Below are 54,828 nucleotides of genomic sequence, written 5' to 3' on the forward strand. Positions count from 1 at the left end.
TATAGCATGAAATACCTGCAGAAAAGTCAAAAAAGAAGCACAGTGGTGTGCAAGTCACCGGTTGTCAGGAGGGAAGCTTTAGTCCTGCAGTCGTGAAGCATGTTGCTTAGCACTCAACATGAGCTGAGAGTCAAATCCAATAGCTTGCAGATATCAAATATTTTGCAAACATCAAATAATATATTTCACAAAAAAAAAATGTAGTTTGAATATTGTTCCAAAGTATTTGGGCAATACTTTGAAATGTATCTATTCAAAGACAACTGGGAGTTTTCAACATTTCACTAGCTCAAATGGGCCAGCTCTAGCACAAGTATTGTTTTTATCTGTTTCTACCAAGAGAGTACAAAAATTCTAACACTTAATGTGTTTAGCAAAGCAACGCTGTAGCTGGAAGCAGCACAAAGGACATAAGGCTTCTCTGTGCTATCCGGGGATTAAAATTGGCAAATGTGTTTCACTAGCCTGGTTTTCCAACAGAGTTACAGAGCAGAAACAAGAGAGGCACTTTCTGCATTGAGGTATCTCCCTCTCTGAATGAAGGCCTGCTCCTTACAGAGTGCTTCGTGGTGTCAGGGTGAGACCTCACGTAGAGGGACATCCACCGCCTCCCTGGGCAACTGCCAGAGTGCCGAGGAGGCTCTACAATCTGGTAGAGACCTGACTCCTAAAATAAAACCTGACTTGTGGGTTAGTACAAACAGTTCAGGACAGCTTTCTGCATTGCCTGCGGTACATGGCCAGGCTTAGCCCGCACCTACGAAGATTTCTGGCCACCTCTTCCTACAGCCCCATTAGCGCAGCTGACGTGTTGTAAATGCAGTTTTATGAATCACTCCCTGAAGCTTTTTGGATGTCACTGAAGGGTCACAGTAACAGAAAATAGGGACCATATGGCTTACTCACAACGGCTTACCCTCCTCAGCCCAGAAGAGCAGAGCTGAGACCCACCCCAAACCCTGCAGTGTTTCACAGCCCTCACAGCGCCCGTGGGGAGCTGGGGGGGGGGCTCAGGACACGGCTCGTCGCCCGTGTTTGTGTCTAAGCTGCCTACTGCAGCAGGAGCTCCTTGACTGACTTTAATGGCACTTATATATGGCTCTGTACGAGATGTGGGCTGACTCCAAACGCCACATTACTGCTCTGCAGCGTAGCCTCTCATTTGCCCCTCCTTGAAAATCTTCCCCCACAGCTGATAGGTAAGGATCCTTACCAGTAACGGGATCTGGGCAGCTGCAGCCAAAAACTAACCCTCTGCTGGCATTTCAGAGGGATTTTCAATAATATCTGGAATACAGGTTGAATTTTCTATGTATAAATACTGGATGCAGCAATGTGATTAATGACAAAGTTATCTCCTGTGATGAAACAGGGAAGTTTGGTCCAGAGCCAGCGCTGGGAGGTGAGGGGAGCTGAAGCCCGGGCAGGGAGAAGGGCAATGACAGCTCCTTCTCCCCTGAGCTTCCAGGTCTGACCAAGCACCACTCAAGTCTCAGCTCTTTTTTTAGGCTTTGCCAGTCAGGTTTAAGTCAAATCTCTGTAAGTCCAGCCCAGCGTTAGTGGTCAGAGGTGGTGGTAAAAGAGATGCTACGGAGAGGCACTACAGAGAGAAACGCTCAGGAAAAACCCGACCCCAAGTGAAGTGTTTCAGAAACTCCTGGTGATCTTTTTCTGACATAGATCAGGCTCCTCACATCTGATCCCATAGCAGAGAAAGAGGATGTCACAGCAATTGCCTCAAGACAGAGAGACTGTCACACCAAGGACAGCCCTTCCCAGACTCACAATGCGACGTGCCCTCTGGTGAGAAACTGGTGGAATAAGACAGAAAAATTCCCAAATTTTGCAGCCCTCCCAGATTCATCAGCCCACTGTTAGGACCGGTGATCTTCTTCCCATTTGGTGGAAGACTTAAGGCCATCCTCTATCTAGAAGGAGACAAGTTCTTCAGCTGAGCTGGCGTGACACGAGGCTATTTCATATGTTCACATCACTCCGTCCCTGGGGCTCAGCATCCTCCTCTCTCACTGGTCTTTCCCACGGGATGTGCTGAGCCACTGGCTTCTCCACTGCCTAAGTACAAAGAGCTTTCCACCAACCAGGTTCTCCACTTCCTACGTACAAAGAGCTTTCCACCAGTCCTCATGTTTCCTTTGCGACAGTCAAGCCTCCCTCGTCCTCCTCTGCTACAGACAATTCCTTTGTGGCTCTGCCACATCAAGGCAACAGCCTCCAGCCCCAAAAATGGCCTGGCATGGCCCAAAGCTTCTTCCTTGGCCACGCTGCTCATCTGGTGGCACGGGGGAGGCTGAAGTACGACATGATAAAACTTGTTTGCCAGAGTTGCCAAAGGTAAGTCTGTTTTGCTTCCTTGTTTGTGGCACCTTGACAAGGTCAGGTCGAAGCATCTGGCAATGAGTGACTAACTCAAGGCTGCCGTGTGAGTCAGCAGCGCAGCCTGGCAGGGCTCAGGAATGCTGATTGCTGGGTCTTGCAGTCACCACTAGATCATGCTTTCCCCGTGGTTGCCCTAGCAAAGCTCTCACGGGTGAGTACAGTGCAGAAATATCTCCCGTAATGAGGATTTCCCACTGCAATTCTTGGCAAAGCTGAATTGCTGCAGATTTATGAGCCTCTGTTCAGATCTTCTCTAATTCCTCTTTTGAAACCCCATTACCTCCATCTGTGTTGCCTTTTGCATCAATCAGCCATTTTTACGTGATGGGCTGTTTTTGTGTTTGTTTTGTTTCTTGCAAACTCCGATAGAATTTCACCAACTGAATTTTGTAGACTCCTTCATTACTCACATCTTGTGTACAAACAAATGCAGCCTGCATAAGGAAAAAATACAAATCAGCACGATTTTGTTTTTCTAAGAAAGCACAGTTCTGAGTTCTACCCAAAGCAAAGCAGTTTCATTGCTAAAAGCAGTATTAACTAACAAAGATGGCGGTACTACATCAAAATGATTCAGAAACATTGCCCAGAAAATCTTTTTCCAGCCCCAGAACTGATTATTTTGCAGCTTCCATTTCAATTGCATTCAATGGCTGAGGGTCAAATTCAGCCTGATGCTGAAGAGTGACCAAATTTAAGCCTATTAGGGCTGCCAAGGGCCTCCACGTCCCCTCCAGAGGTGATCAAGCTCCAGTGACAGTTTGCAGAGGGACAGCGGATAATAATTTTGCCTTTATAAATCATGTGGTATGGGCAATAGATGGATGAACAGGTATGTAGGCAGACATCCTCGCAAATGAGCACCACCCAGGACCATTCTCTGTCAGTAAGGCCAGCTGGGATGGAGCAGCCCACACCCATTACATTCAGTCTTCTTAACTTCTAAAGCAGGGTATCTACTGGGAAGCAGACCTCGACTGTGCTAGCTCCCAAATCCCTTGGAAAAGCGTTAGTGACCCTGGGCCAAACCTTGGGGCCAGGCACTGTTTAACAAATGAGCAGTGTTGATGACCAGGGGCCAGCGGCTGGGAGTGTCCTTGTCACCATCTAATTAATTAATACAGGAGGAGAGGGGAATTCCACAGAACACCAGCCTCAACCGTGCACTGGGCTAGGATGTTATACAGAGTTATATATGTGCACAGGGCTTGTTCTCATCCCTTCCTTACAGGTTAGTGCCTGTTCCTCTGCGCCAGCTCAATTGCTTACATCTTTTGGGGGCTAAATTGGATCATTTCACTGACCACCACTGATCACAATAAGCACGTGTGATGGCACACCCGACAGGGCAGTGAGCTGAAGTGTGGTGGTGCAGGTGAGGGCTGAAGCAGAGGGGCAAATTTCACAATGTCAGCCAAATATTGTATTTTTTTAAAAAAAATCTTTACTTAATTGAATTACTGCCTGTTTTTAGAACTTGCAGGACTTGGTCTATTCATCCAGCAAGTTACATATTTGTTTATTTATGAGAGATGCTGACATCTAGAATAAAAGAAAAATGATGATGTGATCACTTTTGAATCAAATTTGTCTGGTGACATAACTTTTCTGAAGTGTTTTTGTCACCAGACATTACATTGTAAAAATATTCTTGGTCATTTCAGATTATGTGGAAGGTTTGACTTTTGATTGTGGCAACTTTAAACCCCCTTGACAAAGAAGATACTTCTTTTTTTTTTATTTTCCAATTTACAGCAAAACAGTCTGATTACAAAAGCTCCATTCCAGAATCTTTTAGCTGGATATGATCATGAATTATAGAAATGCATTTCTTTCAAAACAGAACAAAAAATGTAATGGTTTTTGTCATATGTTTTAATAGTAAATGTTATTTATGATAACTATCAGAAAAAATAATGTCATCTAATGGTCACAGGAGATCACTCGGCATCCTGCAGTGCTGCCACTAGTTGTCATCCCTTTTGGGAAGCAATAACAAGTTGAGACTGAGGTTGAAACCCCAGCCGAAAAAGCTCTCTTTGAAGATGGCTGTGCAGCAGTACCACCATTGTACCCCTTTGATTACACCCTCATGTTGTAACCACATGATCATTTGATTCCTTCAGAAAGCACAGCTTAACTAATGCATTTTTCTGTATGGCGCATGAGTTTTGATTGCCTATCCGTTATATTTCTTATGTGTGGGGAAGGGGAGGGATATGTTCTACTAGTAGTGCCACTTTACTTCACGGGTGGAGTGACAAATCCAGCTTGAAAAGTCCAATATGATGTGTGAATGCATTTTTTCCCTCAAGGATGGCTCCCAGGTACAACAAGCCTGCTGAAGTTTGCTTTCACTCCATAGCAGCAGGCATTGTGTGGCTCCTACTGGTTTGCTCTCTTTGTGTGACTTCTTTTTAGGGCCAGCTTTTCTCTTCCCCTGCTCCACGAGGTACTGGAGCTATGGGAACCGATTCTGGCCAGCCTAACACACTGCCAGCCCCACTGGAAGCAGTAGTGAAGCCTGGTAGTTTTGCAAAGCTTTGGTCCTTCTCCCTCTCTCTCCTTCCCATGGGTGAAGGAGAACTGGCATTACTGATAACCAGAACTGACAATGCAGTATTGGAGAAGAAATCTTGTCTTTGCCCTTCAAGCACATAGTAGCGTAGTCAGCTCTGGGTACGTTCTTTCTCTCCAGCTAATGCAGAATGTGAAAATCAAGATTTTCACACCTGAACAAATTAAAGAAGTTAGTCAGAAGCCATCTACAGGCTCATCTAATAGAAGCTGGATCGTGACCGTGTCCCAGTCTGGATTCAGGACAAGTCATAGGATAGAAACAGTTTAGATTTTAAGTCAGCATAACCTAAGAAGCCCCAGTTAGCAGCATTCCTCCTGCAGCTGAGTCATCGATAACTCAGCAGCCTTACGTTGGCACAGCCTTAAAGTCTGTCATATGATACAGCCCAGCATCGGAACAGTGTCAGGCTGTTCACAAGAGACATAGGCTGGCCACCCCAGCTTAGATAAATCGGTTTCCATCAGTGCCTTTTGAGCAGACATCTGTCCCCCTCCTCTGGGAGTCTGTGCTAATACTGTCAGCAATGAGATGCTGTTACTCTAACTTAGGGAAGTAGCAAGAGTCCTGGTTGCACTGAAATAGTGTAAGCTGTTCCCTGAGAGATGCATCAACTGTGTATTGGTGTTAAACCACACTTCTGTCATTCGGCCCTCCATTTGTTTGCGTTCCCCCAAAAGCCAGTGCACTTTACAGCTTTATCCAGCTCCGTATGTGGATACTACCAAACTGGACTTGTATATCAGCAGCACATTTACATAAAATAATTCTAACTCTCTACAACAGTATCATTGCCGTCAGCTTATTCCCAAGTCTTGAGAAGAGCAGATGGAGATAGTTACAAGTGAGTCCTACAACAGAAAGACGTTACGCTATTGTGTGAAGGGAAGAACTCCAGGGACTTTCCTGTAGACTTTGGTTGAAGTTACCAAACCACAACTGGCACGCTGGGTCAGCTGCTTGCAAGAGTTCCAGGGGCTCCTGACAGATGCCAAGCTCTCACTTCCTATCACACCCCACCACTTCCATTTCCAGGACACTTCCTCTCTATTCTGACAGATGATGACCTGTTCCCCATTATACAAGTTTTTGTCAACTCTTGTCTAGACTAAAGCAATGCCATGTATATGAGCAAGAAGTCATGAGCCCTTAGGAAATTCCAGCAAGTACAGAAGGCTGCGACACTCCTTCTCACCAGCACAGACTAGGACAAGTACCCTTTTTTAGTGTTTTCATACAATGCTGAGTCCAGCCCAAGTCCCTTGCCTCCAAAGCACTCAGTGCCCTGGGTCCCAAATTCACCTAAAGTTCCTATATGAAGACTGTGATGACCAGCTTTGTTCCTCACTTGAAAGAGAACTTCCCATAATGACAAAACCCCATCTTACAGGGAATGAACTCCCCCAGAAACTATGAACAGTACAAGCCTGCCTCTCTTGTGCCAAGTGCAAGACCTCTGCTTTAAGCTTCACTTTTTCTACTGTACACAAATAGCAGCATTTAAAACAAAACTTCTGCCAAAACAAAGTAGTGCACTGCAGGTGTAACTTTCACCTTGGGGAAGGGACAGGAGAGAAAGCACGTCACTCATGGTACGGTTGTCATGATGTTCAGTGCCTGGCTGGAAAGCCCATAACTACCAAAGTGCTTTCTCAATAAAACACGCTAGAGAGCACAGCGGGTGCCCATGCAGCCTATGCTTTGCTGTTTACAAGAGCCTAGATTTTGTTGTTCATAAGCATTCGTGGTTATCACATTGTCTCTTGTGAGCTTGATATGAGAATGCTTGAAGGTTGAACAATTATTTTGGTAAGCCAGGTAGGTCCTCTCATCCCTCATCTGCTGTAAGTAAATGCACAGCAGCCCTATCCACGTGGAAAGCTAGCCTTAGCAGCAGTCAGTGTTGTTCCAAGCGGGGCTCAGGCAGTCAGAAGTCAGCAGACCTCCAGTATCCAGCAGCCTCTCCATGGATTAAAAGCAGGTAAGAGCATGTTGTTAACTGCCTTTGCTCACAAGGGGTAGCAATCTTTCTGATTTAGATTCCAGATATTCTGATCCATATTCAGATACTTGTAATGTTAAAGTGTGGTCACAAAGCTTTTTTTACATGTGCTCCTGCATATGTCGATGCAGCTGTGACCAAAAGGCACAAGCAAAGGTAACGGCTTGCTTACAATCTGAAAATTGTTTACCACAGGAAGGAGAACCCACTCAGGGATGTTAAAACAGTTTTAGATTGTTACCTAAAAGGGAAGTGCTCTTTTCTCTTTCTAAAACCCTGGATACATGGCCCAGTCCTATGGAGACTCCCAAAATACATCCTCATATTATCCCTACTATTAAAGGGGAAGGGGAAGTTCTGAGAATTGGTCACAGAGTCATCAGGGCCTCATGTTTGCTGAATTCATTTCCCCTACTCAAAGCTGTAGTGTCGTGTTCTATAGGTGGATGGGCTTGCAATATGTAGCAAAGGAATAAAGGTCAGCATAATTTTTCATCAAAGGAAAAAAACACTTCCTGCTCCTTGATTTTGTGGTTGTATTGTGTATTTTTCCTCCATGGTCTCAAAAGACAAATATTGACTGAAGCCACAAGTGTAGCTGAAGGTACTGTTCTTAGGATGGGGATTCCTCTGTACTAGTTACTTTAATCAGCCAATTTGATATATATATATATGTGAGGGACAAACAGAGCCAAAAAAACATAAATCTTTGCATTTCAAGAATTCCAAAGGCTTGAGCAAGTAAAATGGCAGTCAAGTGTCATTCCCTTCAAATAATCTTTGAACTATGACCACCATGCAGAAAGATATATTTCATAATATAAAAGATAAACAGTGATATTAAAGGTAGATAGGGACATGCAGAAGAGCAGCAGAAATGGCTTTTCTAAGGGTTGTTCTGTCCACAAATTGTTATGCTCTCAGCTGTACAACCTGTGCTTCGCAACATAATATAATATTTCATGATCAAGAGGGACTAGATTTTATTCAGATCCCTCCTGTACCTCCATTGAAAAGGAAGCCTTGACAGACAGAAGTAAACATTATCACGTCACTAAAGCTGTTTAGTAAAGCTCAGATTCTGTTGATGAAGGATTGGCAGGAAATGTCGTTGCATGTCAGGCTCAAGTTTGCCAGTCTTATACCATCGTCACTGGATGGGGACAATCACCTCCGGCACAGCAGGGGTTACCAGGCTTCTTCACCACTTAGCACGGATTAGGAAAACAACCTAAGACTAAAGAAACCGGTTGACCAATAAATGCCCTGGCAGTAAGATACTGAAGGTCAAATTCTGAGCCTAGTCTATAGCTCTATTGTATTTGGATATCAAAGCAAATAGCTGAAGTATGCATGAGTATGCATTCATTCATTAATAAGGGGTTACTGTAGTACATTTTCTCCTGATTCTTTTTTCTCCTCAGCTCAGTACTTTCACCCATGGTAAGGTCCCCAGAAAATGTATGCTGGTGTAGAATGATAAAGTCGCGCTTAGATAACAATGATGAGGCTTTCCAAAGAGCTCAGCTTCCTTCCATATGGGCTCATACATGAAACAATCCAAATTTTGCTGAGACCTCACCCCGAAACGCTGGTTAAAGCCAGTCTCTAAGAGTTGCCGAGTTCTGTGTACTAATAAAAGGACAACTATAAGGGCCTGATTAAAAAAATATGGCAAGTCCCAGTTGTTTCAGACTATCAGAAGTTAGTGTAAGCGGCTGAGATTAAAAGCTACATTGGCTTTGCAGGATGACTAGCAGCACCACCAATGAGGCAAGCATTGAAACTGGCCACAGCATAGGCATTTTATCCTCTCTGCTTCAGAGGCATATGAACCATTGCTTTTGGGGAGATGCACAAATAGGTTGTTTTTCTCTGAGCTACAAAGCTTGTGGTTAAACCACACTGAGCTGAAAATGTAGAAATCTCACAAGCCTGCAAAATGCTTTTCACTGTCACATGTAGAATTAGCAACAGTATTTATGAGGAGGGCTGAACAGACAAAATCTGATGTTGTGTGCGCTGATTATTTCTGCCCCTGAGCAAAACTTCCCAGGTCCTTATGCTTCAGGCATCTCTGCTAGACTTGAGAGCAAGTCTTTTACATCTGTGTTAAGCTGCAGAAAAGTCTTTCTACTTTAAGAGCTCAAGCAGACTTTCCTGTTTTTAACCAAACCTGGATATTGTGCCTAATAGACAACACCACCTCTCTATTTATCCAGATATTTTTAATTTATTAGAAGCAGTCATCCACATTATTAGGTGTTTTATAATTAAAATACACAAAAGAACAGGATTAACTGGCAGAACATGAGTGGCTACCTACCCAACAAAAACAGACAGGGCAAAATACCACATTTAATAATATTTCTAATAATGAAGAATTACTTTAGATTTAACCATGCACATCTTATTTCCCAACCTTTTATCAAAGGGCTAAGGGCTTTTAGCATGCACTAATAGTTAACAAATTGGGCTTCAGGAGACTGAAAAAGCCTTGTCATGCACATGCTCAAATGATCTTCCTTTCATTCAAACTAGCAGACAGTGAATACTAACCCCTCTGTCATTAATGTGTTCATCCATCCCTTATTTGAGGTTCTTCCTAATTCCTTTGATTTCTCCCTGAAGGTGATAATGCACTCTTTAATTTAAGAGTCGTGTCTTATTGCATTCATTTTTGCATGAGCAGGAAGAAAACTGAATCAATCAATCAAACCTGTGCAGAGCAACACTAAGCACAGTAACTCTTGATTAAATCTCATTTTCAAAGTAGAATTCAGCCCAAAGAAAGTTAGCGTTTCAATAATAATTAATCACAGCATTAAAAAAAATACTTTTCTTTTTATGTAGTTGTAAGACTGCTAAATTGCTCACCTGAAGTAAGAGCTGTAGATGTGGCTTTGTTTTTTGCCTGTTAAAATATGACATTACTCTGGCCATCGCTTGTACAGTTTTAACCCAGCTAAGGAGATGATGTACAAGGAATAACACTACAAAACTTTGCCAATGGCTTCCGGTGTGTTTTATTACGATGTTTCAGTGTCTCGACTGAGCAGGGTAGCCCACCATTTATAAGAGTTGCTCAGGAGAACCCTTACTGGAGGTTCTTGGTAATTCCCAGCCAGGCTTCAGCAACCTGTGGGAAAGGAGGCTTCATCTTGACATGGTTTTGTTGTATTATATTGCTTGTGTGCTAGGAACTGTTAATGAAGGAGGGCAGCTGAAGGAAGCCCCACGATGGAATGGGAAAGAGAGGGGAAAAAAGTCATTTGAATGGCAAGGAGTGGTTGAGGGTTTCAGAGATGGAAGATTCCTTCAGAAAAAGTGGGGTGGATATCCCCCTTCACTGTGGCCTCCCATTAAAATTAAAGTTAAAGAACCCATGAGAGTGAGCCAAAGGTCAGAGAAGAAAGATTTGTGAATATTCACCCCTCTGGAGCAGCTGAGGCTCACCTGCAAGGGACTTCGTGGTCCCTGAATCGTTCAGCTGCTGGAGTGCACTGCTCCTGGCCGATCTCTGCCTACTCTCCCTCCCCACACCGTGGGGATGAAAACAAGGGGATGCTGATGCATCCCTCCAGGTCTCATGCCAGTAGGGAGTCAGATTATGGCTGGAGGTCCTTCCCATACATTTCACATGGGTAAATATTAGCTGTATGGAAAACAGCATCTGAGTTTTAGGGATGAAATGGGTGTTGCATAGGCAAGTAATACCCCAGTAAGGTTGGCTCTGCGTATTATTTATGTATTTTTACTTGGTCAAGCTACATTTCTACACAGACTGTGGCCATAACTGTGATGGTCACCTGCCATTAAGATGCAACCTCTAAAAAGAAGATGTTCTGTACCTTCTAGGATTTGTTAAGAAATGACTGTGCATAGATCAATACAATACTTACTGCAGTTTATGCAGAAGTTTCTTAACTACTTGAATCCTTAAATACACTAATGCATATAAATGGTGTGAGTGACGATAAAATATTGCCAGGGTAACTTCTACAAAGAGTTTGAAATCTGTTTTGTAGCTAAGAAAAATGAAAATTAGAAAAAGACAAAATGACAGCTGCAGAAGCATAAAAAAGTATGCCATAAGATTATCTGAAGTCATTCATATAGATCACTTGACTGTGATGGCAAATTAAATCATGCTGTTTTCCAAGAGTCGCTCATAGTTAAAATTGTATATCTTCCAAAACAAAAGCTTTGTGCATTCCCAACAATATGTTAGCATCTCTTTCAATTAAGAAAACAAGTAAAGATTTGATTTAAAAATATTTTTCTCTGTGGCCCCTAAGGCTTCAAATGATGGAAAATATTTCTGATTCTAACTTATTGTTGCACAGCTGAAAGGGGAATAATCCATTGTCTTCTTGATTATTTTCAAGACAGCAGTGAATATACATTATAAATATTTGAAAATTTAAAAGATATACTAAAGTTGAACACTTTAAAATGTAGCATAGTATATGAATTTTAATTTGGAGGCTATGCTATCCAATAATAGGAAACTCTAATGGATGAGTAATTACCCAACTTGATGCGTAACGTAAAAAAGAACTTCACAGACAAATTATCATTTCATCTTGAAAGTTGTATAGCTGAGGTTTTTCAATTGATTTTCCTCATCTGTCAAAAACATTTCAGAATTACAAGAGCGATTTTCTTTTATCATATTTGAATGCACTGAAATTGTGAGGCATGTATCCACAAGACACTGGCCTCTGTACCTTAAAAGTGAAAAAATCTTTAAGTGTTGACTAGGTTTTCTTTTTTATACAGCACGTTTGGAAAAAGAAGTTTCTTTTGTACAGCCGGTTAGGATTCCCCATTTGCAATTTCAAACTTGTTAAAGTTGACAAATATGAGGATGATGAAGAGGCATGACTTGTCTTGCACTGTATCCTAAAAGTTTGTTATAATCAGTTCTAAAAGTTTGGAAACGTAAAAGTTTTTGATTCAGAACCAAATTATTTTGTATGGATTGAAGTCTACAACACTTCTTTATCATGAAAAGGTAAATTACGACAAGTAACAAGAGAAAGTATTTGGTCATAAAGTGTAGTTGTGTAAAAACTCATTTTGGCAAAACAGAAAAAAATCAGTGGTATGCGTTTGCTCTTAAATATTTATCTCCACATTTTCAGTTCAGCAAACACGATTCAGTTATTTTCTCAAAAGAAAAAGGCTGCCTTTTGGGGAAAGAGTAAGCATTACTGCAGGTTTGAAACATGCTGCAAGGCTGAACTTCTGTTGCTTGCATGACAAATACTGTAGACTGAGAAATTCGGAAGAGCCATCTCACAATCCCAGAAAGATTTTATTGAGATTAGTCTGACATCCCATCCTCACATCCTAGCTTTTTCCCATTTTCACATCTTCTGGAAGTTACTAAGCCTGGTCTGAACTCAAAAGCAGCAGTAAAAAGTATATTTTCTTTTATAAACACATTTTGGTAAACTGCAGAAACTTACTAAATACTGTTTCTGTCAAGACTGAGCTTCAAAGGAAAATTAATTTCAACTACTACAGGTTAATGATTTTATAATTTTTTTATTTTAAAATAAGTTATAAAAATTTTGTTAAAATAATCCAGGGATATATTGAAAATATTAAAACAGATAACAAAGCACTGAGAATTGTCTGTCTGAGGGCAGTAGGAGTGCATTTGAGAGAAAAATATATGAGGTACATTCTCTAGAATGCCTCTTAAAATGAAGTTTTGTCTATTATTTTTCCCATGGTTCTATCTTCCGTGATGGAAGGATGGTCACACTACCACTGGCTGCAGTTGCAATGAGGCTGCCAGAGCAGAGGGGCTGTTCGTTAAAGTTGCTTGGTTCCACGTTTTAGTTTTTTCACGTTCAGCAGTAATGTCATTCAAAAGTAAAGGGCAAAACCCATCTCCATACTCTGAAGTGCAGAGGCACTGTGCTCTCCAGCTGGACTCCTGCTTAGTAACTAAGCAACCGCATCCTCCGTCTCTAACTCACATGCGCTGACCTTACCGGAGGATTTTCTTTGGCAAATTTTACCCTTGAATCACTTGTAGATCTGTCGTTCATGTCTGAAATGTGCTTGTTGTAAGATTGTGAATGAATTACTTCAGTGAATAATTGCAGGTCTGCAGATCATCTCTGTCGTGGTTTAACCCCAGCTGGCAACTAAGCACCACGCAGCCGCTCGCTCACTCCCTCCACGGCTGGATCGGGGAGAGAATCGGAAGAGTAAAAGTGAGAAAACTCATGGGTTGAGATAAAGACAGTTTAACAGGTAAAGCAAAAGCCACACATGCAAGCAAAGCAAAACAAGGAATTCATTCACCACTTCCCATGGGCAGGCAGGTGTTCAGCCATCTCCAGGAAAGCAGGGCTCCATCACATGTAATGGTGACTTGGGAAGACAAATGGCATCACTCTGAACGTCCCCCCCACCTCCTTCTTCCCCCAGCTGTATATGCTGAGCATGATGTCATAAGGTATGGAATATCCCTTTGGTCAGTTGGGGTCAGCTGTCCCAGCTGTGTCCCCTCCCAGCTTCTTGTGCACCCCCAGCCTACTCGCTGGTGGGGCGGTGTGAGAAGCAGAAAAGGCCTTGACTCTGTGTAAGCACTGCTCAGCAGTAACTAAAACATCCCTGTATTATCAACACTGTTTTCAGCACAAATCCAAAACACAGCCCCATACCAGCTACTATGAAGAAAAATAACTCTATCCCAGCCAAAACCAGCACAATATCTCATTTATGAATTTTGTAATCCAGATTGACATTTTCAGCTGGGAATATATTTTCTGCAATAAATCAAGTAGTGTTAATTTATGCCCCATACATCTTTTGATCTATAGTGATACCATTTTTAAAATTAACGAGTATGAATGTTAATCGTCCCACTGACTGTAATATTGCCAAGTTTTGCTTTGCTTTATCCGCAAGGATTGTAAAATTTAATTCGAATAAGTAATCAAAACAAAGTCAATAGAAAATTCTGAACTGCCTTTTGGTGACCCCACATTTGAATTAAATGTTTGCTTCCCATGAGTAAGTCACATGGGAATTCTCACAGACAAATATTATGCTAGTAAAGCTCGCATGATCACATATTCATAGAAAATAAGTATGAAAGGATTACAACCACAGTTAAATAGAAGTTCTCTTTTGAATGCAAATGAATATTTAGGGTATGTACTCACTCAACTCTAGTCCTTGCTCGTGCAAAACTCCAACAGTACCAACCAGAGGGCCAGTCCCATGTTACAAACAGCACACAGTTGAAATAAGAAGTTTGCGGTGGTGGAAATGTTTTATGTAAGCCATCTGAGGAACACTTAGCAGTAAGGAATGTATTTGTAAGTGTCAGTGTGATGAGTGTAGTTCAAGATCAGAATCACAAATCAGGACCCTAAATCAAGGACGTCGACCGGTCCAGCGACCCACCATGGCTGCTCATACTCCAACCCCCCCAGGGCCCCTTCATGTCAATGCAAAGCTATGGGGTCAGAGTATAAACACAGATAAAGCTGCTCAAAGGGAGATTTCATATCAAATGTTTCACAAAGGTTGATTTTGTAATTTATTCTGATGGAAACAGAGAGTATAAATTAATGTAGAAGACATCTTCTCATCCTAAACCATATCAGTCTAATCTAATTTGCTAAATTGGGAAAAAGAAACACACTCTCATTCTACCAGAGCAATTGTTCCCAACCTTTATTCAGCTTCGTGTTTGCTGCTTGCTTCAGATCCAACACTATCTGTTTGGGCCCACAATATCTATATTCTAGCTACATCAAGTGGCCTAAGAAAAAGATACTATTTCTCTTTATAAAATTTGTCTTGGCTATATCTTTACACTGCTGCAGCTACAGCAATGCTACTGCTAGCAATGTAAATGAATGTTCTACTTATTTGAACAAAAGCCAAACATAGACAGATCACAAATGCTTCAGATGCAATTAAGAAAGAGACCGTGCAGCAATCATGAAATAAATTAGGTTGCCAGGGATGTCTGGAGGTTGTCTACTCCACCTCCCTGCTCAGAGCGGGGTCCTGGTGGATCTGAACAACTCAGATGGGTCCTGGGACTTTCAGGTTTCGTTATTCCTACAGTGGTTATGTGGTAATGCTTATTAAGTCTGTTAGGGTGTTTTCTCTCTCTCTCGAATTTATTGGTAGTCTCAGATTCAAGTATTAAATGAGAATATCATTTATGTAACTATAAGCAAGGCATAAATCATGCTATCTCCTGCTACATTTTCTAGTCTGAAGGATAAAACAAGCTTTGTAAAAGAATAATAGGAATATAGGGCTTGCAAATACGAAATTTGGAGAACAGTTATACAACTGTATACAGTTTTAATCATGTCACCTCTGACACTACATGCACACAATATTTCTTTGATCTGCCACTTTGGTCTAAGATATTCAAAAGGTGAGAAGATAAAACTACATCACTCGTGTAATACATGCTTTACCTTCAAAGAACTATTAAGACAGGATTTTTATTTGTTATAACAAAAGTCATTCTCAGAGGAGATAAACTGTTAACTGCATCGTCATTTAATTATGTCAAACTTATCATGCTGAAGCTTTCAACAAACACTTTCCAGAAAAGTATTGCTTAATCTACCTATTTAAGTGAAACACTTTTACCTGTCATTTTTAATAAAAAAAAAAAAAAAAAAAAAAAAGAAAGCATCTCTACTTTTCACAGTAAAGTCTGTATTTATTCTGGTGGAGGAGGGAGAAGTTTTCTCTCTCTTCAAAACTTTTGTAGCTGGACTTTACCTTGAGCATATTTCAAAGCTGCCCTTAGTGCCATTCCTTCCTTCAAAACTAATTGATTCACTGTGTAAGCATTCCTGATGCACAAATACAGTCAAGGGTCGTTTGCATCTGGTCTGCAAATCAGGCGCAGGAGCTAATGTCAGAGCTGCTGTTTGATCCGCCAGCCTCTGAGATACATCAAGCTTTTCTGTATGACTCACCAGTGCTTTTATTGTAAATAAAAAAATATTTTGTTTCTGTTGAAATTACTGTAACATGCAAAACCAGCATCACTATTTCAGAGTTTATAGTACAGCCGTTAATAATAGATTGTCCTATTAAACAGAAAGTTAACTCCAGTATACATCCAGGATGTAGAAAACACAACAAAAAGCACAAAAAGAATGAATGGGGGAAGCACAGTAAAATACTGCTTAGACTTGGAGAAGCAAACACAGCATCTTCTGCCAAGCAGAAATGAAGCAGTTGCTTTTTCCTGCAAGCATTACCTCAGCCACTTCTGGACAGATAGGCTTTTATCCATATCTCCATCTCCATGAGTCACCGTATAAATTGTTTGGCTGCCCTGAGCAGGTCTAAAGAGGGAGGACCATAAAGAGCAGGTGTCATCAGCACATGGTGGAAACCACAGTCCTCAGCTCCACAGTCACCCTCCTCGAGGCACTGCATATACAGGGAGCACAAAGGGCGACCGGCAGAGCCCTGTGGGAAGTGTTCACACCAGGGTCCCTCAGGACGAGAGGGACAAAGCTGCTCAGAGAGGCCCTGCTACCACTCAGGGCAGGACCACAAGCAGTCAAACAACATGGAGACACCTGGAAATGCTCTCATGGTACCCTCATTCTTCATCCTAGTCGAAAGGAGATCGGTAGCCAATGCTGCCCTGGGCAACATCTAGGATTAATGTTTTACCAACAGAGACTTAAGTGTTTCAGTTACTGTATGGAAGAGATTTCCACCCAGTCTCCCCACCAGACACTCCAAAAACAGGTGATTTCAGATGGTGTAAGGACTGGTGCAATTGTCAGTGATTGTCCCCCATCTCAAGTCACCAGACCCTAAGCCTTTCAAATGGCTTCACATCTTTCAAGATATCTTAGTCATGCAATGATTGCATTGTTTGAATCAGTTCATTCTAGTCCCGACACATCCCAATTTGCATACTATTTTGTGTTCCCAGCTCTGTCATTAATGTTTAATGCCTTAATTCAGCCATCAATCCCCACTCAGCAAAACGATTCAGCTAAGTACATACTTAAAGTTAAGCACATTCTTATACGCTTTGCTGAAATGAAGCGGTCTTACACACATGCTGACATGCTTTGCTGAACTGGGTTTTCATGCACAAAAGAGTTCACTTGCCATAGGCACTTAGGAAAGGAGCCTTCCTCTTCTTCATGTGCATTCACGTTGAAGTGTGTGGCTTGTGAAGGACACAGAGTTTTCTATAATGTCAAAGCATTATTTTCAAGGAGAAGGTGGTTGCAATCCTGTTTTGGTTTTGCTGCTGCTCCAAATGTCATGACACAACTAGATATAATCTTTTGTATTTTCTGAATTCTGTCAAGTGATTTATTTTAAGTTGAAGTTTCAAAGGTAGCTATGACTCTGACGATCTCTGTTCACAGTAAACTGATCAGATCGAGATAATGCCTGATCATTGGCATCACTCAGATCTCAAAGCAAGGAAAAATCAGTAAACTTTTGCACAGATGTCGTTTCGTACCTGGTAGGTCAAGTAGTAGAGATAAAAAAAAACCCAAACCCAACAAAATGTACTGATTGATTTCTCAAAGCAGGATGTTTACCTTTGTCCATGAGGAACTCTTACTCCAACACTGATCAAATTCTTTTAGCTTTTCATATTGAAAATTTGATAGTATGTCGCTGCAGGGCCTTGGTTTGGTGGGTGGCAGGGAGGGATTTGGTTTTTTGTTTTCACTTTTCAACCTCTTTTACCCATTTCTTTCTACAGGAGAATGAATGAAAGCAATACCATAGAGGCCTTTTCAGCTCTAGGGGAACATACAATTTATTACAGTCACATATTTTCATTGCTGCTGGTAGTGGTGGAAGCAGTAGTGGATTCACTTGCTTTCATGACTGTTTTATACATACTTTAGCTTAAGTGCTTAAAAATCTTATAGAGCACTTATTTTAAATATTTTAAGTATTTGAGAGATGTTAGCACTTTACTGTTCCTTTACAAGACAGCTGTCACCAGCAAGAGCTCTTACGTGGTCTGTTTACCTCACAAGGTATCCAAATCTCACAAGGTATCCAAATCTTCTCTTGAATATGGGGGTGGTGGGTGGTGGGTGAGGGGAGACAGTAATCTGAAGAGGCAATTTTGTGCTAAAGACACTCATTGCAACATTTTGGAGATATTTGTTACCTCAAAGTTTGATTTAAATTTGTCCTAGTTATGGCTGAAAGTCAGAGGAAAGGAGCTTCTTTAGCACACCTTTTAATCAGTTCAACCATACTCCTAATTTTAGGTCAAAATTTTGTTCAGTCAAAGTACATGTTCATTAAATACTCTTTCATTTTACGCAAGGAGGATGTCCATGACAGCAATAAAGAGCTTTGCAACTTTCGGCTTAGGCAAGAATAAAGACTTACTACAGCTTGACCTAGTGTACATCCACCCAGTCCTATCTATCTGACTGGATTAAACTGAAGAAGCAGATTTCAGGTTTTCAGTCAAATTCTACTAGCAGCCTGGCATTTAAAATCAGAATCCCCCTTCCCTCCCACCCCCCCAGAAGTATTAGATTTATTTGAAAGGTTAAAGAGACATTTTCTGAAAAACTGGAAAAACCCTAATCAAATAACAGTATTGTCAAGATTTGAACAGCACACAGATCCATCTCTCTCGTTATTGTGAACTGGAAATTGGACAAGAGAAATTCTGTGACCTCCTTTATATCTCTCAAGCCATGGACAGTAACTGGACAGTTTCTTTGTGCAGCATTTGCTTCCTCTTATCAAAACTTTCCTGAGTATTAGGTGTTGTCCAGGGACTTTCTGATCTGTGTGACTCCCCTTGCTTCAGTCTGTCACCACAGAAACAGTCCATTTATCGTTTTTCAGTTTTAGATAAGTTGTAAATGTTTTTTTCCTGCTAAGGCATCTTTGGGCCTAGGGAGCTTCACGAACTTTGTGGAGTGTCAGATAGTCCCAAAAAGTCAGTTGTTGGTCATGAACCTTGAGAACTATGACCAGGACTCAGAAGCACATGCAAACATGTAAGCAAGCCAGTTGTTGGAAACTGGACATGAGGCTTCCTCTTCCTCAGGTACATAGAGTGGAAGGCACTGCTATGACTGCAGTGTGGACAGGCACACCTGCATCAGCAGTGAGTGTGCCAGGCAGCATTTACTGCAAAACCCACCTCAGAAGCTCTATGAGTACTTACATGGCAAAACCACGTAAGTCTTACGGTTGCTGCAATATTACTGCTGCTGGTTCTTACGACAGCTAGTTTAAAGTAACCTGAGAAAGCTTTCACTCTACAGTATTTGCAGGAGTATTTGCTGTGTAAGCTGAGTGTCCCACAGAGAAGGTCAGTAGACTGTGGCAGTACAAAATCAAGACCAAGAACTGTAACTACTGAGGGAAGCTTCCACAATAGGTTATTAAGTACCATTATTGATGACAGATTGTACTGGTTACAATGTGCATACTAACCTGTGTTTTGGGCAGACATCGTTTTCAAGGCTTTGGTTCAGGGGCCTGTGAGTGAATAGCATCTTCCCATGGGGTTCTCAACACAGCACGAGGCTTTACAGATTAAGAGCAACATGTATTATACATGACATCTCTGTGCACTGCTCCTCAAAAGCAAGCTACATTGAGGGACTAGAAAACCAGCAACCTTCCACCATAAATTCCCCTTTCCTGGTCCCGTCTCCCCCACCTTTAATATTGCTGTCTACCGACATGTTGGCTTTGGTCATCTCATCATAACAAAGCAGGCAAGCCAGTCTGTGTCATACGTGGGCATTCAGCAGCTAATTAACATGAGGAAGCCATGGGAGTTTCTGAGAAGCTGAGCTCTGATGTAACCCAATGCCATCCACTAGGAAGCTTTTAGAGGCTCCAGCCATACATAATTTATTTTCGCCAGTCACATGGCACTAAAGCTCATTTTGCATAATGGATACTTGCAATGGAAAAGTGCTTACAGGGTTTCAGTGGAGCAGACGGCCCTTTCATCTATCTATATCAAAGAGAAATTAAACAATTACAGGAGTTTACAGCATTCTTGTAGAAAACTCTGAAAATAATGTTTTAAAGGCGTGCAAAACCTATTAAGACAGCACTTGATGCTATTCAGACGTACTGCCGCACAATTGCTCATTGACGCCTCTTTCCGGCGCCTTTGTACCTCCTGATTTACCTACAATTCATTTTCTCACCTGCAGTTCCTATAAAATTCGTATTTGGCCACAGAGGACTCGGTGCCAGGAAAAGGCTGCATCGCGGCTGGCGTTTGCACCCGAGCCGCAGGTCGCCCTGAGCCACCCCCGGCCCTCAGGTTTGCGCCCACGCGTGAGCGGGCGCAGGATCCACGCCGCCGAGACACACACACCCCCCACCCCCCCCCAGGGCTGCAGCGAGAAGCGGCGAGGCCGTGCCCGTAAGGCGGGGGAAGCTCCTCGGCCCCCCGGCAGGGCTGTGCGGCGACCGGCGGCCGGGCTGGATGCGGCCGCCGCCCCGCGACCGGGAACGGGCTTCGGCAGCGGCGGCGGCGCGCGGCCACCGGCCGCCCCGCCGGCCGGTACCCAACGGCACGGCACGGCCCGGCACCGCCCGGGATGGCCGAGGGCAGCCCCACCTCCCTCCTGCACCTCTCCATCATCCGCTGGTGCGTTGCTGCCCGCTTCCCCGCGGCCGGGGACGGAGCCGGCGGGGCGGCGGGGGAGGCCTCGGCTGAGGATGGAGGGGGGAGCGCAGGGGTGGGGGGGGGGTGGGGAAGGTGGCGCGGCTGGTCTGCTCTCGCCCCTCTTGCCGGGGGGGCTCTCAGGACCCGCCCGGTGGGCTTGCTACAGGCAGGGCAGGAATCTGACTTTTAACACTTACCGCAGTTTCGTAGGAGGAAAGCCTGGTTTGCCCTCACGGCCCCGTCATCGTGGCGGTGCATAAACGACGCCGTGAAAGCAGGGAAATTTCCCTGAAAGTCCGTCTCCCGCCACAAGCCTTGCTGGCGTGGAGGTGGTTTGACCTGGGGGAAAGGGGGTTCTGCCTCAGCCTACCCACTCACTGGGATCTGGCCCCTGGGCTGCCATCCACTTGGCGTGATGCTGAAGTGCAGATGGCGAGGGCCACCCCTGACTGGACCACTCGTGGCTGGCGTGCTTTTACAGTGCACCACGGGTGGCTGCGAGGCTGCGCAGCCGGCGGCATGCTGGCATTCAGAGTGATGCTGAGTGGTTGACGTTCTCCGAAGTTATGTTTCCTTGAGGTGAAGGTAATGGTTGAACTCCTCAGTGAGATACTTTCCGTGGTGGAGTAAGGTTGTCACCATCATTTTCTTGTGCTTTGAGAGCAGCGTCATTTGCTGCGTGACAGCCAAAGAGAAACCAGGGTTACTTTACTTCTTTCCCCAAGCACAGATGAGTCCAGCTAGTAAACAGCATTGAAGCTTTGTGTGAAACAGTAACAACACATACAAGCAAACTTTTAACTTGACAGCAAGTAATCTTAAATCTTTTTATTCCCCCTCTCAGTAATACCTGAGCAGCGGGAGTTAGTCTGTGCTTTTGCTGCAATATAGATACCACTACCCCCATTTTAAAAGGACTGAAGGAGGAGATTCATCCAAGGTCATCCAACGAGTTTGCAACACTGCATAAAACTGAATCATAAACAACCCTTGAAAGGATGTACTGATGATTTTTTTCACCACAACAACCTTCTGAATCACCTTTTCATGTTCTGAAATTTTTTAAATATTCAGCTTCATTTTACAATTGGTGCATTGACAATAGCAAAGCAGATTTTGGTCCAGAAATGGTTTAACAGCAGACTTGCAAACCTGGATAATGGCCTGGCTGCCAAGGGTTCACATACAACAGGTGGCAAACCCCGAACACCTGGAGTATATGTGAGGTCCTAGAACCGATCAGATAACAAACCCCACAGAAACTGTGGATAGAAAGTAGTAGATAAATGGAGGAGGTCTTTCCCCATGTGCTTTTCCTTTAACCTCCATCTTCCTCCCTTACCACACTTGCCTTTTGATTTTGTTGTCTTTATTAACAGTTTTGTTTTGATGCATGCCATAAACACTCAGGTTTTGAGAACCTCGGGGCTAAAAGGCAAGAAGATGAGCACTGTGCTCTTCTGTGTGGATTTTTTTTCCTGGTAGACAGTGTTTTTGTATTATGTGTCAGCACTAAGGGTGTGTTTGACTTGTTATTTGAAAAAGGCTGGCAGTTTAATAGACGATAAATTCACAAAATGAAATTCCCAAATATTTTGTCACTAAATGGTTAAACGCTGAGGCAAAACTATTGGCAGAAACCAGCTACTGAAGCATGAATTAATTTCTGCTGCACTTCCAATGACTCTTGTGGTGTTATATTAAGGATGAATTTGGACTTAGGTTTAATCTCCTCTGGGACTGCTCAATTACGAAGGGTTTTGAGATGGTTGCTCTAGAAGAAACAAGCATTTCTGCCTGCTGGGAGGCAGAGCTCAGTCAGGACTCTTATCTAGAATAGATTTCATTTATCTTTCAGCCCCATGACAGGAAATACCCCAGCAGCGCAGCAGATCCCCTATCTTTGGTGCAGGTTCCTGCTCATGCCTAGCTGTGAAACCTTTGCCGTTGGGTGGTGGGGCTGGTGGTGGTGAGGAGCTGGCAGGGAGCCCAGCCCAGCTCAGCCCCAGCGCTCAGCAGCGCCAGCCTCTTGGGTTGGCAGGTGAGAAGATGGGCTCCGAGGAGGTAAAAGCGAGGCTTTTCGGGGCCTTTTGCTAGGGAGAGGGAAACCTGGGGGAGGCAGTCAGCCTTCTTCCCTGGAGAATGGGGAGGAGGGATGAATAAAAGGCGAGGCAGACATCGTCAGGCTGCACAGCGATCATCTTCTCGCTCAGTCTGTTCTAGCAAGCCAGTTTGCTGCAGACCTTATCCTCTATCTACTGCCAATACAGCTAATACAGAAAGATAAACACTGGGTTGCCTGAAATCAGGCTACTAACGAAAGAAACAATGCTGATTTAAAATCCAACTGGCTTATCTCACCTGGTGATTACAAAAAGTCTGCTTTCCCAACCAACTCGACTATCAGTAAAGACACAGTGAGTAACTGGCACTGTGCTGCACTAGCATTCAGCTGATAAATTAATTAAATATGCATAAATCATTTGGTATAACGGAAGCAGAGTCAGAAAACAGTCATATGATCAGTGTGTCATGCTTTGAAAATTAATCTGCTTCTTTGCTCCAGCTTTGCTCCTGTATTTGTACTGCAGGAGGCTATTATCTTCTGACATCGAAACCATTGGCATTATCTCATAATTAAAGGTCTCTTTTTTCTGGTGAAGGTAACACCTCAGGCTAATAAGTAACTAAGTTTACATCTTCCTCACCTTATTCACACCAGTAGTTGCATTTACCTGACTATGGCCATTCTGATAAGTAGGATGAGTAAGGGATTTGGCCAAAGGATGAGTATTTAAACACCTAAATCAGTTTCAGTCCTGGCAGTTCTGTTACATAGTAACTGTAAATTAAAATACTGTTCTTTTATTAAACTTGTGCTAAAATCAGTGAGATTGTATGAGAACAGAATTTAGTCCTTCTTAGTTTGTGCACTCTCTGTCCCAAAACACCATATTGCACATTTTAGATGGAAAAATACTCATATTATTATCTTTAGTATAGTGGAGACCTTTCTAATTAGGAGATCAAAGTTACATCCTTTGATATAACAACAGTTACCATATGAGAGATGCTAATACTTTCTGTATTGGTGTTAATGTTATAATGATATTACTAAGTTGTGGTTTTTTATTAAAAATGATGAGATTTGGTTAATTTCTTAGCAGAGTCTCACATGACCTCTCTTACACTTTGGAAACAATGAAAGTAGAACTTTAAAAGTTAAAAACAAACATAGAATATATATATATGAAAATGTATAATTTTTTTCCCAGAATACAGATTAACATAAAAGGAGTAGCGCTCTCTTTGATTCTACACTTCTATAAAATCAGAGTAACTATTACAGAGTTCACTGTAAACCTGATGAGCTATTAAAATCACAAGCTAACAATTCTTTCTTCTAATTCTGACATAAACCAATTGATGTTTTTGTTTTAAAGGATAGCTGACAATTTCTATTTGTGTGAAGGATGCACTGTACCCCGTTGGCTACTATATGAATTGTATATGGAAAGCTGCAGTCCAAATTCCAAGTATCAAGTAAATTCAGCCACCTTTGGAAAGGTACAGAGTAGATAGGATATATAAGATAAGAAGCAGAGATACCTTAAGAGAAAATCTGATGATCAAATATACACACTGCATATCAAAAGAGATTAAATAACAGAGAAGAATGAATACGTAATGTATTATGCTTGTGTCTTTTCTCTTGTGTCTAATATACTTCTGGTAAGCCTGCATGTAGACAGAGTTATACTAGAGAAAAGAGTATCGTCTGTCATGGAGTTTGTTTTCTTCAGGGAACTAGTGTATGTTACACTAGCAAAGATTTCTTTTGCCAATATATTTTAGAAAGCTTTACCAGGGTAAACAGCGCAAGGTTAATAAACTCGTCCTGAGGAGCTGATCCTTCTGTCCTTAAAAGACCCCTTTGGTTGTTACATAATTTTATACTTTCCTTTTTAAGTATGCTTGGGGAGATTTTGCTCCAAACACACCCTAAAAAAGTTGTTACAGAATCATCCAAGCAAAACAAATGCAGATGTAAAACCCAATCTCCTTTAAACTGTTCCACTCTTCCAATACATGGAGGTTGATACAACCCGCAGAGCAATTACCACTTAGAAATCCCAGTTGCAATGTAGCTTGTAGCTCTTGTAGCTATTCAACTTTATTTAACAAATTAAGGAAGATAGAATGCCTTGTGATTATTTGTTGTTCAAGACTTTTTGTTCAGAATTTCCTATTTTTACCGCTAATATTATTCTATTAGTGCCCATGGTAAGAGCTACTAAGCATTGTTTTAACACAAAACCAAAATAATTTAAGTAAAAATTGTACCTGAAATCAATTTCATTTGTGCGGATAACCTCATTTTAGGAATCATTTATCTTAATTCAGTTGAATCTAATTTTTTTACTGGGTAAGTTAAATCACTCTTACTTAAAACTAAGATTTGAGTGACTGATCCAGTGTGATTTATTACCATAGCTTAATGGATCATCACCCGTCAGCCAAGACCATGGGTAGAATTTGCCTGGCTCAGGGTAGAGTCTGCCACGAAGCTAGTGACCTTAAAATCTCTCGGTAGCCAATGGAGAGAAATAAGTAGTTACATACGATTCCTCTCACTCTACATGAGTAATCTCAGGCAGCTCAGGGGAATTGTGCCTCGGAACTGCCTGTTTTTCTCCATTGACTACAGAGTCTGCAGCAACTAGCTTAGACGTCTCTACCTTGTAGCCACGTAGCTAAGATTAATCCCATCCTGTCTGTACACTTTCAAGTGCTCCAGCATGATTGAGTTACCACCTGTAAGCTAAGCCTTCTTGTGGTTTAAGTTAATGCATATTACTTTTAAGTTGGGACAGGCATGGATGAAGCATGAGTCTGGTCACGCAGAGGAGCTTAGCTGATGAGCCATAGTTGCTATAGGTTGATGCTTGCAACTGTTTGCTCACAGCCTTAACCGACCCAGTACATTGCGGTGCAAGTTAACACATCCCAAGTGAATAAGCCGGGGTGCAGCTCCCCAATGGCCTGAAATGGTCTGTCCTTCTGCAGCAGAAGGTGGGACTGTGCAGCAAGAGGCTGAGGAGGGCAGGAACTGCAGCAACCCTGGTTTAAACTAAAGGTGCACATGTAATCAGTTACCACAGCCTAGCTAATGGGCTGAGCTATTAATAATTCATCAAGCTGTAGTAACCTGACTGCATTACATGCATGTGGACTGTAAGGACTTTTGCAGTCAAGCCCTGTGTGAATCAAACTGTGGTGATTTAAGACACTACTAATCTCATCTGCCCTATCCCTCTGCGCAAATACACCACCGTCTCTGTAGAAGAGGCAGTGGGAAGAAGTATGTGTCTCATGCCACAGAAGCCCTAGTTTCATAGGCTGCCCTTTTAAGAAAATGGGATTATGCTAAAATACCAGCTTGAGAAAGGGAGCAGCTGGGGTGGGTGCACACAGAAACGTGCAAAGAACAGGACCACTCCAACACCATTAAAACTGGAGGGGCATGTTAATGCGAGTTGGGGAAATTTGTCCTTTAGCAGGCCTTTGGACCAGCAAAGTGCGCTTTGCACAGAGTCCAAGCTTCGTGCTGCCAAGTGGAGACTCTCCTCACTCCTTGCTAACTTTGAGTACTCAGTCCTCTGTTCCTGCTATATTGGGAATGTTAGCTCCAGCTGTCCTGGGCTAGTCTCTGTCTTCACAGGACAGCTCATGCAGAATAATCATAGTGAAGTGGATTATTACCCTGACAGTATCTTATTACTCTGTAGGGCCTAACCTTGACAGATGCTGCGTGACCTCAGTTCACGTTTACCACCGTGGTGGTCAAAAGGTTGCTTTGCAGCTTGATGATTCAGGTCCTTTTAAAACAGATAAGTCAGGCCCTATCCTGCAAGTACTCCTCGCAAGAGTGAGTGGGTAGGTGAAGTCCCTTGTGTGAGTAAGTCCTACTCGAATGAGTAAGGCTTGCAGGTCTGGCAGAGTACTGGAGAATCACAGCACCTTCGAATTTCCCTAGCTGATATACCGAACGTGACTGTGGGTGGTCTCCTGGTGCGTGCACTGACTGTGTTTCAGTGCAAGGTAAAACAGATTAGTCTAAAAAAATTCCTACCTGAGGGAGGTAATCCCTTAAATTACTTAGCTTTCGATCCGCAAAAGCCTGATTGAGTTCAGTTCAAGAGTTACCGTTTAAGAGGTATGTAAGAACAGGTATTAGCCTGCAAATGATGGAAAGCAAAAGAAGTGATTAAGGAGAAAAAAATGTAGCAGATGATAGATAGATATGTTTTTGAGTTTTAGAATGAATTTGCCAAGTGTCTTTAATTTTCTGTTTGTTTTTTCAGCTTATTCGGTTAGTTTTCCCAGGTCTGGGGACAAGAAGGCTGGGCACAAGAGGGAATACCAGGTACTGGTTTTGCATCCTTTGTTTAAAAATGTTATTTATAACTGTTTTAATAAAATTTTAAAATGGCTGAATTTTCAGCTCCAGCACTGTAATGTAGCAGCTGAATTGTTGGTTGCAAGTCTGTAATACGTCACAAGATCCAGAGTGATTCATGATGTCACCAAGTACATTGAAATAGAGTTAATTCCATGAAAACAACCACATTGGAGCTGCTTTGGTAGGGCATGAATTCCAGATCAGACTGGTTTTTAAAAAATTAGTGCTCCAATTTGTACTGGCTATTACAGCATGGCTGGCATGAGGCATCTGCCAGACATCACAACCTTACTCAGAGCTCTTGAGACACCAGGTCAGGAAAGCCTGGCTCCGGGATGCAGGGGGGTGGCAGCCATGATTAATGTCTGTGTTGTTTTCATCCTTGCACATATCTGTGGAGTGACCCAGCATGTACTGGTGGTCAATGGAAATGTTGTCAACAGTTTAAAACCATTTAAATCAGACCACCTCAGATCTTCCTCCTACATTCCTTTCTTTTCCCTTCCCTCTCTTCTTCTAGAGCACAGAGAGTTTGATACCCTTTCATTGATACAATGTTCAAACTTATTATCGCACTCTGAACATCCAGACTGGAAAAAGGGACATTTTTAAGGGCATTGAGACACCGTAATTTTACAAGCATTTTGAGTAGCTGTCAAGTCCTGGCCTTGAGACTGACATGCCCTTACTTGATCTGCAACTTTTCTCCACTAGTCTGGACTTGCTATCAGCTTGATCCAGCGAGATCCTTTATTTTGGGAGTGCCTCACCGCAGACACTCCCAGGCTTCTCCTCACAGCTGGCAGGATTTGGGACGGTGCGTGATAGCCCCCAGCCTCCATGCTTTCTCTTCCCATCATCAGCAGCTTACCCTCTGCCGGCTGCTGGTGGCCCGAAACCACTGCACTGCTCCCCTGGCTTCCCAGTGACGCAGCCTGGGAAAAGCCAGCCGGTAGCACCCCAGTAAGCAGGAATGGCAACTCCGCTGGTCACCGAGGTCGGGATAAACCATAGAGAAGGCCTGGTGGGTTTCTGGGGTTTTAGCTTGCCATGACCACTGATGGGCCATCCAGTCCCTAAGCTACTGTGAACGGCTGCGGAACAACTGCACTAAATCCTTCAGCTTCGGTGGGGATACGGGGACCTCCGTCAGCTGAGACTCTGGTCCCTGACTTCACTAACTGTCCTGTACAAATCTGTCGCACCACATGCACTGGCTTAAGTTTTTTTGTTTAGAAGAAGGTGTCATTCCAGGGCAAAAACTGTTAAAAAGAGTTTGTAAAGAGTTTGTGCAATTATCTTCTGTTGGGGAAAATAATTTTTCAACAGAATTTAAAAAACAAATGTACCTTGTTTTACTTGGTCTTTTCTTGTTTAAATAGAACGATCATCTGCTTTCAAAGGAGGAATATGAATTATTTGCTGACTTGTTGAAAATCACATGGTTGTCAGTTCATTTTTTTTTTTTATTTTCTAGGTATCATTATGATGGAATAGCTATCAAGAAGAACTCTTCCTTTTATGCACGTTATTGCTCTCTTCTGTCTGAAAAAAATTATCACAGGTTTGTTTGCTAAAATGTTTTAATCATAAAATGTCACATGACACTCTATATATTGTCTGTACATAAAAGTCTGTAAATCATCTGTTGAACATTGACAACAGTATTATATTTTTCTTATTATTATACACACTATAAACAGTATTATATTTTTCTTATTATTATACACACTATAAAAGTGCTGTGCCATTAAGTGCTGCGCCCTAATAGAGAAGCTCCATTTTCAAAATGTGCCCTGCCTAATCGGACTTCCTTGAATCAGACATTTTAGCCATGTAGATCTTAAGAGCAGGAACTCTTGCCAAACTCAATATATTAATATATTGAGACTCTAAATGGGAGCTCAAATATAGCACCTTTCTTATTAAACAGTAGGCTGAAGAGACGTGTATTAAAGTATAAATGACTGCATTGTTTTGAAGAGTCCTACAAGCAATCATGTTATCTGGGTTTTTTTACTGCTTGAAACAATGAGGCATATTACTTTGAAAATGCCTCCTTCACTTTGTTTTAAAATTTCAGATTTTAAAATCACCTCTTGTAAGGAAACAACAATGAGAAAATGTATAAGATGAGTATAAATTGATTGCAAAAATTAAAAGTCTAAAAATAATTGATGAATGTAAGATACTTTGGCAGACTGAAGTGTAGACATGAGCATGGTCCAGTTGTGGGCAGGCAAGGAAGAGTTCTCATGGTTAAGCTCACGGTTGAGATAAACAAACCGCAGGCTTGTGTTTCTCCCCAGAAAAAAGGAAGGGAAGTGCTGCCATTCCATAACAGTTTTACACTCCTTTTAAATGCACAGGAGAAGAAAAATAGGTGCAGCCTACGCCTTGGACTTTGGAGACCAGGCTCGTATCCTCACTGTCTTACAGACTTGTACATTACTTTAATGTGTATATGGATAAATTCTTTACTTTGCTTTCCATTCTTTAATATGGAGATACAGCATTTTTGTATAGCATGAATGTTAGAGGGATACAAGTCAGCCTATTAAGCACCCAGATATTCTGGTGATGATGAAATTGTTTCAGTGTCTGTGATATTTTATATTATAGTTACTTAACTGAGTGCATGCTCTGCAAGAGCATGGAAATATACCCATAGGTTTGTTGCCTTTCTCCACGGGTTTTATAGCAGAGTAATGTTGCAGAATTCCATAGAGTGATGACGGTAAAGAATGAGACAGGGCAGAGGATCAGGTTCTGCAGATGATCAAGTGGCAGTCAGTTGTTGTGAGACCAAACAAATTATTCATAGGCAACTCAAGGCTCCTTTCCCATGAGACCCTTACTGAAGTGATATCCCTCGCTACCTGTGCACCCAGTATAACCAGAACAGGCATAAGATTTGACATCCGTAACAAGGAAAGGTCTTGGCCACTGTTCAAGGAACACTGCAGGTCTCTGTCTGAGTCTCTGCTGGTCTTTGTTCTTCAGGGAAAGAAAGGTGTTTCCCTGCAGCGTCACTTGAAAACAGCAGTCTTGCTGGGCATAGTAGAAGAGCTGCTAGTTCTGGTCATAGAAGAGATGAGAGAAAGAACAGAACAATTTGAATTGTTGCTCTTTTTCCTCCCCGTGTAGAAACATGAGGAAAAATTACAAAAAGTAGGAGAAACCAAAGAAGCGATGTTGGCTAAGTCCAGGCCAGGTGCAGAAACAAGGACTTTAGCCACTGCTGGGAGCCAGAAGCACCACGTATGCCAGCATAGCTTCTGTCCTTGGCCCTCCTCATGGAAACGAGCCATGTTCTCTGATGGGCTGGGGAACACACTACAGCCCATGCTTAACCGTAGGAGAGCCGCTGCACAGGCTGCAGGCCTCCCTCTCCTTCTCCACCGGCTGCCAGAGGTGCCTGCCCAGACACCTACTCCTAAAAAACTATATTTAGTTTGGTCAAACCAAGGAAAAGGAGGCATATTCCAGAGAAAGGCCTGACATCAACCAGCCATCTAGTGATCTTGATATAGTTTCTTGGGATAACTTTTCAGATTAAAAAAAAATCAAAATACAATGATTGTACTCAGACAAAGATCATCTTTCTAGTTGCAATAGAAAAGTCTCTTAACTATAAAATTATCTTGTCTGATGCTTCCTTCATTTAAGACAGTTGTAAGAAGTCACTAAGCTGTTGTGTGAAGCCAGACAGCTGAAATTAGAACAGCTTCCACTCTAAATGCAGCCACAAGTCCCTGTCCCAAGCCAACGTGCAGGCCCGCAACACCTGGGCAGCTGGGTGTCACAATTACTTCTTAGTGTCTGATAAAGGACAGCAGGAAAAAATGGAGAGAAACCAGTAAAAAAAGCACAAAACACAGCCAGAGAAGCATGAGTAGCACAAGTCCAAAAGAAATAATTAGGTCACATACAAAATAAGCAGCAGCTTCAACCAAATAAGTGAGTTTGTTTCCATCTGTATTGATTTTTGTACATTCTTTGCAAATAAATAGGAACACATCAAGGAAATACCTTATCTTTACTGTCCTCTCAGTAGGGTTCAGTACTTTTTGAAATCAGAATTAATTTTTCATGATCCAATGAAGTTGATAAAACCAGCAATGGCAAAGTCTAGATTTTTTTTTAATTAGAAAATCGGAATTTAGAAAAAGAGTAATGAAAACTTGAAGACTTTTCTACCTGCAAGAACAAATTTTGTTCTCACAGAGGTAATCATATAATTGCAGCAGGGGTATTTGACCCATAACATCTCAATTTTTGAGAGCGTGTTGGTGTAGAAATTTCCAAATTATAGTGAAGAAGATATTTCATGTATCATTTCAGTGCAGTCCAAATGCTGGTCTGTGGACCAGACCCCACTAATGGGATATACTTCTCTGGCTTGTTGCCATTTCCCTCTGGCAGAGACAGGGGATGTCTGTTTGAGTAGTGAACGTGTCCTAAATAACTGCTGCTCCCCCCCATGCCTGAATAGAGTCCAATATGCACCTGAGGGGAAGGTGGAGCTGGGAGCCCAGTTGAGAGACCAAGGCATCCACCCAGCCTGCGGGCTGGTGAAGAAAGGGATGGTTTCAAAACTATGATCCACTCTCTCTAATTACTGAACAGAATATTTCGTGACCATATTGAGATTGTGGGCAATTGACATGGTGCTGGTAGTGAGGAACTAGGCTCGTGAAGGATCTGGCAGGTTGGGAGCTGTGCTTGTTGGTGTCATAGAAACGGCAGTAAGATTATAATGGTTTGCCGTTGGCTAAAAAGAAGGCATTTGCCTTTTGGTAGTCAGCAGGGCTTCGGATGTATTGGTTGGTTGGGTTGGAACGTGTTCACACGAGGAGTGATGAGGATGCTCCTATACAGCACCTGTGAGTTGGTTCATTTAGAAATCTTGGATTTTTTGAAGATATGTGTACCACAGCTCTGATGATGATGTTATGAAAGTAGTGTAAATAAACACAACAGTAATCAATGAGGTCTCCAAAAGTGTTACGGAGATCTAAGGGAATATGGTATTTATTGATTTGCATTACAATAGGGTGCCCTCTAGGAATGGGAGCTTTGAGGACAAGTTCTCCTTAAAATGGTACTTGGTCTGGCTCGGAGTACAGCAGTGTTAAAAAAATGCCAGTGAATTCTGGTTTTGTAAGAGTTACTTTATGATTCAACTAGTAGGGAAGGTTTGGTCTTCTGACTTTCTAATGAAGCAAAACCATGATCTTTTAATAAAAAATATCTGATACGATTCTAGCAAATTAGCTTTTCTAATCTCAGTATAATCTGACAGTCAAGAGCATGCATGTTCACCGCCCTCCCTCCTTTCATTTTTCCTTTGTCCTTCCCGTTCGCCGCCTCTGTTAGTCTTTTTGTCTCCCCACCATTGTATTTCCCATTTTAGCTCTAGTTCCCACCCCATAGCATCATCCCAACTCTGCAAGAGGTACGGTGAAACTCCTTGTGATTTTGCTGTCACCCATTTTCCCCTTCTCCCACCCACCTCCTCTTTTGTGTGTCCTGTCTTTACCCAGGCATCGCTCTCCAGGGGAAGCGAGCAGCTCTGCCTGGCAGCCGAGCACCTCTGCGGGCACTGGGTGAGTCCAAACCCTCTTCGCTGACAGTGGGAGCACATAGATGTTAGCTTTCCGTAGGTATTTGCACTTAATCGTCACCGAGGTCCTGGCTGGCTGCTGGGGCGCAGGAGGACCCACGCAGCACCCCTTCTCGCACCTCGCCATCCCCGTGGTGGGGGGGAGCGGGGAGCCAGCCTGCCGCCGGGAGCCAGCCCACTGGAGGAGAGCGATGCTGATACGTGTTGCCATAGTAGCAACAGCAGAAGATACAGCTGGCCGCCTTCTCGGGGAGAGCAGAAGCTGGAAAATATTAATTAATTGTGTTTCACAGGCTTTAGAAATCTGCAGGAAGGACCCATTTGAAAGAAGCGTTATGAAACATCTCTACTTACACATTCTTCCCTTTGTCCAGCCACCAACTCTAAAATGTCTGGGAGAAAGAGTCAATAGCGTTAGCAAACATACCCAACATGAATGTTGTGCCTCGCCTTGGGCTGCCAGTTTGGTTGTTTCACTGGAGCACTGCCTTCATGGCAGAGAGTGGTGGCAGGGGGAAAAGTAATTTTTCAGGTGGCAAGGGTCAGTCCTGTGGATAGCAGAGAAGCAAGAGGAGGCATTTTCAGTGGCTTGAGTTTCCAAGCAGATAAGCTGTTACATTTTGTCCTCTGTCCCTTCAGGATGTATGGTGGTACCCTCATTTATAATACATCACAGCAGTGAAACCCAGCAGCCAGGCTCTGATTAGATAGCCTGAGTGTTGGCAGTCACCAGTGGAAGCACATTTTCTGCAAAGCCCCTGCCTGTCACCCTTCAAAACAGCCGAGTCCAAAAGGACCCTGGAGTTTGAAATGCCTTCACAGACAGTGAGCAGGTGTCCGCAGCAGATGGGGGCTTGACTGGAGGAATCCAACTCTCACAGCACGTCCCTTTTACCAGCAACATTACCTCTCCCTCCTGTAGGATTAGCCTCAGCAAAACAGGCAGGGAGAGAGGCAGGAGATGGTAAAGCAAGAAAGCAGCCTGTTGTGCCAGCATCCCTGGCTTTTCAGCCAAAAGCCAGTGGTCAAGCCTTTGCAGGTCCAGGTGAATTCTGACCGTGTGGAACATCACGGCAGGCTTGCAAAGTAAATGGGGGAAAGTCAGAAACACAATCTCATCTAAACTGATATAGGGTGCAGAAAATGTAATTACTGTGAAATGAAAGCACAAGGATGATTATGCTTTCATTGTTTCCGTGTTGATAATTATTATTAGCATTCCAAACGAACTGCAACTACAAATACAAACCCACGATTTTGGTGCAAGAAGTTGGAAGACATTGCACTATTAAATGGCTAATACCTTGCCATCTTTATAATTAATGGTTCAGTTTTATCTTAAAATTAAGAAATTGGTTTTCAGACTCGTTAGAAAATCATGGGGCTGCTGAATGACAGGAAAGAGAGCGGGGTTTGTTTGCCAAACACAATGTTCCAACCTAGAGCACTCTATCCAGTTTGAGCTCATTTTCTTACTAAATACAGAACAAATTGGTGGGCTTTTTAAGGGGTTTTTTTGTTGTATATTTTACCACAGTGGAAACGCCTGCAGTTCTGGAGATGCAGCTGGTTACAAGAGCAATAGCCAAAAAAAAAGAACAGTGAGTTTCAGATACATTAGACTTACAACAAATGTCTATCTGTGTGTTTAATTAGAACTGCTATATAATATGATCTGATGAAATACAATTAACCCATCATTTTCTTCAAAATAATCTTTGTCTGCGTAATCCCACTAAATGCTTACTTCCCCCACTCCTATTTCACCTGGTATTTTTGTTGTCTTAACATCAGCTCAAATAATTTTATCTGTGCTGAGAGCGGAAATTGTGGTTGACAGCCCAGGTTTTGAATATTTGGGGAGTTAGTGGGGCACAATCTTCCTTGCCTGAGGCCCAAGGTAACAGATCCTCATCCTGCTGAGCCAGTGTCTTTTCAATGCGCTCAGAGTTTATTGGCACGGTAAGTATTTAAATACTAGGAAATCGTTAAGAAAAAAGAGCGCAACCCCTGCTCATTGAAAAGGGCAGATGCGAGGCTAACCTGTGGCAGTTCTCCCATAAGCGTGCTGTCATGGGATGGCTTGACACCGGGGTTGTTGGAAGTCAGCCAGCAGAGCATGAGCAACAAACTTATGATGTGGACCAACGTGAGGAAAAAAGGAGAGACTGGATGTCTGTCTTATTTTTACGGAGCACTTGGGTGTGGTAATGAGTGCTCTGAAGTGGATATAATGACAGCTGATGAGAAATGTGCTGTCACACCGACAGCAGAGCCAACTATCTGCAGCCTTATTTAGAAGGTTACAACTGTGACATGAGTGCTATAGAAAATATATGTGGAAGATATGTATAGCATTAAGTATTCACTGGTTTTGAAAATAAATTTATGTACTGTTTAGGATTTAAATATTTAGTCAGCCATGCTTGTTTCTTTCATCCAACCCAATTTTCTAAAAAAAAAAAGACAAGCATTCCTCTGAAGAAACACCCTGTAGTAAAAAATCACTTTATACAATTTCAAGAAAGTATTTAATACCTTTAACAGAACTGACAAGCTAATTGTGATCTTTTTTTTTTTTTTATTGTTCAAAATAAATTCTGATGCATTGAGAGCAAGAATTTGCACTGTTCTCCATCTGTCATTTATCTGAAGACTGAACAAGAGAGATTTCAGTACCCTTGGCCTGAATTCAGCAGATTCTATCTTTGGGAGCAAGAACTAGGGAAGAAATACTCCTACGAAATGGTACGTTCAAGTATTCGGTCAGCAAGCGAGTTAGCTCTTTGCCTGTGTCATCTTTTTGTACCCTCTTTTTGGTTACCTTCTCCAGGTTGTACTGCTTGCCAATGAGTACTACAGCCATTGCCAAGATATTTTACATATGGTGAGAAAGAAAGAGCTTGACAAGGTATGCCTTTGCTTTCATAACACTCATTCTGACGACAGCAAACAACTGTAAGGATAAAATTGTTTCTGTGTAGCTTATTTACTTGATGGTTTGATCTAAGGTATATGATCATTTATAGACAAAAGGAGCAATCAGTCAAATTATTCAGGAATTCTTAATTAACACAACATGCTCCAAGAATCTGAGTTTGTAGGCATATCCTGAGCACTCCTGGCACATCAACAGGTCTGAGCCCAGCACAAAACCCAAGGCCACCGACACATATCTTTCACTATATCTGCATATCCACGGCACGATTCTTTGTTCCTCTCCTCTTTCTTACGCTGCCTTGCGAGGTTCAGCTTGTTGCCCCAGGCTGCTTCCACTTACGCTGGAGCCCGGCCAGGATGGGGCCAGGCAAAGATCGCAGCTCCACGGTCATTCGTTTGCTTCTGTGCTTATGTGTGTTGTTTTACTGAATTATGCTTCGTATTTCACAAGTGTAAAATTAGTGAAAATTCATAAAGGACTTTGTGCGACAGGTGGAAGACTGTATCATGTCATTCTGGAGGTCTCTGCAGCCTGAAAGAATAGCACTGATGTCCTTGCCAGATGTATGCCAGCTGTTCAAAAGCTATGATAGGCAGCTATTCAAGGTACTGTAGACACACTTGTTTGTTGTAATTATGTTATCATATGTTTGTGTCTTTTTGGTAGTTTTACCTGGGGAGAAGGGCCAGTTGTTTCTTGTGTGCTGTACAAGGGGATTTTCACTCGTACCTCAAGTCTGTACTTTGGCTTCTTCTGAGACAGCACAGTATGGATTTTGAAAGGAGCCAGTGGAATTTGAGATAACTTCCATTTTGCTGCTATATATTCCTTTGAAAGTCCCTAATATCAATGGAGTATGCTGTTATAAATGTGGTCTGTGGTTCTGGCATGAGGTTATGTGACCGAAATTTCAACTGATAACTGTTTTCCAAATTACGGGAGTTATTTTTCCTTTGAGAATACTACTGCATTTCTCTGTGACATTCCACATAGAAATATGCAGTTTTCTGATCAAAATAATTGGCTTCTTATTTACAGCAGGTCATTAAGTAGTGTCTAGTAATTAATTCAGGAAACAACATTTATTGTTAGGATCTTTCTCTTTCTGCTAGTAAATGTAGCTTAGCTATTGCTTAATTGGAAGAAAAAAATGGGCCTCTTTACATTTACATTTAAACTATCAATACAGTTTTGTTTCATGCTGCTGTAAATATCTGTAGTACACCAATCATGTGCAGGTCCATGAATTTGTATTCTAGGAAATGGAGAACATCCTATTTCATGATTTCCTGGAGGAGGTGCCTGTGCAACACATGAAGTCAATCAGATTGTTCAGTAAAAATGTTGAACTTTGGCTGCTTAATGCTTTGGAAGAGTTTCCGTTACCACTCCAAACATCCAAGTCTAAAGGTATGTTTGAGTAATAGAGAGATTTTCATAAAATAATCTTTGCTTAAACTGGAGAGAAGATTGTGTTACAAGACTCTTACAGAAATTATTTTAAAAACTTTTTTAGCTGATATAACTTCGATAGTAGTGAGGACGAGTTAGTTGGGATACAGTTAAATAGTCTCAGATAACGTGTGAGAACATATTTAAGCCAAAATTATTCCCAATTCATGGTAAATTGAAGTGTACTTGAATATTTTAAAGATCTGTCTCTTGCCATGATTGCTCTGGCTGTGTAGATGACTGAATAATATGCAGTCTGCCCTCTGAAATTTAGGTATTGTTCTGTCTCTTCACCTTGCAAGTGGTTTTATGCAGATAAATTAATTAATGGTTATAGCTCAGTTCAATATAAAGGGAAAAAAAGCCATAGTCCCATAGGGAAACTATGTCTGTCGCTAGAGGAGGATTTGAAAAAATCTGTACTATACAAAGGTGTGTGTATATGTGAGTGTTTGTAAATATGTACGTACATACATACATATATTTATATATGATGCTGAAGATTCTGACTAAAACATAATGTTGCTCAGTTACTCATTGAGTGAAGACCAACTCCTCAGTAGCAAAGCAGGGCTCCTGTGTAGACAAAAGATTGTATTAGCATTCATACGCTCAAGGAAGACTTGCAGACAGTCTTAATTCTGACATTTCTTACATTTGAATGCTTGACAGAGCAAACTTAGTATTGTGTTTTTAATGTGTGCACATGGAAGTATACCTAATTAATCAGCTGCGACCCTTTGTATATACATCCTGGTCTTTCTGGTTTGTACAAACTTCAGAGAAACAGAAATTTTCACTTGAAAACCATTGCCTGTCTACAGAAGTTTGTAAGTTGCTTTATACTCAATTTTCCTGTAACTAAGAATTATTTATTTTATATTTTATTCTTAAAAAGGATATTCTTGGACCATGCTTGTCATAATTACAACACATTATAAACAGGAGAAAATAGCACCAAAGAAACCAACTCCTATTAACAGTGCTGCAGAATTATAGATGCATAAAGGCGGAAATGTAAACCCTCTAAACAAAATACAGGAGGTTTAGAATTAATGTTGCTTTCATTCACCTTAAACCATACATGTAAAAGCATTAGTCTTGATTAAGTAGTATTTAACGTAAAAAAATATTGGAAGTATTTTTCCTGTGTGTCATGGGTTAACAGACTTGCAGTGAAGGAAGAGTGGTGACCCGGGCAGCTTCTGCTTGCAAGCTTTAAACTGCGAGGGTCCCCAGCCCAGCCCATAATGCTGGCTCAGTGCCCCTGCTGTCCCCTCCGCTAGCCTCCGTAGCTCCCCTAGGGATCTGCTTTCTAACTTAAAAGATCTGTCTTCATTAACGTCTTCTGGAGGGTAAAATATTAATGATATGAAACATCTGCCTCTCTTTCTTTGACAGAAGTTACAGTGTTTATAAAAAGACTCAGGAGAAAGACAGACCTTTCTAACATGGCCAAGGTATGTTCCAGAATCCGTGAAACAAAAAAGCTGGGCATCTCATTCACTCAAGCAGTTTGGACTATTTAGGAGATGCTCCATTGTAGTAAAACAGCAGCAGTACAGGTGTTCTTAGCTGTATACTGACCATGGTCCAAATCATGCCCACCCTCCTACCCATCTCTTCCCACACCTTAAGTATGCTGAGGGGGCCTTTTCCTCCCTCTGGGTTCTGTGAAAGCCTCTGAGATATGGTCAATGGTCCCCCATGGAGAGGAGAACACAGTAGCTGGAAGGGTCAGATGACAGTTTCCAGTATCTTTGCCCAGCCATGCCCAAATCAGTCAGATAGCGCATGCTGGAGTTATTCTAAAATTGGTTTTACGCAGCATCCTGACCACTCTCTCTGACAAGTGCTGCACAAGGGAAATCACTAATATGCCGGCTGCAGTGAAGCTGCACGGTTGGGGAGCAGGCCATGAAGTCTTTAAGGGCACAAGACCCTCACCTTTTTCATGGATACCAGGGATCAGCTGGCAAAATCTTCTCCATCCTCTGACTGGACAGTTTTGGAAGGAGTGGTGCAGGGTAGCATCCTCTGAACTTCCCTCCTCAGGGTCATCACTCAGATTGGCTTTTTTCCTTGGGAAGAAAGAGACAAAAATCTCTCTAGCAAACAATTACTGTCTCTGCCTGCTTTTTGCTCTGCAGTATCATTCTTCTCAGCTACAGAGGTGCATCGAGGAGCTGCATTTTTAACCCTTTGAACACTGCAAAGTAAATTGTTTCATTCAGTGCTGCATTATTATGAGGGGCTGTACCCTCTCTGTAGTGTTCCTACCATTGGTATCCTTGAATACTTCCAACACCTTGGGTTTTGAGGTGGTCTGGGCCATGACAGAAGAGATAGGTCACAAATGGGGAAGAAAGCAGAAGCGAACAGGTGGTATATTCTCTCCTCTCCTTCAAACAACACGTACAAGATTTTCCCAACATGCCGCCTGGCTTAAATCACTACACTGTGTCCCCACAATAAAGGGGAGGAAGGAAGGGAACTGTGGCTTCTTGGACTGTGCAGCAGTGTCACGTTCTTCCTTAATGAATGTAGCTTTTCTTTATGGGAAAACTTCATCACCAGCAGCATAAGAAACACACACCTCACTTACTTTAAAAAAGTTTAGAAAAATAAAAATAATAATGCGCAAACATGCATAGGTGTGCTAACACAGGCAAAAGGTTGACTTCTGTGAAGTGCTGAGCACTCACAGTTCCCATTTACTGCAGCAGCCCTTGGAGATACTAAATACTTGAAAAGCTCAGCTTCATGTGCTGCTAAACAGTGCTTCCTATGCATTGAAAAACGTGATCCAGCAAGACCGCAAGTGTCAACTACTCCCACCCATTTGCATTTGGTTTGCATACTCAGACTTTACATCATCCTTCTTGTGCTTGAGCCATGATGTCAAGAGGCTGGTCGTAGCTTTTTGATTCTTCCCTGCCTATTCCTAATGTGCAGAAAAGCTGCAGAGAGTCACCATTGAATTTACACCTCAAGATTTAGCGCAAGAGATTTGCAGCCTAGTTGGGGGGAATTCTCCAGCAGCAGCCTCTGGCTGCTTTACAACCCTTTATGCTGTTTAACTGGCACAAAGTGAACCTAGCAGACCTGAGAATTGGGGTCAGATCTACGCTTACAGCTGAGCACATTCTGAGCCTGGTTCTTGTTCATGCTAACGAGCACTTGGCACTGTTCTCACAAGTAAATGATGCTTGCACCTTCTCTAGAGCCTCTTTAAAATACAAGGGAAGGGCAAAGGAGTTCCAGTGTACCTGATGATTAGTCCCATCGGCAATTTAAAAACAATAATTTCAATAAGTGAAATTATGTAAGTCTTGTAAATGAGCATCCCCATAGTCTTTCAGCAGTCACATAGCCTCTATTACAACTTCTGTTAAGGGATCTTGCCAAAGCCATGGATACTGGGCTCCAGCAAAACGGGATAGGAAACAAATACCAGCTAAACATTCTCCTCCAAATGCATCCCCCCTGTCCGATGCACACCAGAAGATGGTTAAAATTTTCAGCTTATGAGAAACATGCAGATGCTTCATGGGGAGGTGGACGTCCCTCAGAAAGGACCGCTGAGTGTTTTAGTTAGACCCAATCCTAGGCTTGTGTGGACTCGTATCCCGTTTCCCCTGGTCACCCTCATCAGATGCTCATGTGAAGTGGGTATGAGTAGAGCAAGTGATACCTCACTCCCCCTCCATTGTACTCTCCTGGTTTCCAGCAATCTGAGGTGAAGGTTTCATCCACATCTTGGTATTTAATAGCTTGATTTTGGCATCCATGACATCTTGGGGCAGTGAGTTCCAGGGTTTGGTTATTTGTTGTGTGAAAAAATACTTTCTCTTATTACTTTAAAACTTCTACCTTTCTTCATGCAATTCTCCCTGCAAACCTCCATCACATCCTTCCTCAGTTATTTCTATCCAAAGCTGGCTCGTCTTTGTTTATCTCATCTTCTCACAGAGGAGTCATTTGATATTTCTAATCATCCTTCTCAGTTTTCTCTGTCTAAAATGCACCTGGAATTTCAACTAGAGACTGATGGTCAAAGCAGGTGAGAGTGCTCCTAATGAGAAGTACTACGGAGGAGCTGTGCAGCTGCAGCCTCTGAACAGTGTAACCACACCGTCCCTTGTAGAGTACTTTGCAATAATTTAGCCACCTGGTGAGAAAATAGGAACAATTTTGGCAGGGTCAGCATTCAAAAGAAAAAAAAGTAACTTTCCCATCATGTGTAGATAAAGCACGCTGACAGCTGCTACTACCTGGACATGCAGAAGTAATTAGAGCATAAAAAGGTGCAAATTCCCTGCGAGAAAGGAATGTGAATATGATGCTTGTCATTTCCTGGGGCTGATTCCTGCCTCTGGTAAGCTGTATTTAAGTGTTGTCAGAGCTGGTTCTCAGTTATTTAGAGAATTATATTTAGTATAGTGAAGTGCAATGGCTAAAAGGACCAGTCTAAAGTACTGGGGCATGGAGTCGAGCGCTAGCAGCATGCTGAAGATACTGCCCCTGGTAGTTCCCGGCCTTTGGGTCACGCGTTCTTGTTGCAAACAGCAGCTCTTCTTCTGACACTGGAAACTCCAAGTAAAATCAGAAAAAAGACTGTCTTTAACTTACCTGAAGGGGATTACCGAGTGAGAATCAGAGTGCTTTTGGTATTTCAGTAAAGCTCGCAGAGTAATGAAAGAGAAAAATGGCCAGATTGGGAATTATGTTTGCAAACAAATGGGCAGCTGCATTCACTGCTGTTTGTGGGATCATGGTAAGCACCTGGTGAATGGGATTTGTTAAAGTGTTTATGAATCCTGAAGTTTTTCTGAATTTTACAAAAATTATTTTTCCTCTAGAAGGCCAAACTGGACATGGATTATTCATATAAAAGCCCAAAATTCAACAAAGGCTTTAGGATCTTACTGATTTCAGTATGGAAGTGAGAGATTAAATGTAAGGATTAACAAATTTTAACAGATTCAGGTTTAATTTCCTTCACTGTTTTCATCATTTCACCAAGAATCTGAAGCAATACTGTGTGATATTAGCAATTAATTTAAAAAAAAGTGAAGATATGAGGATCAAATGTTAGGCTGAAAATTGTTTGCAAAATCTGTGTGAGTAATACTTTTTGGGACAAATATGAAGCCAGATTCATTCATAAATGACTCATAAGCAGAGATACATGGGATAAAACCCCAACTAATATTATTTTAACTAATACCATATTTCTAATGTTATTTTTACCTTCTCAAAGGTCTGGGCAACTTGAGAAAACTTGCCTTTGAATTTAGTTGAAACATGTACTAAGGACAGGTAATACTGAGAGAAAGTCGGCCCTGCTACACCATTCCATGTTTTAGACAAAATACCATTACTTGGCTTAACTATAATAACTCTAGGCAAAACCAATTGCTCAGGCGATTGCCCAGATACTTCAAGCATGTTAGCCTTCTCTGCTCCGTCACAGACAACAACACAGAGTGTCATTGAGAAGAATATCTCCCAGAACAAAAAAACTCTTGAAGACAACTTAAGATTCATCTCCTTTGGTTTATTTTTTTTTTCCCAATTTGGAGACTGGTTATATAAAGTCTAGTATTGAATAAGGGAAGCTTTTTGACCGAGTTAAGGGCTTGAGAAAATGAAAGGCATTAACTGTTTTCTTATTATCTATAGACAATGAGAACAGTCTTGAACAGCAACAGCAAAGTCACTGTTCTGCGATCAGACTTGCATGCTGTCATCGATCAGGGATTTCTGGATGTGCCTGGAAACCTCTTTCAAAAGAAGTTTAGGAATCCGGAGGAGCTGCAGAATGACATAGAACTCAAATGTAATATTTTTTTGCTACATTTTGTCCATCCACTTAAGCCCTTGCCTGCCATTGTTAAAGCTCCAGCATTTCCTCTTGTTTATTCATGGCATCTGCCCTAATGGGAATTACAGTCTTGCCGTAACCCGAAGTGCTGGAAAAGAGCCAATAAAATTGAGAATGGAGCGTGTAATATTATCCTTCTAACTTTAAAGGTTAAGAATAAAAGGCTTTCCATTCTGACTCTCTCTTAAATCTTTCTGTGGCAGCAGGAGTGAGGTTTGTGTTACTAAATTATATGTCTTCTAGAAGAAGGTGGACAGAGGGATATTAATTTTTTATTGTTTTCTTTGACAAAAAAGAAGTTTTCAAGCATTGCATTTTGCATTTTCCTCTGTTATTAATCGAAGCACACAAAATCATTTCTTGTGGCCAGATTTTAAAATATTGTATGCTGAACTGGATGAGGACTACTGGCCTTTCGGCTTTCAAGTCCTTTTGCTGTATTGCGGCCCGTGTGATCAATGTTGTGCTGTAAACAATAAAATACACAGTTTGTATGCAGCCATGACATAATGCATTTGCCAGCTTAATGAAAAGGGATGGGAACATAATGGCAAGTTAATTTTTAGATTAATGCGCTGCCATTTAAATTATTAGCAAGAGACGGGCAAGTTGGACTAGGCTGTGCCCAGAACTGGCAGGGGGAAACCTCAGCTCTTTGTTCCTGGCCCGCCACCGACTCCCTCGCTGACAAGGGATGCACCACAGCCTTTCCGTGACTGCTTTCAGTGGGAATAATAATTTGCCTTCTTCACAGAACCATCAGGAGAACCATTTAAATAATATTTATATAAAACTTAAAATCAAAACCACTGCGCAGAACGTTCTTATTACATTTGCTCATTATATTAATGATGATCTTACTCTTTCCAAGGTGGATTTATTGCATTCTCTGTTTTCACTGCTTTTCCAAACTGTTATTTATAATAAGCAAGGTTTCACAGACCCTATCCATATGCCTTCTTGAAGGAAGATGTCTCAGTTAGAAGGGTATAAATTCAGAGAGGTGCCATAATGATGTACCTCTTGGCACTGGGTGGTAGGTTCTAATCTTTTGGGGAAACAGCTGCACTGATACGTGGCAATATTATCTATATTTCTGTTGGGCTACAGAATATTCTGCATTTTCTGTTATTGTTTTAAAACTGTTTTCTCCTCCTCAACAGATAAACCAAGATTCTTTTTTTTCTCAATCACATAAAATCTCAGATAAATAAGTTGGTATTGCATATAACCAAATTCCAGCTTTCACATTGGAAGTGTTTATTCTTGCCACCTTTGCCATGATGACTAGGTTAGTGCAGATATGGTGGAAATGGACATAAACATGAATTCTGACTGATTTCAAAGTACTATTCCTCACTAAAGGAATAGTATAATTATATTAATCAAAATGCTATAAACAGATGTCTTAATATATTTGAAGCTAAAGATAAAAGAAAAAAAAATGCTAAAAACTGCAGAAACAAACCAAAATGCAAGCCAATCACTTCAAGTAATAATCTCCCTTCTATATTTCATAGGTTTGAATGACTTAATGTCTTTGCTGGCACCTTCCACAGATATTCGGGTTCTGCTGAACTGTGTGTCTTCAAATCTTCAGGCTTTTGTCATTCAGGTATAAAATTAATTTAATAATTTCAGAAAAGAAAGAGTGATCACATCATTTATCCTGCTACATGCTAACTGTCACTAGTCTGCAGGAGCTACATTGTACACTAGCAACCTGACCAGACTGCAGATTTGCTTAAATGCAATTTATGCATGCTGCAGAAAAAGGGAGAAATAATTGGCATACAAAAATTCCATCTGTGCAAACAACCGCAAGCAGATTTCTGCGCATATATCCACTCGGGCGGTTTCAGTATCTGCTCTCATTTCATAGACACATATTATAACAGTCCCTAATAAAGCAAAATTCAGAAGAAAAATGTTAGTAAAAATGAAGAGAACACTTCATGATTCCTGAAATCATTGATTCACGAAACTGTTGACTTTTAGCAGGTGGTAGGAGAGTGATAATTTCTAGTACAATGTCTCTAGCTCTTGTGAAAGATTCAAGTATGATCATCCTCGCATATGCACCTTTCCATAGGTTACCAACTCTACCACCCCTGTTCCATCACTGATTCAGAATTAGTGGTAGCTTGATGGTACCGCTGCATTCGGTTGGTTGCCAGACCAATGAACTTGGGTCTGGGCGGTGGTTAAAGGGGTGGGATTTTTTCCCTTTCTGAAGAAGCAGGGTAAACTGTACTTCTTTAGCTTGATTATTTCCTAATTTTTTTTTTTTTTTTTTTTTTTTAATTAAGAGTAGTACTTTGCAGGTCTCTGGTGCCTTCATCTCATAGAACCCTCAGCTACCTCATGGGATGCTATAGAGAAGATGGAGCAGGACTTTTCCTGGGGGTTCACAGTTACAGGACATAAGGCAATAGACACAAGTTGCAGCAAAGAAAATTTCCAATAGATAAAAAGAAAAAATTACCATGAGAGTAGTTAAGCATAGGAAGAGGTTACCTGCAAAGGCTGTAGAATCTCCATCCTGGAGGTATTCAGAAGTTGGCTGGACAAGGCCTAAACTAAGCTGGCCATGCTTTGGACAAGAGGTTGGATTAGATGATGTCCAAAGATCCCTTTCAACCTAAGTTATTTTAGGATTCTAACAAAAAAACTGCTTGTTCCACCTTTGTATGCAGTTTGTACAGGGAAATAGTCTGCAGCACAATAAGGAATTCTTTTAACCAACTTTATCATAAAGCAATTTTTTTCTGTATCTGCAGCCAAGCAGGAGTAAAGAAGAGTTTAGAAAAGTGGCATCAGATTTCCAGCTGAGATGGAACTTCCTACTGAGCGCAGTAAGCAAGGCTATGACCCTCAACTACGCAGACAGTTTTGGTAAGTAGGATCTTTGTGACTCTCATCTGATACACCCCTCTCTGTCCTGAGACGGCAGAGGCACCAGGTCATTTTAACTGACCTAAATTCACGCTAAAGTCAATAAGGGCATCGCTTCTTCCTACTCCCTTCCTTGCATCAAGCAGCACCATTCACCTGGTGATGTGGCTAGCCAGGTCAGGGAAATGAAACGATTAGTTTTCAACCAGATTTGTTTTCTGATCCAAACTCTAGGATGAGCAGAAGGCAGGAAAGTAGGAGCACGCAGCTGGAGATGGTGGGAAGGGCAGGACTCCCTCTTTTGGCAGAAGCCATCATTTGTCTGCGGAAATACGGGGAACAGCAGCCTGAGGTGTGAGCCTCTGCTCTCCCTCTCTGCAAGAGCTGCACACCCCAGCAGAAGGGTGTGATGGAGAGCTGGGGCCACTAATATCCCAAACCGTAAAAATTCCAGATCTCTCAAGGGATAGCTCCTAGTCCTTCAGGTTCTTCCCGTATAATACAGCCAGAGTAGAGCCACTGCAATAACTACTTGCCAAAAAGGCAGTTAGCTCCTCTGACAACAGCTATATGCTCCTTCCTTTTCCTTATGCCTTACACTGACATAAGTGCTTGCGTAGCCAGAACCAAGCCTGTTTAAGGTGTTAAACTGACTGAAAACTAGTCACTCCTTTAGCTGGGTTAGTTTTCTCTCTGTTGTAGGGCTCTGAGCTGTCAAGCATCAAATCCATCATACACCAGTGCAAGGCAAGAGAAGCAAAGGGACTGTGCAGTCACAGTCACTCGAAGTGGCTTGAAGTGGTGCAGCCATGTTTTGAATCAGTTCAGTCTCTTCCATTTCTATATTGCATCAACCCTACCTGCCTTTCTCTTTATTTGTAAAACCTTTCAGAGGCTCTCTCTCTATTATTCATTCTGCAGAAATGCACCATCTCCTGTGAGCAGCATCTGATCCCAAACTGTGTGAACCGCTTTTTAGATTTTCAAAGGAGCACCTTCATATTTTTTCCTCTTCTGTTGGATGGGGCTTCACACAAATAGCCAAAGAAAACCTCATTATCTTCTTTGAAATTCCCCTTCAAAACCGTACTTTCATGTGTTTCCTACAAAGACGTAACAAAAGGGTATGTTAACGTTGTTGCCTTTTGTATTCTTTGGTATTCTTCCCCCGTTAATGCCTGTGTTTGTGCATGTATGCGCGCACCCCTTTTCTGCATCTAGCTGCTCCCTTTTGCCTTATATTTAGATTGCAAAGTGTCCAGAGCTGGATCAGAGTTTTGTTCTGTGTCTGCAGGGAACAGAGCACAGTAGGGTCCCTTGTCCATCAGCTGCTGCATTACAGTAATAATAAAATAATCGTTCCTTTCTCTCTCTCTCCAGAGGAATTCTGCACAAAACTCTCCAATGTTACATGCAATATTTTGGGCAATGAGGAAATTGGGAATGAATTCCAAGAACAGCACTGGAAGCATAATGTTTATTGAAATTCCCCACAATGATGAAATCCTCTTCCCTCTTTCCACCACAAGAAGAGTTTAATGAATTGCCTCCCTGCTCTGCAGTTGTCGGTGGTTGGGGACACAACTGATAGAGAGCATCCCTTCCTCTGCTGAGCCTTCCTTAAACTAGTTACAAATGATATTTTCATCCCACTTATGACAGCCCTCCTACTATACTTCAGCAACACTAAGATTGAATTTATTCTCACACAAGAGAGTTAAAAATTGTCTTTTAATCTTTCTCTGTGATGCTCCAATAAATTTGATCATTATTATCTTCTTTCTTAATAACCCTTGGTTCTTTAAGATGTTGGGCTATATGACCTATCAATGTCCCTTCTTTCCCATGTTTCTATTCTGGTAGGATTTCAAGTTTTAGTGGACAAGGCTGAAGCCATTATGTTAACAAGCCATCTGGTGTAAAAGTTCTGTACTCAGGGTCATTGCTTTTCAGAAATTTCTTAAATCTCAGCATTTCTTGCAGGAATGGAGGGCATCCTGCAAGTCGAAATATGCAGCATCCACACTGAGGAAACACAATTACTTAGGGAAATGCATGAGTGTCATGTTAATGCAGTGTGCCTCCCCCCAAAATAAACCACATACCAGTAACCAAACCCAAACTTAACTTCTGTCTGGGGCTCCTGCCTTGGAGCTTGGCTCATCTGGCACACATAATATACCAGCACACTCACACCTCTGAATTCAGGATTGACTTTTACCCTTTTCCAGCCCAGCCTCCACATGGGTGATGCCCAAGTGTGATCGGAGGAACCATGCAGTTACCCCCCTGTAAGGCAGCAAGGAGCAAGTGTGCTATAGCAGTCAGGGCTAATGGGACCTCTACAGATCTTTCAGCTCCACCTCCTCTCCAGCAAATGCACCTCTATGTATCTCCGTCACAGAGCCTCACGTCAGCTGGTCCACCTCCATTTCCTTTACTGGTCTCCCTTCTGAGGCATTCAGGGATGTATTGCTGAGCCACGCTGGCTGGACAGTGACCTGTGCATTCCTCTTTTGAAAGCAAGCTTCTTCAACCTACTACCTCTTCAAAACAGTGTCCCTCTCTATTATCCCAAGGGACAACTGGAGCGGTAGCTTTTGTTTCACGCTTACTCTTACTGAATATATTGAAAACACTTGTAAGACTGTTAGAAACACTCGTGAACTGCTAGTGTCAGTTCTGTATAGTTTGAACTCCAAGTATAAAAGTCCCTTTCCTTGTCCCATAGATAAACAAGTACTTCCACTTACTTTGCTATAATTTAAAGATGTGCAAAAGGACAAACAGCAGAAGCAGCAGCTTCTCAGACACATATAACACCAAAAGAGGCAGTATTTTTCATTTTTAAAGCTCTGTAAACCTTGGTTGTTCATGTAAATTGTGGTATCTCCTTGTTGATGTCCATGTAAACGTGTTTGTGGGATGCAGAGGTTATGAATTGCTTGATGAATTCCTATGCAGATTTATGGCACAGAAGAAGACTTACTCTTTACTGTAAGGGCTTTCAACCAAGGTATGAGTCAAAAGTCAATGGCCTCAGTGAATGTCTCTTGGCTTTTACCAGTTATGCCCCAAGCTGCAAGGTAGGCCATTTAATGTCACAGACACAAGAAATACAGACATCTGTAAGAGGGTGTCGTGGTTTAACCCCGGCAGGCAGCTAAGCACCATGCACCCACTCACTCCCCCCTCCCCCCTCCCAGTGGGATGGGGAGGAGAATTGAAAAAAAAAGTAAAGCTCGTGGATTGAGATAAGAACGGTTTAATAACTAAAGTGAAATAAAATACTAACAATAATAATAAAAAAATATAATAATAGTAATGAAAAGGAATATAACAAAAAAAAAGAAAAAAAAGAAATAAAACCCAAGAAAAGACAAGTGATGCACAATGCAATTGCTCACCACTTGTTGACTGATGCCTGAGCAGTGATCCGCCCCTCCCAGCCAACTCCCCCCTGTTTATATACTGAACATGACGTTCCATGGTATGGAGTACCCCTTTGGCTAGTTCGGGTCAGCTGCCCCGGCTCTGCTCCCTCCCAGCTTCTTGCACACCTGCTTGCTGGCAGAGCATGGGAAACTGAAAAGTCCTTGGCTTAAGATAAGCGCTACTTAGCAACAACTAAACCATCAGCGTGTTATCAACATTATTCTCACACTAAATCCAAAACCCAGCACTGTACCAGCTACTAAGAAGAGAGTTAACTCTATCCCAGCTGAAACCAGGACAGAGGGTTTGCTTGGGAAGAGGTGGAATGATTTATGTGTCCAAGGGGAGAATGGGGATGATAGGTGGTTGTTGATAAGCCTTGTAGTAGCAGTGAATGTGGGGGAAGAACTTGAACAGGAAAGCGAATAAACACAAGTGCACTTTCTTCTCTAGCTAAAAAAAGGGGAAAAGGCTTTTGCTTACGTTTAAAATCTGCAGTTGGTGCCTATTTTGCTGTGATATTTGGAAGTACGTAATTTTGTAAGTACTATTTGATGAGTGCTAGTCTGCTACTTTATCTAGCCCATTGCTATAATGAAGCCCTTCAAAAAAGAACACATCACGAAGATAAGCAAGTGAAGAGGATGTTAAAATTATTTTTGTTTTTCTTTAAACCTAGGATCCTGGCATTTGTTTAATTTGCTGCTCATGGATTTTGTGGCTCACATTTTCCTGTCCTATATAGAGGAGGAGGGAGATGAAAGTTTCTGGGTTGCAAAGCAAAATGAGTCCCCTATTCTGTGGGTTTATGAGCCCAGCCATCTCTGGGGCTATTTTGCAGAGGAGCAACCTCAAGCCAATGCTCCACAGACAGCTCTCATAACTTTGATGCAGAGCCAGAGTAACTTCGGATTAAGCAACATTTTTCCAGAGTTCTGAGTTGTTCGGCGGACACAGCCACAGGCAGCAAGGTGAAATAAACATTAACTTTAAAGAAAATTACCAAGGAAAAAAAAAAGTTATAAATTGGGTAAATCAGGAGGGATCGGGAGGGGTGTGGTTGTTTTGGGGGGGGTTATGTGTGTAAAGTAGAACTAATGAAATCTAGGTTTGCATGGAGCTGTGTCCAGTGTCACCTAAACCTCAAGCCACAAAGCGTCTTCCACAGCCCCCACCCCCGCCACGATCCTACCAAGGGCTCGTAATCTCCACACCGCCCGCCATCCCATCGCCATACTTCCCTGATTCTTTCCTTAGGTTTCCAGCAGACCTTCAGTGCTCCTTTAGATTCCCCAAGCGTTGTCTAAGCAAGAGCAGCGCTGTTCTGGTGAGTTGGGAGCGGCTTGTGGACGTGCTGACCAAAGAGACTGCATGTATTTATTGACAGGAAGAGAGAGCGCATGGCCTGGTCTTTTCTCGCTGTTGGAAGCACCGAGAGGCTCTCTCTCCTCCACCTACCTGTTAGTTTTATCAAAACATGCAGAAGTATGAAATCCTTGAGACCTTTCTGCTCCACCAGACTTTCTCCCAGTCAGTCCACTGGTTCAACCTTACTAGCATAAGGGATGACATACAGGTCGAAAACAAGATAGACTCTAAGTCTTCCTAGGATGCAAGGCTAAATATAAGGACATATGGAAACATGGATGAAGCCTCTGTGCTTAATACAAGTGATGAATTAGACATTCAGCTGTTTTCAGATTTCTCTTCCATGCAATAACAGCACTTGTCTTAAATCTTAGAGAACATTGTGTTTTCCAGAAAACAGTGATGGACAAATGTTAATGGCACCAAGACTCACAAAGAAAATTACATTTTGAGAGTCATCCTGCTATAGTTATTTTACTGTTTATCCAGCACCTCCCAAGATGCATTCAGCTTTCATAAACTAGGACCAGGACTGGAAACAGACTGTTTTAAAAACTTCTTTATTAGTTGTAAAGACCCTTGGAGAACCCTTGTTTTTAAATATAAGATATGCTAAAACTAGCTCAACAATGAAAATTGGAGGGGAGAAAGAAGACACAAAGGGGACAAATCAAGAATGATTTATACATGTGATAGGGATGTTTGACAGTTGTTATTTTTCAAATGTAATATAATGACCCATCCTGCCATACCACCTTAACCTCAAAAACCAAACTAAGCTGGGTGCAGGCTATGAGCAAGGAATCTCTAAACCACTGATGGTCAGAAATTAGGACATAAACCAGTAGAAAGCTTAGTATCTGCCCTGCTTCCTATGCTCTTTCACTGTGCTGCCCGTATGCGCTTTCATATGGCCCGCTATGACAATGCTCTTACAGGGGTGTCAGCAGAAAAGGGTTTGACCCAGGTTTTGTCTGCATACGTGATGTGCCTATAATTATGTCTATCAGTGTTGCATATTTTGTACATGATCTCAAGAACAGAGCAAGGCTGATTAGAGTAAGGGAGAAGGGGTGTCAGAGTTAGAGGAAGGGTATAAAACGTGAAATGGGGAGTATGATGATTTGAGAGAAAGTATGGAGGAAGGAAGAAGACAGTGAAGGATTGGGAGAGTGTAGAAAGAGCTTAGAGATTAAAGATTCCAACAGCTGATGGATTCTACGTGTCCACGTGCAAGATGCTGATAATGGTGGGATGAAACAGAGATTCCACTAAGAGCCTGCTGATGTTGTGGTTCAAGTGTTTGCAGTTGGTGAGGGCGCTGAAAAACTTGAACCTGCAGCTCAAAAGGGTTTCAGGAGCTGTGACAGAGCAAGCACTTCAGCCTACTTGTGTCCTTCAAACGGGTGGTAGCTCCCACCTCAACCACTGCAGGCTCCTTTTTGGGTGTCAATACTAATTGCACAGGTTGCTGAAAAACACAGCTGCCAAAAGCATCTCCATCACCCACCACTTTGTTTGTATCACCATCTCTGTAGAGCCTCTGAATGGATTCCCATTGCATGAGGATTTGTGTTCTGTGACTTCTGATCACCAAAAATCATCATCTGTCCCTGCTCCTGACTAATCCCCCTTTGGCCACGACCTGTTCTGTGGGGTATCTAAACCCTCAGCAGCCTTAGCGGCATCCACCAGCCACGCTGCTGTTTCCTGGACCGCCTTTCTGCTGCCTGACATAGTGCTCTGTGCATCACGGGTATATTGCATAATTTTTCCTTTTAACTCCTTTACCTCATGCAGCCTCTGCAGCTCTCTGCGACCCAGTGTCTTTCGTCAGCTCCCATCCTCCACTCCGTCCTCTGCCAACAACACCAACCTCCGTATCTTTTTAATCTTGTCCCACAAGGCATTTCTATGCCTTCTCTACAGCCTGTTATGCCTGGGAAAAAAAATCTGTTCATCACACCTCCACCCTCATCTCATTGAAATTAGTGCTAAAACCTCAGTTTTGCTATGAAATCCTGGAAAAACGAGAGGGAGGACTGGTAACAGGAATCAGAAAAGAATCTCCCAACCTTGCCCTGATATCAGCAGCATCAATATGTGTCTGTGGCTTAGCAGATCCCTTCATGATCTTTTAGTTGTCACCTTCTTTCTTCCTCTTCCTTCCCCATCTGTTTTTGGTCCTCTATTCCTAGTTCATGCTGAATATAAATTACACTCCTCAGCAAAGAGACCATGTTTTTCCATTTATTTTGAATAGCACAGCACATCTCTGCATTTTTTTTTAATATAATTTGAAGCATGAAAATAATTGTTAACAATCTTGAAAATGGAATACATTCCAAGTTGGTGACATCTCCCGAGGAAAATATTATTTTTATATGAAAAAATGTAGAGGGCGGGGAGTGAGACAATACAAGATTTGAACACGCTGGCTTAATGGGGAGTGTGGCAGGTGAAACGCTATATGCTATATAGCCAAACGCATGTAGTATGAACTGAGAATTGTTGAAACCGGTGGCAGTAACGAAGATGCTCTGAGTGAGCCGTAATCTATAAAAGTGCAGCTCAGAGAGCATTGGCTCGATCTTTATTCCTTATCACAGAGCTTGCAGTTCCTTTCTCTCAGCACGAATAGCATTTTTTCACCCAGAAAATCCCATTCTAGGCTTCCTCTCTTTGTTCACTTGTTACCAAATTAAAATCCTATTAAACTGCACACCTGCAGTGGGTTTATCTGCAGAGCACCGTGCCGTAGCTTTTAATCCAATTCCACACCTTCGTAACAGATAATATACTGCAAATCGGGGCACGGAGAGACTGAGGTTACACTGTTCGTAGCTCTGTTGGCAGAGAGCAAATCAAACACTTTGATTTGTTAAAAAGGGAGAAGAAATAATGACATAGTTAACTGCTTCACTTAAAGGAACGATAAGTGTTCATCTGAGTGATCTGTATAATCCAGGATACAGAGATCAAGTGAAATCATTAACTAAAATGATCAAAAAATGAGATTAAAATCTTGACCCTGCTTAAATTCAGTGGCAAAAGTTCTGCTGATTTTAAGAAAGCCAGAATTTCAGCATGAAAAAGCAGTCCCCATCAGGGGGAGAGACAGGCTGAGACTATTTGTTTTGAAAAAGAATAGAAGGGCTTATAGCATACATATAAAGTGTGAACGACGTATTAAAAAGTGGATGTGGCCTCCTATCAGACCTTTGCCACCCTATGAAGAAACCCAATATGTATGTCCTCTTGCCGGGTTAATTGATATGAAATAAGGTTGGGTATACGTAAAATACCTTGGGTTCAGCAGGAAAGAACAGAGAAGACCTTTTTATTCAATGAAAGGAGAAACAAATGATTTACAGTTCCTACAGTCAAAACATTTCCATGTTTCTTTTCTAATTTTCAACTCATCCAGGTCATTTTGGAAGAGAGAACTACTAAAACTTTTACTAAGTTGGATCTTCGAGTCGGAAGGGAAGCACTTCTTACTCAAAAAGATGGACAGACTTTTTTGCCTCTGATGAACAGCAAACCTTCAGAGAAAACCAGCCTGACTTGAAAATTCTTCATGCTAGACCATTCTTACTTTTTGATACAACTTTAAGAAATACTGTTTTCATTGTCTTAAATTTAAGATCTTTTTCTGAAAATACTGAATGCAAAACTGTGCTAGCAACGCAGTTATTTGAAGTTGTCACATGATTTGGTTGTTTGACTTTATTTGAATAAAACTTCAGAAGAAAAAGGTGAAATATTTGTGGTTTGGCTTTATTTATTTCTTGTATTTTTTGTCATCAGTAAAGCTGAAGGCCTCCCTGAAATCATTGTGGTAAATTTACCTGGAAGCTACAGAACAGATGCATGACTCTGTGTCAATGCTGCTTTGTGTCTACCGTGCGTAATTTAAAATTTATATTTATTGCATAAAGAATTTAGCACTAATTCCTATGTCTTGAGAAATTCCTGCTTTGTTTCCCATTTCTGCAGGATACAAGAGTCAATATCTCACATTTAATTCTATTAACTGAAACAAAATAGGTTGTATATAATGTTATTGATTTGTTTATGTTAGAAACTAGGTTGTTTGAACTTGTTCTATA

At 41.9% G+C, this 54,828-nt stretch overlaps 1 protein-coding gene across 1 annotated transcript; it reads left to right on the forward strand.

Moving 5' to 3' along the window:
- The first annotated feature begins 20,581 nt into the window (after positions 1 to 20,581).
- On the forward strand, positions 20,582 to 50,287 carry RFX8 (regulatory factor X8). Its single transcript, XM_050915593.1, has 15 exons — positions 20,582 to 20,631; positions 24,093 to 24,216; positions 27,015 to 27,076; positions 28,590 to 28,676; positions 32,659 to 32,721; positions 34,276 to 34,339; positions 35,352 to 35,486; positions 35,572 to 35,649; positions 36,171 to 36,284; positions 36,939 to 37,089; positions 38,533 to 38,591; positions 42,817 to 42,973; positions 44,539 to 44,633; positions 45,799 to 45,913; positions 50,028 to 50,287. The coding sequence occupies exons 1-15, from the start codon at positions 20,582 to 20,584 to the stop codon at positions 50,285 to 50,287; spliced, it is 1,614 nt and encodes a 537-aa protein (XP_050771550.1).
- Positions 50,288 to 54,828: the final 4,541 nt, after the last annotated feature.

The sequence above is a fragment of the Gymnogyps californianus genome, chromosome 1, assembly GCF_018139145.2.
Source record: "Gymnogyps californianus isolate 813 chromosome 1, ASM1813914v2, whole genome shotgun sequence".
Lineage (NCBI taxonomy): Eukaryota > Metazoa > Chordata > Aves > Accipitriformes > Cathartidae > Gymnogyps > Gymnogyps californianus.

Excerpts from the sequence above, each read along its gene's own strand:
- RFX8 (XM_050915593.1), top strand. The coding sequence starts at position 20,582 with ATGGCCGAGGGCAGCCCCACCTCCCTCCTGCACCTCTCCATCATCCGC. Across the intron at positions 44,634-45,798 it reads TTCAGGCTTTTGTCATTCAG|CCAAGCAGGAGTAAAGAAGA; the intron begins GTATAAAATTAA and ends CTGTATCTGCAG. Across the intron at positions 45,914-50,027 it reads CAACTACGCAGACAGTTTTG|GATCCTGGCATTTGTTTAAT; the intron begins GTAAGTAGGATC and ends CTTTAAACCTAG.